Here is a 70,214-nt window from a genome sequence, read left to right as displayed (position 1 = left end):
GACTTGAATCCAAAGAAATCTTCTTACTTGGTGTCATTTTACCGGTAAACAACTCGTCCACCTTGGAACAATAATCCACTTCCTCCTTCCGCTTTGAAAAATGTCCTTCCCACAACAGGGCAAAGTTGAAATGATCAAAGCAGGCCTAGATTGCCCTTTTGAGGTTTAGTATGAAAATAACACGTAAAATGATGTATGTACGAGTGATTAAAAAGATAAAACTTAATGACATATTAAAGTGTAAATAGTTTCACATATAAGTCCCACCGGGATACAAGTCACACCCCAGGCCAAACTATGAAAAAAACTGTGATTTGTAGTCCAGAAAGTATGGTAATTATCTATCCGGGTAAAATATTTAGTTTGGCTGATATTAGACTGTTAAATACCATTTTTAAATGTTCAAACTGTATCCGAATACATGTTTCAAGAAGGCAAATTGTCAATGCAAATGTTAATTAATGCAACATAATGAACTTTTAATCTTCTTTTTAGGCTTCAGTTTTAAAACACAAAATACGCACCGAATATTTCCCACCTTTGTATTGCTTGCTAGAATGCCGTCTCGCTGCTGAATTTAAAATCATAACGCGTCTTTTGAAGTCGGATGATTAGTTTGCAAGTTTGTTTCTTTCATGTCTTTTGTTTTACAAAATCTCATCAAGGCTTCAGAGCAGAACCCAAATACAAATATTTGCTGTTATTTTCAAATGGGTTGGCACTGATTAAATAAAGCAGATGTCTCAAATTCGTGGCCTGGGATCCATTTGCAGATAATAGTTTGGCTCCCGCCTTGATATGGACGTTAAAGGGACACTGTTTATTATTTGACCACTAGAAGTTGTAGTATTCTGTCTTGCAAACAAAAACGATATCACAATGCAGTGATCGTATAATGGATTTTGAACAACAATTGCCTGCAAAATACAAATAGAAGACAATCACATTTACCTAATGTCTCTGAACTGCGCAAATGCACTGCCCAACATGCACCCACGTAAGCAGCCTCACAAAACTTCAGGCTTGCGCCAATTCAACAAAATGAGTGCTACATGGAGAAATAAAATACAGACAAAAAGAAAAGCTTTTACATGCAAGACAGTGTGACAAACATGCAATGGTAGAAGTCAAGTCAAGTCATTTTTATTTGTATAGCCCTTAATCACAAAGAGTCTCAAAGGGCTGCACAGGTTATTACACAGACTATTTTTCAGACTATTATTACATCATCCCCTGATCTGGACCCAACATGAGGGCAAGGAAAAACTCAAAAACCTCAACATGAGGAAAATGAAGAAACCTTGAGAAGGGACCGCACATGTGGCATCCCCCTTTCAGGATGACCAGACAGCAAAGGATGTTGCAATCACAAATAATACAGAGATATTGTCCACGAAAAGTATAGGTTATTCATATGCTATAGAGTAGAAGTGTGTTTTAAGCTTAGATTTAAACATTTCCACTGAGGTTGCAGATCGGATCTCAGGGGGGAGAGCATTCCACAGCACCGGTGCCCAGATGGAGAACTCTCTCGAACCAGCGGAACACTTCTTGGCTCTTGTGATCACCAGAAGACCGGCGCTCTCAGAACAGAGTTCAGTACAATCTGCAAAACTGATGTGGACGCTATTACAATGCGTGCATGTCAAGTCAAGACAAGTCATGATTATTTGTATAGAGTTTTATCACAAAGAGTCTCAAAGGCCTGCACAGACCACAGATAATTGCAAACCCCAGACTATTATTACACCATCCTCTGATCTAAAACCTACATGAGGGCAAGGAAAAACTCAAACATGAGGAAAATGAATGAACCTTGAGAAGTGACCGCACCCTTCCAGGATGACCAGGCTGCAATGGATGTTGCAATAACAAATAATATACAGATATTGTCAACATAAAATATAGGTTATTCACTCTTGAGTCAGTGATATAAATTATGATGGGCACGATTTGTCTATAGGCCCTTTATGTGTATTTGAATATGTATGTATGTATGTACACCTACCGGAGCCATATCCACATGGTGGGGGGTGGCTGAAGTCAAGAACACACTCACATTTTCTCTTCTTTCTTGGAGATTGATACAGAGGAGGGGAAACCAAATTGTCGCAAAACCTGTCATTGGGAATAATTACGTGACCAAAACCCTTAATTCCAACACCCAATGCCTAGCAGGGAGGCAACTGGTACCAATTTTGTAAGTCTTAGGTATGACTCGGCCTAGGCTCAAACCAGCAAACAAGCTGGTTGAAATGTGAATATACTTTTAAATCAAATTGTAATCCTGTAATTTCATAATGTGGTCACAGTGATGGTCACCCCACCATGTTGTGATTTGTCACCCTCTCACCTACAGCAAGGTTAAATGTATTACCCCATGTTACCTTGTACTAGTTTTTTTTCTCCCAAGCAGCCCAGAACCTTTTTCACTTGTCATTGCTGCTCTGCGTCACCAGAAAACAATCCTGAGAGCCATGTCATAACACATCTGCTCCTCAGACCAAATAAATGTCTCTTTACTAATATCAAGAAAAAGCACATTTTTGGAGGGCTTGCAAAAGTTGCAATGACAGAGGTCGATCGCTTTTTCACTCGTCAATGGAAGTCATGTGGAACCAAGGGCAAGGCTTGGTCTTATCAGCATGACCTTTGTTGTAATATTAAAATGTGTCACTGCATATATTGTCATTACTGTATGATTTTGTGTCATCATAACCTCTTTATTATTTCAGGCATCCATCCCTCCATTTTCTTCCACTTATCCGGGTTTGGGTTGCAGGGGCAGCAGACTCGACTGGGAAACCCAGACCTCCCTATCACCAGCCATTTTATTCAGACCATTTGATGAGATCCTGAGGCGTTCCTAGGCAGGTGTCCTGGGTCGTCTTAGTAGGACATGCACAGACGACTCCCAAGGAAGGTGTCCGGGAGACATCCTCATCAATTGCCCGAGCCACCCCAACTGGCTCCTCTCAATGCGGAGGAGTAGCAGCTCTATACTGAGTCCCGGATGACGGAGCTTCTCACCATCTCTAAGGGAGAGCTTGGCCACCTTGGAGAGGAAACTCATTTCAGCCACTTGTATACGGAATCGTGTTCTTTCCGTCATAACCCACAGTTCATAACCATAGGATAGGGTCGGAACATATATTAACCGGTACATCGAGAGTTTTGCCTTTCCTCTCAGCTCCTTCACCACGACGGACCGGTACAGGGTCAGAATGACAGCAAACGCTGCAACGATCCGTCTGTCAATCTCTCTTTCCATGAGCAAACTCCACACACACTGTTAATTATATTTTGTGCATAAATAACTATCAAAAATTAAAAGAATTGTATGTCAGCTTGGTTTCTCTACTTCTCCCATAGTTGCGCTGCTTCCAGAGTTGTGCTTTCCTACTTAACCGTTTGACCAATCACATTTCAGCCATTACTTGTTCCTAGGGTCAGAAATCTGCCACAAGACCTCCATAATCATTTCGACAGACCCTAAGGAAAATATCACTGTCGATAAAACTGTTCTTTCAGCCAATCAGATTTCAAGTTGGCTAACCAAAAGCCATCTAGCAGGCATAAGGAAACGTCAGCCGTTTCAGAAACTGTGATAGGTTAGGGGGCGGTAACACAAGTATTACAACAAAAAAAAAGTAAAGGAAAATATCTCTGTGTCCACTGCTTCTGTCTATCAGACATTTTGACGAATCAATATGGTTGTGTGCACGGACGCAGAGGCTCTTGGCTCTCCCATTTTTTTTTTTTTCATGTACCTACTATATGTTTGTCTTTAGACTCGATCCACGCGTACAGCCAACAGGAGCTTGTCACCGTCGGTTACCGACATTGATACAACATCCCCAACAAATTCGAGAGAACATTAGCTGTTTAGCAGAATGCCAGCGGGTCCAGTAAGCGACTGAGGCTGCGTTCAAAAAGGAAGCAAAAGCAAGTCATCATTGACAATCTGCATGGCAGAGTAAATGAAATCTTCTTGAGAGGGGGTTTCAAACAAGCGAAGCGCAAGAGAAAAATGAGCTGCAGGTTGAAATATGTCCACTTGATGTTGCCAAAGCTAGGTGCCTCTCACAAACGCTGTACTTGTTTTTCTCTCACTGTTTATCTCTTTTACTCTCTCTCTCCCTCTCTCACTCTCTCTCTCTCTCTCTTTCTATCTTTTTATCTTTATTTGTTTCTCTTTTTCTCTTTCTCTCTGTGTCTTTTTACTTCTTTTGCTCTCTCTTTTTTCCTTTTATCTCTCTTTTCTCTCTCTCTCTCTCTCTCTCTCTCTCTCTCTCTCTCTCTCTCTCTATATATATATATATATATATATATATATATATATATATATTTTTATCTTTATTTGTTTCTCTTTGTCTCTTTCTCTCTGTGTCTTTTTACTTCTTTTGCTCTCTCTTTTTTCCTTTTATCTCTCTCTCTCTCTCTCTCTCTCTCTCTATCTTTTTATCTTTATTTGTTTCTCTTTGTCTCTTTCTCTCTGTGTCTTTTTACTTCTTTTGCGCTCTCTTTTTTCCTTTTATCTCTCTTTTATCTCTCTCTCTCTCTCTCTCTCTCTCTCTCTCTCTCTCTCTCTCTCTCTCTCTCTCTCTCTCTCTCTTTCTATCTTTTCATCTTTATTTGTTTCTCTTTGTCTCTTTCTCTCTGTGTCTTTTTACTTCTTTTGCGCTCTCTTTTTTCCTTTTATCTCTCTTTTATCTCTCTCTCTCTCTCTCTCTCTCTTCTCTCTCTCTCTCTCTCTCTCTCTCTCTCTCTCTCTCTCTCTCTCTCTCTCTCTCTCTCTCTCTTTGTGTCTTGCATTCTCCTCTCTTTCTACCCTTCTCTCTTTCTTCCCTTCTCTCTTTCTCTCTTTCTCCCTTTCTTTGTCCCACCCTCTCTACTTTTCTCCCCCTCTCTTTCTCTTATTTCTTTCTCTCTTTTTTTTCTTTCTCTCTAATCCACTCTTCCGGCCCCCGAGAGAATGTTTTTTCTATCGTGTGGCCCCCGATTTAAAATGTGATCCACGTGTTTAACCCCCGTTCTAGAGGAAAAACAGGTGGATGGATTTTGTGCAGATGTAAAAAAAGGACTTTGGTGAGTGAACAGCGGCTATATTCTTCAATACTAGTACTTATCATTGACACTTTTTTAATGTGTAGCAGCTGCAGTAAATGTTTTATAGCCATAAAATAGTTATTGACGATTGATTCAGACATAGCACTTTTTTAAGGCCTAGGTATAAACATGGCCAGCCACTGTTTTTATGGAGATTCTGCATTCGAAAAAGAATCATGCATGTTTGGCCCTACTGCCCATACATCCGGCAAATAGTCTAAAAAGAAATTTGAAGGCGCATTGAGGGCTTTAATACATACATGGCTTTGCTCCATTTTTAATGTGCTATTATTTCTTGTGAGTGGTCGTCCATTATGTGGCCGGGCGACTGGTGTATGGCGCCAATCATCCATGTGGCAATCAATTGACAGGTTACCATAGAAACGGCGCGGGTGAATAGCGCATAAGTAGGGGAGCGCTTGGAGATTGCCGACACCTGCTCTCCTTCCTTTCTCCGTGCTCGTATATTCAGTCACATTGCTCATAAACACATGTTCTGCGTTATGTAACGGAGCACAAATACACTTACACAAAGACACAGCAATAACTCTAGACTCGCAGCTTTAATTTCTGTTTTTTTGCATCTGCACCTTTTATTGCTGTGAGTGAGCTTTACACATCTCCTAAATGTTATCAGGAATGGTTGATCCATTCCACCACACTGGGATGACCCCACAGGTGATAAAAGATCCCTCACCGATGGTTACTAAGAAGTTGTAACGCAGGATATTGCAAAGACAAATTTGGCAGGTGCACAGCATCCATAACAGAGGTAATGAAGAGTCAATGAACTTGACTTCCAGAACCGAGCCTAAAGCAAAACCAAAATTGTATGTACTATTTGTAAGGACTAGGGAAGAGAAGAGGTGATTTATGATAGCAAATTAAAGCCTGTCTTATGTCACAAAACAAGACTTTATAAACATTTTCATATTTAATATTTCCGTGTCTGCAAAGGTTACATGTACCAACAATTTTCCATCATTAAGGTTGTTTTTAAGAGTTGACGGGATAATTTTAGGGCCACAAACCACAACAGCGGTACTTCCTTAAGAATTTAGTCCCGTACTTTAAGAAAGAGGAAGGGAGAGATGTCAGGACCCCAACGGAAACAGGACCCACTTGCGTGACGTTTACCACAAGTTTTAGGGAGGAATTTAAAGAGGAAGGGCTGCGCCCATGATCTGGTGTTCACTGGAGGCGGGAAGAAAATTGCTCTCGTACTCGGATTGTGATGCGAACACGGAAGTGGATATTTCATAGCGAGCGATGGCGGTGTCAGGGACGGAAAAATGGTCGATTTTAGGCCTGACCCGGGCCAAATTCAATTCAGGCGGGACTTGAACCCTGGCTTGTGCTTAAGGTCTTACCTCTGATCTGCAAGAGTCAAACAGGATGCACGTGTTTAAACCAAAAAAAAAAGACCTCGCCAACACTTGATCCATTTGGTTTGTTTATTAGAGTGGGCCTTGAGGAAATGGAGTACCACTGGGGTGTGGCGCAGGATCTGTGTTATTACATCATTACACAGTCATTTATGCAGAACTAACCTGCACCGGGCTTCAAGTTGCAAAGCCAGACGAGAAAGAGACGACAGGTGACATCCTGACTCGTATATATTCATGCAATTGTTATCTTTTTATTAGATTTTCCAGCCATCTAATTTCTATAGCATTTATCTAGTTCAGCATCAGCTGGTTAATGTTGTCTGTGACTAGCATAGCTGCTGTAGTCATATAATAGCTTGATTTACAGCCACATTGGGACCTTTTTTAGTGGCGCATGGGTATATGTTTTTTCAACATAACTGTCATGTTCTGGACACTAACAGCAAAAACACTTTTTTTGAAGGGATAGAAATACAGAATAATAGTTTGAAGACATTTTTCTATTGGATTTATTAAATACGGTATGCTATTTTTTCAAGCAGATTAAAATAAAAACAAAAATTCAAAAATGACAGCTACAATTTTTTACAGCACAAAAAGTCCAGTTAGTTTATCGAGAAGAAAAAGATAAAATAATTATCTATCCGGGTAAAATATTTAGCCTGACAAATAATTTTGCTGACTTTGAAAAATATTTTTTTTATCTTACAATTCATTTAATAAGTATATTTTAAATTAAAGAACATATTGTACTTTTACCAATTTTTAATATTTCACATGATACGATTTATTATAAACAATGTTTTAATAAAGTAATGAAAATAATAACACGTAACACTTAACTCTAAAACCCTATCCCATTATAACTCTAACCCATAACCCTTACGTATACCTAACCCTTTAACATCAAACCCTAACCAAACACCCTAACCCAAGCCATAACTATTAACCCAAACCCCTGAACCTAACCCCTCACCCTGCCCCAACTACAACACTCTCTCCCAATTTTAGCTCTAATCCTAACCCCTCCAAACCCAGACCTAAGTTGACCCCAAACCCAACCCCTAATTCTCTCACCCTAACCCCCAACACACAATATAAACCTCTCAACCCAACACCCTAACCCTAACCTCTAAAACTACTGACCCTACCCCCTAACACTAACCCTAAACCCTAACACTTACCCTGTCCTAACCCCAACTCTCCTTATCCTCTAAACCCCAACATGAACCCTAAACCCTAACCCTACCCTAACTCCTAGCACCTTAAACCAAAAACTCATCCCCTGATCTGGAACCAACATGAGGGCATCTGACAAATGTATCTCTTGAAAATAATATTTTTTTTATATTATAGTCTGTGTGCCAATTTGGGTGGCTCGTCCTAATTTCTTCATAGAGAGCTCATTAAGGCTCGGTGAACCAGGGTCACCACTTGGTTTCAGCTCCATAGCCCGTGTAACAAACACAACACCATCAGAGGGTACATTGGACCCTACGAAGAACTGTTGTCAAAGATGCGGAAACACAAATTCAGTGGTATGATCACATCACAAGATCAGCAGGACTGGTCAAGATAATTCTCTAGAGCACAGCCCAAGGGGGCAGGGAGAGAGGAAGACCAGAACATAACTGGTCTGACAGCATTAAGGAATGGAGTGGTGCCAACTTTCCCATGACCGAAAGACAAGCGAGAAACCATCAGCAGTGGAGAAAACTGTCCAGAGTTGCGTTTATATAAGTGTCCCGACAACCCAGGGAGTTAATGGAATCCGTGAACCAAACTATGAACCAGGGAGATCAACATTATGGTGAGGTAAAGGTAATGTAACTTTCATGATGTTATACACAGGGTTGGGTAGGGTTACTTTAACTTGATTACTTTCAATTACTTTTGGATTACTCCAATACCAAATATGCTAATAAAAGACAAAAGAAACTAAATATGAATAAAATTACTAAATTTTGTACAGGCCTGGGAAGTTACGGAATACATGGAACGGCAAAAATGACGTTGGCAAGCTGTTTGGATTTATTTTCATTTTGTTTCTGTCACATTTTATGTTAGTTTTGCCGGAGATCAGCAGGAGAGAAAGCTTACTACGTGTTGTGAGTCATAATTTTATTCATATTTAGTTTCTTTTGTCTTTTATTAGCATATTTGGTATTGGAGTAATCCAAAAGTAATTGAAAGTAATTAAGTTAAAGTAACCCTACCCAACCCTGGTTATACAATCATTGATCACGTAATGAATTCCAAAATATATATTTTGATAACATGTTTGCAATATTATCATTACAGTCAGCTTTTTTGAGGGGAATAATATATTTAAATGATATTAGAATCTTAAAATATGTGAAATATAGAAGCAGTAAAACCTTTTGAGTGTCAATGTACTCTTGAGTGAATTGTAGAAACGGTTTTGCACATAGTAAAATGTGCATTCTCATCAAGTTGTTATCATTTGATTCAAAATAGTATCCAAACATTGCCCTACCACATTGTTGATGTGCCATAAAAGCAGCAAGAGACGGACACATCAAAAAGATAGGAAGGATCTTATCATATCGTCAACATCGCAGAGGTTATCGTAGAGCAAGGGTGGCAAAAGTCAAACGGAAAGGGTACCAAACTTAAAAAAAGGCAACAAGCTGAGGGATCGAATGTTGATTTTTTTTCTCAAATGACGCACAATTTTGTAAACCTAATTGAACCTACATAAAACCAAAAATTCAATATGATCTCAAAAATAAAGCAATATTTACTTATGGACCTGTCAATAATCCTTTATATTCAACAGGCAAAAATATTAATTTAATTTGTATATGAATCCCCATAATATGAACATTAAATGAAAGAAGTGCAACAATCTATGAACTGAAAAGACAACTTCCTTCAAGGAGAAAATACACAGCCATTCTTGGTCCGAAAATTATAGCGAATCAAGATAATCTCAGGGGCCATAGAAACCATTTTTGAGGGTTGGATTTGGCCCGCAGTCCTTGACTTTGACAAATCTACAGTAAAGGGATATGTTCACATATCGAAACAATCATATTAAGTCATGTACATAATATGTGCTTGCAAACTAGGTGGAATAAAACACTGTGTGTTCACTCTTCAGAAATGATCATGCGTTTAGGTGTGGGTGTTTGCTTTTATGGTATGCAATCATAAAGGCACTTTGCTTTCAAGTTATCTATTATGTTTTTATTCTTTTACATATGGTTTTAAAAAACGATACTCGAAAATGATTGCATTTAATCACAAAAATGCTAAATAAATTATCAAACAAACGTTAAAAAACAACAACAAAAAAACAATAAAACAAACCTCAGGAAGCAGGATGAATTGGAAAAACAAATGTGGAATTAAAAATCAACCGATATTGATGGCTGTCCCAAAAGGTGAGGATATTTGGGGATATGTGTGGGGTGATTAGACACACTGCTCCCGATGACAAAATAAATTAGGCGCCCTCTGGTGGATGGGGGTGTGCTAGAACCTAACATACTGTCCCTTCCTAAAGCCCTCCTTAAAGCCCCTTTTTTATGAAATCTTCAAGGTTACAAAAACAGAGCAGAAGGGTGTGGTAATCAAAGAGCAGTACCATGATTGGCCGATAATTAATGGGTATCCCATGAAATCTTCATGTCAGTTGTCTCTCTGCCCGCCTTCATCATCATCATCCAGTCCGGTTCCCCAAAACCCAAAACCTGCTTTCCCCATTAGCCCCATTCATCGGCACTCCTGCAATTCGGGGCCCTCCTGTGCTTATTTTACTGCGGTCAAAGGGCTTTGGCCGACCAGCTAGCCTGCCGCTCTGTTGCCTAGCAACACATCAGGGCATATTTCATTTATCACAGCATGGGATTTGCATTTAAATGGCGAGTGCACTGATTCGGTTTGCCGCTCAGTTTACAGTTCAAAACGTTACTTTTGAGGGGTTGGGGGGGTGGGGGGGTGGGGGGGGGGGGTTCTGTACTCTATGCAACTAAATCTTTTTCACTGCTGACCTTTTCAGTGGACTGCAAATCGCTAAGGCTGCACATGAGTAGGAATGTGACAAGAGTATTACTTAACTCTCACTTCTTTCTATTTTTCCCTCGCTTTTTCTCCATTCCTTCCATGTGTCAAGGGTTCAGGTGCATCTCCAGAATCTATTAACTCCAAATATCAGTCTCGACTTTGGGGGATCCTGGCCTGTCTGCCTCACTTAGTTTGACTGGTGGCGGCGGATCACAAGCCTGGAAAATAGGTCTAAATCTCCTGTTTCACTTCATTGATCGCCTCCTTCCCCGTGGGTAGCATGGATGTAAAACTCAAGCAGACAGAAAAACCCTACAGAGTAATCAACACAGCCCAGTAAATCATTGGCTGATCTTTACCTAGTCTGGAGAAACCAACACTATTTTGAAGTACTCTCATCCCGGCCACCGCTTCCTTGACCTGCAGCCCTGTGAATGTTGTAGAAAATAGACTTGCATTTGTAGAATAGATTTGCATACATTTAGAAAGAAATGTAGAAAGACTTGCTTACAGTTGTGAGAAAAGTCATGTTGACATCATTTCGGGAAGGTCCATGGCAGACAGTTGAGTTTCCTTAAAAGGGCATGGGACCTGCAAGGACTCTCTGAGCAAACTGAGGCGAACAACATGTCCTAATAAGGGTACGACAGCATCTTCCTTGATGTTACGTGAGGACCAGGCCGCCTCTTGGGTTGTACTCAATTGAAGCTATAAAAGCGTTGTTATGTCTAAAGTTCTCTGAGTTCTTTGGGATGATGCAATAAAGAACTCCCTCTCATGGCAGCCTCCGTGCATTTGTTGAACCACCTATGAGAAGACAATCGATTATCGAACCTGCCTTTTCTCCAACATGAATAACAATAAAAATCCCTTAGAAGAAGAAATAATCAGCTTAGAGGACGTTTCTTCCCCAGGGCCATCACCATCTTAAACAAGCGCACAAGACTTGGGAAACATACATGAGTAAAATGAGTATTCATATTGTATTTCTCGGTTCTTATTTTGGAAATATGTTGCTGCTAATGCTATTGCACTATTTTTCATTGCACTATTGTTCTGGTGCATTTATGACTTGGGACAGTCCCCAAGCTCTGCCTCGTAAATTTTTGCCTATTCGTCCGAACATTCTTTTATCGTTATGTTTCTGTTTTGAGTAGTCTATTAAATGTTTATCCTGGAATGCCACATCCATTGCATTGCATTCCAATCTATTAAGTCCTTATCAATAACAATATGGTCCGTACAATCATTGGGTATAAGTTATTTTTCAGTTATTTTTTGTATTTCAAGATTGCTCAGACTATAGATGGGTGTTCTCAGGCTTAAAAGGAGGTGATGAATGAGGAAAAAATGGTAATCTTAATTAATTAGCATTTTAATGCAGCATTTATCCATTCACTAAGCTCTTTCATTAGCGTGTAAATAAACGAAATTAGTGTTACTCCTGTCTCATTCTGAATCCTTGAAATCAATGTTTTAAATACAGTAATCTCCTATCCAGACGTTGGCTGCAAATTGCAGCAATTTCCTATTTTCGTATTACAGATATACAGGTTTGATTCCCGGCTCCTCCGTGTTATATGTGGAAGTGTCCTTGAGCAAGACACTGAATCCCTAATGCCCCTGATAAGCAGGTATTTGCCTTGCATGGCTGACGCTGCTATCGGTGTGAGTGTGTGTGTGAATGGGTAAGTGTGAAGCACATTGTAAAGCGCTTTGGGAGGTCTTCAGTGACTTGAAAAGTGCTATATAAATGCAGAACATTTACATTTACATGAGCCTTTAATCAGTTACACATTGTTGTCTGGAATTCACGCTATGATTTTTGCATGAGTACAAACAGACCCGAAATACTCCGGAACAGTACAGTGCATTAATATCCGCGATTTTTCAGGTTGGAAGGTAGAGTGTTGCTTGAAATGTATTTGTCACAAACAGCAAGATTTTTTTAAGCTTCTGGCACAACAAGATAAGAAGTGCCAAAGCCTCTGAAGGGAGTCGGGATTTGTACGATAACATACCATGATGCAGGTATTCTCTTTTCCGAAAAAGTGAAACATCCCAAATATGTCGTTTTCATGTCCACTGTGGACAATGAGACAACGATTAGAGCACCAATGAGGCGTTATCATTTTGTGTTTTTTAAATCAAATTTAATTGTCATTATTGTCGTTTATAATAACATTGTGAAATATTGTATGCAACGAGATTAGACATGGTACTCCAGGATAAATAGTGCTTCGTAACAGTAGAACAATTTAAAGTAGTGCAATAAACTTTAGCAGCAACAAAAACATTTCTAAGTAAGTCATAAGGTATATAATTTTTCACAGTTTTCCATGCTTGTTTAGAGTGGTGAAGAAATTGTCTCTGAGCCTGTTGAAGTTAAACACTATACGGTTTGTCTTAATCTTTTTATTGTAGGGGCACAGAGAGTGTGAAAGTGGCAAGCTGCTCTTTTCCATTATGGATGTGCTCTAAAACCACTGCGCTATTTTCTGGACACCCTCTTAGAGGACAAATTAGTCGATGTTTTTGTGGACTTTATGTCACAATCACCCGGATCGGGAACACCTGTGTTCAGGATTTGGCGCCAACAGCCAGGACAGCTGATGGCGCACCCTGTATATTTAAATCCCCAGCTTCCGGTAACACTTTGTTCGATTGTACTATGCGATCTGTTGCCATTTGCTCAGAAAGCCCGTACCTCCGACTCTTTGCCTGCCTCCTGTTGTTCTACCTGATCTCCGTTGCCGACCCGTTTCCGAATCTGCCTACGACCTGCCCTGCCCGCCTGACTCCTGATCTCTCTTCCGAACACAACGACGCCCTTCTTGTCCAGCCCCAACCAACAACACGACGACTACGCCTGTCCGCAACCATTCCCGCCAAGCCTTCACCCGCCTGTCAAGTCTCGACAATCCGTCAAACAACGGATCGAAGATTCACGTCTTGTCATTCCTTCCTTCCAATAAAAACCAAGAAACGAGTGCAAGTGATCTCAGTTTTCATTACATCCTGCCTGACACTTTATTCATAATATACATTACAGGAGCAAAACGGGTGGTTTAACAGTACTTTAATGAATACTTACGATCTTTCCACTTTTTCGCCATTAACTTGATTACTCAATTTATACATCCAAATTGCACAGCACGAGAAGATATTTTTTTTTAAATGTAGCATGTCTATTTTCTATCATCGGCGTCAATGTCAGGTCGCTGAAGCTTCCTTTAAGCCCCAAGGACCAATAACCAGTGAATGCAGTTTGGTTCAGGACTGCGGCAACAACCAATGACAACATAATGACAACTTCCGTGTCTGTGTTGCAATCTGGCACTATTCTCCAAAGTATGATTGCCCTGGTGGTGTTGTCTAGAAATATAGGGCTCACATTTTACAAGCACAGCCTTATTTCATGTTTTCTTTTGACGCAGTAGTAAATATGTGCTCGTCTTTGTAATTACCATCTTGAATGATCACATAATTTGAAAACACGTGACATATTCAAATTAATGCTACATCCATTGCAACCTGGTCATCCTTTTTATTTATTTTTTAATTTTTATTTTATATTATATTTTTTTATATTTTATTTTTATTTTTATTGTTTGTTAATGCAACATCCATTGCAGCCTGGTCATCCTGGAAGGAGGATTTTATGTGGTCCTATCTCAAGGTTTCTTCAGTTAACTCAGATTGAGGTTTTTGAGTTTTTCCTTGCCCTCATGATGGTTTTGGATCACACACACAATAGTGTTATATTAGTCTGTGGTCTGTGCAGCCCTTTAATACTCCTTGTGATTAAGGGCTATACAAATATATATGACTCGACTTAATTCAACATAGAACAGAAGTGAAAATGACAATCAGGCGTCAGTTGCCAAATTCCTCATGCGGTTGGTGCTAGGTGTGCGCTAGGCTTAAAATGTAATAAATTGACATGAATTGATTAATTTTTATCGCTTTTTAAGCCGGCATCTTTAGATTTGGGATGCTCTGTAGTCCAGAATTTATGATAAATAATCCCCACCGCAAAATAAGAGATGTCTCTAATCCCGACCGGTTGATTGGCGCTTCCTGCAAAAACACCTCTTGTTGGCTCCAAGCAGAGTGGCAGAGGTGGCGGTTGTGGATGCGAGCAATGCTGGTAGTCGCCCCCTTTTCCACCTAACGGCGAGCTTGTGTGCACTGGAGCTTGTAATTACAGGAGGAGGTGGCGGTAATAGAGTCTGGTAGAAGGCAAAGAGACAGGTGGGCAGCTGGGCTCGCAGTGTCACTTTCTCTAGTCACAAAGTGACACAAGTCAGTTGAGGCCCAGAATAAAATATGTCAGACAAGTCTGTTCAAAACATCAATGTGGAAATATGTCATATGCTTTTTTTAGGGGTTGTACAGCAGCTCAAGTGAAATATATATATTTTTCTAAAGGAGTGCCTCAATGGCTGATTTTGCCGTTTACTAATAGGGCTAAACATTGTTCCTCACTATATGACACTGCAGTCATATTGAACTGGCTTCCAACAAACAAACCAGGTGTCTCCAACAGAGTGCATGCGGACACAAGGGTGCCCCCTGTTAATCACATTATTCGTTTAGTTGTAGTAAATGCCCAAATGTATCCACATATTATATTGAAGTATTTACTTGCTGAATGTATTCTTTCATAACAGTGTACTTTCACAGCAATGGTCCTATCATACATCCTTGAAGACGCTGCCCTACTTACAAATGAGATGGTCCTGGACGATCGTTCGTAAGTTGAATTTGTTCGTAAGTTGCTTCAGTGCTATATTGTGTATTTTTAAGGTTTATATAACTATGTTTAAGGCTTGTATAAGTCACATGCATTGTTTTGTACTAAAAAATAAAAACTCATAAGATAATATGCACTATAGAGATAAATAAATTTGAGTTTAACTTATTTTTTGGAGATGCGCTTCAAGAGGTCCTCCTTCGTGGTAAAAAGTGGCCAAAAAAAGCCTTCCGACCATTTTCTCAACCGCATCAAGCTTTCTTTTTCTACTTTAATCTAAAAAAAAAACGGCTCGCCTCTTCTTTACACTTTACACCAACCACATTGAATGGATGCACGAGATACTAAGCAAATAAATTGTCAAAGATCTGAGCGCGATGGAGATTCAGTACACGTAGCACTGTATGTTTACACACGAACGAGGAAGTAAAAACCGGATTTCTTCTTCAGGCTGGAGACTGGGTGACCTCTCACAGTGCCACATGCCGGTAGTGGCCGAAAGAAGCACTACAGCACTGTCCTGTACTCGGAAAAAGGTGCACACAATACAAAATCTATCATACAGCAATTTCCGGATATTTTCGACCTCTCACAAAAATTTTTCATATATATTGTTTTAAGTACCGTATTTTCTGCACTATAGGGTGCACCGGGTTATAGGGTGCACCCCCAAAAAATAGTTTTTGGTCCTATATCTTCCATAGATAAGGCGCATCGGATTTTAAGGCGCTACAATGGGAATGTGGACAAAACAGTCAGATAGTTCAGTCAAACTTATTACCCCCTTAACATTCCGAAAGCTTGCAAAGAAGCAAATACGTGTCGTAGACACGTGCGGATGCGGTGTCCGTACGATGTCACTCAAATGCATCGTTCCAAATATCATTCGGAAGGTTAAAGTCTTGGGATTCAAGAAATGCCAACCATTCCTTAGTTTCTATTTTCTTTTTCGCTCGCAACTTTATTGTGCATATGACAATAAACACTTGGAATTGAGTTTAATTTAAAAAAAGACCCATCACAGAAACATTGATATCACTCTGAAACAAGAGACTGGGAAAATATATAGCCGGAGTAGCTCACCAAAGTCGTTGTGTTCAATAATAATGTGCAACCATGGTCCTCTTATATCCGTGAGTGTAGTAAATCCAGAAGAGTAAAATATTTACAAATACAGAATAGTAAAACATGCTTTCTCTATGCCGTAGACAACCAACCAAACTTGCTATTCACATTCATCTTTTTCGGCCAATTGCAGGCTTTGTTTTGTCCCTTTAGCCTATGCAAGCCCCTAAATGATAAAAAGGATCCGCCCCCTTTACCTCCGAATAACTTTAGCCAATAGTGATCGATTCAAATGATGATTGACACATTGGTTAGCCAATGAAACGCCGGTATATAAATCCCATCATACACCGCGGACTACTTCACATTCGGGGGAAAATCTAGTCGGCGGCTGTTGCATTAGTTGCAAGACTTTGCGACACACCATTGAGCCATATATAAGGCGCACTGTATTATAAGGCGCAAGGTCAGCTTTTGAAAAAAAATAATACTTTTAGGTGCGCCTTATAGTGCGGAAAATACGGTAAGTTGAATGGTCGTAAGTAAGCGGGAGCATAATATATATATATATATATATATATATATATATATATATATATATATATATATATATAAATATATATATATATATATATATATATATATATATATATATATATATATATATATATATATATATATATATATATATATATATATATATATATATATATATATATATATATATATATATATATATATATATATATATATATATATATATATATATATATATATATATAATCGGGGTTGCAAGACAAGCGCTTTACCTCCCGAGCTACTGCCGAGAAAGTCTTACGTGCCTTTTGGGGTGTGAGCACTCCTGGCTTCCTAGTGGGAGGGCGCTTCCCTGATCAATCAGACTGGAGTGCGTTCCGTTTTACTTTTATTCTGTTCTATCTTTATTTTGAAACTTGGTAATAAATGTCCTCAACTACATTGGTTCTCTACGGCTCTATGTTTTTTAAAGTCCAAATAATTGTTTTTCTACTGGAAAATAACACGCAGCGAGACATTGAAATGTCCTTTGCCTTCACCCCTAAGGACAGCTGGGGTGCCTGCAGACATGTTCTTACAATAGCTCATCAGTGCTGGGTCATTGTGATTTTCTAGCAAAATTATATTGGTAATAATAAATAAATTCAAAAAAAGAAGGAAACATTGATGGGAGAAGACAATAGAACCCGTGTTAAGGAGAAAAAGAGGGGGAACGGAATTCTGTATCAATTGAGACAAATGAGTAGCAAGCCTGATTTTAATGGTAATCAACTTGTTTTACGATCAAGATTAATTTCAAAGCACCCAAGACCTTTTTAATGAAATTTTTACTCGCGTACCTCTGAGAACAAGGGGGCCCCTCGGAGGGTGTTTGTGCGTAAGGCAGCACATGGCCTCACAGGAAGCCTAAGAAAACCAGGGTCATTTCCCTTTTTGGAAGTTGATCCTGCGGCTGTTCTCTTTTATTCGACACGGACGGACAGAACCACGGGCTCTCCAAGCCTCAGGGCTTTGGGATGGCAGGGCCCCCAAGCCTGGAGACCTCGTTTGGGATTCTTAGTCCCGAGAATGGTGCGGTTTGGCCACTTTGAGTCCCGAGTTTGTATTATTATTTGTGCTTTGTAACACTCATTTCCAGTTGCACTACAACAAGGATCTCAAACTTACGGCCCATGGGCCAATTGTGGCCCTCAGGATGATAGTTTAAGGTTAATACCTTAAAATGAAAAATAAAGGGACAGTGTGTATTATCCAATCACTACGTCACTGTATTCTGTCGTGTGGCCAAAAACAAGTGCAAATAATAACAAGTCATAAAGCCAACTACAGAGAGCTAAAGTGACCTTTGATAATTTTGTCCACCCTTTCGCCAGGGTTTTAGTTTTTCAGGTAACCCGTAGCAGCAACGTGGAGAAAAGGTTCTCATCTCCCTCAAGGTGAAGCTCATTTAAATAAATAAACTTTTAAAAAATGCACATATTTTTGAGAATTGATTTAACATATTGATATATATATATATATATATATATATATATATATATATATATATATATATATATATATATATATATACATGTATATATATACAGTGCATGCGGAAGGTATTCACAGCGCTTCACTTTTTCCACATTTTGTTATGTTACAGCCTCATTCCAAATTGTATTAATTTAATCTCTCATCTCAAAATTCTACACAAAATACTCCATTATGACAATGTGAAAACGTTAATTTTTTACTTTTTTTGAATTTATTAAAAATAGAAAACTAAGAAATCACATTTACATAAGTATTCACAGCCTTTGCCATGAAGCTCAAAATTGAGCTCAGGTGCATCTTTTTTCCACTGATCATCCTTGAGATCTTTCTACAGCTTTATTGGTGTCCACTTGCAGTAAATTCAGTTGATTGGACATGATTTGGAAAGGTACACACCTGTCTATATAAGGTCCCACAGTTGAGTGCGCGGGTCAGAGCACAAACACCAAGCATGAAGTCAAAAGAACTGTCCGTAGACCTGCGAGACAGGATTGTCTTGAGGCACAAATCTGGGGAAGGATACAGAAAAATTCCTGCTGCTTTGAAGGTCCCAATGAGCACAGTGGCCTCCATTATTCGTAAATGGAAGACTTTTGGAACCACCAGGACTCTTCCTAGAGCTGGCCGGCCTTCTAAACTGAGCGATTGGGGAAGCAGGGCCTTAGTCAGGGAGGTGACCAAGAACAGTGGTTAGCGCTTGTGCGGCACAGTTCATGTCATGGGAACCTGTCGTGGGTTCAAATCCAGCTCAAGACTTCCTGTGCGGAGTTTGTATGTTCTCCCCGTGCTTGCGTGTGTTTCCTCCGGGCACTCCGGTTTCCTCCCACGTTCCAAAAACATGCATTTCAGGTGAATTGGCCGGTCCAAATTGTCCCTAGGTGTGAATGAGCGAATGAGTTGTCTGTCCCTGTGTGCCCTGCGATTGGCTGGCAACCAGTTCAGGGTGTCCCCTGCCCACTGCCCGGAGATGGCTAGGATGGGCTCCAGCCCCCCCGCGACCATAATGAGGATAAGCGGTACGGCTAATATATATATATATATATATATATATATATATATATATATATATATATATATATATGTATATATTATTTTTTGTAAATGCCACTGAATAATACACATTGTCCTTTTAAAAGCAACCCTTGTGAATTATGAATTCTCTTATTCCTGATTGATTGATTCATTTTAAGAATAATCCTTTCTTTTTCTTTTTTCAGACCCTATTTTGTTTGGGGAATTTTAAAAAATCAGTACTTTGTGGAAAACCCAATTGGCCCAACCTCACTCAGATCCTAACTCAGGCGTGCCATCAGCACACCTAGCTTAGCTGTTGTCAGCCTAACAACACCAGAGAAAAGCCACAAATTTAGTGCAAACTTTACAGAAAAACACTTAAGAAAAATAGTTCATAACTTAAGAACTTAACAAGGAGCAACAGTACACGAATGGTAAATAACAATATGTTTTAATTCACACCCAACTGATGTCATATTTTTCACATTGGGCAGGTCAATACCCAAGCTTCAGATACATTTGACATATTTAGATTTTGCTTCAGTTGTCTTGAAATACAGCAAAATGACGTGGATGAATAATTATACAGAATACATGAAGTAGTGTGAGATAAGCACAATGAGGAGCAGTAACAATTGAGTTATTAATTGAATTGAAATGTTTTTTTCTCTCAGTCATCAAAGCAGTGATTGAACTATGCTCATCAGAGAAAATAAATAATTTTAAACAGGGGTGCACAAGTTTACTCCTCCACCATGCACATCTACCTCCTTCGACACACCTCAATCTGAGGATCAAACGTAATAGCAGGGTTTTTTCAGTGGCCTAATTATGATTAAATGAATTTGCAGTGTTGGAGGAGGGAAACATCCTAAATCTTCCCACAAATGCATTCTGTATTTGGGCAAACCAGTTGAAGTCATAAAAAGACCTCTGTAATTTTCTTCACACCAAGGGACAATTTGAATAGGCCAAACGACCTACATGTTTGTGGAAATGTGGGAGGAAAACCGGAGTGCCCGGAGGAAACCCACACAGGCACAAGGAGAACACGCAAACTCTACACGGAGGGGCTGCGGTAGCTGGACTTGAACCCTGAACCCGTGGAGCAGCGCACTAACCACCCCTCCATCGTGCCGCCGAGGCTTTTGCAAAGGAAGAAAAAAAAAGAACAAAAAAAAAAGGGGGGGGGGAAAAGAACAAAAAAAGCAAAACAAACGAAGAATAAATACAAAAGGAGACGGTTTATAATTAAATATTTCTTTTTAAATGCTTGGAAATCTGAGCATGTAAAATTCATAAATATTGTTTTGAATGCCAACCTTTTGACATTGAAAAGCAGTAGATTTTATTGCACGTTCTATATTTTACAAGCGAAACACAATACGTCACCAAAATATTAAACCAAAATAAATAGAAAGTGCTTGTTTGAAACTGAAAGTGGCAAATGTGATTGTTGGAGCTTTTTATTCACGCACAAACATTAGCTTGGAAACAACGCAGCCGTCAACAAAAATACTAGTCGTGAGTCAAGATTTTTTTTGTTGTTGGCTAAAGGATCTATGCAGATTTTGGAACTTTGTTACGCACTGTCGCCATCATGTTTGGAGCCTCTGTCAGCTCATCCATGATGCGCGTGCAAGTATGTGCATTTCTTAGATGCGGATTGAAGTTTTTGTTTGGATTCTACTTTCCTACGTTCACCATTTTCATGCTACACTGAGAGAAATTAAAAAGAAACCTGCAGGGACAAGCATCATCACACTCTCCAGCACTCCCCCAGCCCCCCATTTCTCAAACCTAATTGGTTCTGCCCCAAACAGCAAGATAAAAGTCAATAGGTGCCATGGAAACTAAAGTATACTCAATTGGGCATTGTAAATAATTAATAGATACATTATTTACCTTTGACAATTTTGAGGAAACCTCAAACGACGCACTCCACCTTTAAATTTGAAAAAGTGGTACATTTTTAAAAAAATTGGTATGTTTTTAAGGGGGGGGAAGTGGTCTAAAACGTAAAGCAGGACTGTTGGTAGGTATGCAGTCGTATTTATAGTCTTTGGCGAATAAAGGAATGCTATTGCGATACTCAAAATGTTCTATCAATTACAGTGCACGGATCTCTTTATTGCCTCGTGTCCATCCCTCATGTTGTCAGCCCATTTCTGTTCCTGTCTTCCTCTCCTCCTGCCCCCTCAGATTGTGCCCTGGAGAATAATCTTGGACAGTCCTGAAGATCTCGTGACCTGTTCATACCACTGCAGTTTTCTTCTCCACACAGTTGACAACAGTTTTTTGTAGGGTTCACTGTGCCCTCTGATGGTGTTGTGCATTCTTTTGTTTGTCACATGTGCTACATAGCTGATGCTTGGAAGTTTCCTGTAGCACCACGTCTTTATGGCTGGGGTTATCCTTTGAGAGTCCATGTCTCGCATTTGTTGAAGAAGATAACCAGCACTTGCATGAGTCTGATCTTTGGTTTACTTTTATGTTTTTGTCCCTCCAGATTGGTTGAAGTAAGTGCCATTGTTGTTTGAGCTATCCTGGCCATGATTTCTAGTTCTGATCCCTCTTTGATACTTTTCAATAAGTATAGATTGATCATGTTGGATGCAATTAAAAGGCGTCAATTGTCCTCTGGGTGAGTCTGGGAGTGAGAGAGAGAGGGGGAGAGAGAGAAGTTAGAGGGGGGAAAGAGGAGGTGAGAAAGGATATAAAACGTTGGGACAAGAAGATGCTCCTCTCCTGAAGCCACAGTCGTCCTTCCACACTGGATATGTTGGATTAGCAGCTTTGTGTGCGCGTGAGCCTTTGTGCGATTGCAAGTGGAGGAGGTGGAGGAGGTGGGTGCTGGATTGGCCCCGGTATGTGGCGCATCGCTACGCCCCTGCTCGCTCCAAGTCAGACGGCTCCTTCCCCTCGCGTCTTCTCGTCTGCTGGCTGCCTCTCTTTCAGCACCACTCCTTTAAGGACAGCAGCGCACACCCCCTTCCGTCGTTCTTCCATTCTTCCCTCCTTCTTTTCCTTCTTCTCCTTCTCCAACCATCCGTCCATCCGCCACCCACGGGATCGTTTACTCGCCTTGCGAGCGGAGCATATCTGAACATTCCCAGCCAAAACGCACAAAAAAAGTGCAAGGAATAACTTTTTACGGGATTTATTGGAACCAAGAAGGCCAAACAGTCAACTGTAAGTAAGTCACCGTTTATGTCGTGTGTTTACAGCGCTGTAAATGTATTTAAAACAATAAAATAGGAATGGATTGCCTTGTTTTGTATTTTGTAAGTTTGTAGAAAATAATTATGTCGTAGATGGTCATTCCATAAGACATTGGATGCAAATATGTGCCCTTCAAAGATTAATCCATTGTGCGCAATTGCGCGCACGCAACCACTCGTGGGTTTATTTCACGGCGGAAGACAAACGTAGTAGATAGGTAAGTAAAATAAAATAATCTATACGTATAAATGAAAGCATAAAATATGAATGCATTTTAAATCTCCTCAAAAACAGTCTCAGGACAGTTTCTTCCCTAGGGCCATCATCACGCTCAACAAGCACGCAAAACTGAGAATATCTATATATCTATATCTATATCTATATATATATATATATATATATATATATATATATATATATATATATATATATATATATATATATATATATATATATATATATATATATATATATATATATATATATATATATATATATATATATATATATATCTATATATATATATATATATATATATATATATATATATATATCTATATATATATATATATATATATATATATATATATATATATATATATATATATATATATATATATATATATAGATATATATAGATATATATATATATATATATATATATATATATATATATATATATATATATATATATATATATATATATATATATATATATATATATAGTATGTATGTATGTATCCTGCCATTCATTAGGGATTTTTTGTTAATGTCATTGCACTTTTCATTGCACTACGATGCACTACAATTGTTTCATGCACTATTATTATAAATTTGGCCAGTCTCTAAGCACCACGTTGTAAAAATGTTCCCCTATTTATTCTGACAGTCTTTTATGTCATGTTTCTCTTTGAAAACTACCACGTTTACCCTGGAGCGTCATGATTAATTTTGTTAATTTAATCTCGTTTCACCTCGTTGATATCCGTGGCAATAAAGACAATTCTATTCTATTCTATTCTATTCTATTCTATTCTATTCTATTCTATTCTATTCTATTCTATTCTATTCTATTCTATTCTATTCTCAATATATAATTTAAAATTTGTTTAATTTCGATGTTATAGCCCTATATTTCCCGTTTGTAATTCAACTATCACCAGACTTACCGAGTGATATTTTTGTTCTTATTTTTTATGTATTTATTTTTAGAAAGTAAACATTTCCCATTTTTATAGTGCCATTGTGTTTTATTTGACTGTATTTGCTTCTTCAAACATGCGCACGCGGAATGTGTGAACTAAAACCATTTTACGCATTTCTCCGGCAGCGAAGCGGCGCAGGACGGCGACGCTGCTCAACCCAAAACCGGTGCTGCTCCTGAAGTGGTACCTCCAAAGCCTATTCCTCGTCCGTCCTTTCGTCCTTGGCGCAAGAATGGCCACAAACGGGACCAAAACGTCGGACGGCCATGTCCTGACAGAAACCGTGAGCGAAGCACCTAGTGGTGCCGGAACGGCCAACGACAAACCCAAAACCCTGGTGGTGAAGGTCCAGAAGAGCAAAAAGGACTTGCCGGAGCGGGAGACATGGGCTGGAAAATTTGACTTCTTGCTCTCGTGCGTCGGCTACGCGATCGGACTCGGGAACGTGTGGAGATTTCCATATTTGTGTGGAAAAAACGGCGGAGGTAATCAGGATTGGTTTTCGTTTTCCCCCTTCCAAAGGAACTAGAACCGGGATCTTGTGTCGCTTAAGTCCCAATGTGTTGCCGTGCGTAATTGCGCACAAGCGCTCGTTTCCTTTTCTTGGAATATATTCTGTTGCATGTTAATTTTGGTGTCATTACTAAACCAATTTTCTCCTTATTTTTTTTAAATTGTTCCTCTCATTCAGGAGCCTTTTTGATTCCCTACTTTTTGACCTTGATATTTGCTGGCATGCCCCTCTTCTTTCTGGAGACGGCTCTGGGGCAGTACACATCTATTGGTGGGCTTGGAGTGTGGAAGCTGGCACCCATGTTCAAAGGTAAAAGCGTATTCAAATGTATTCGGGCAGCACCCTCGAAAAGATGAATTTGTCATTTATACGGAGTATATCTTTGTGTGGTTTTTCAGGTGTCGGTCTGGCTGCTGCTGTTCTCTCCTTCTGGCTTAACATTTATTATATTGTCATTATTTCCTGGGCTCTTTACTATCTGTACAACTCTTTCACAAGCGTGAGTATTTTGCACCAAAACAAATTGAGAATGTAAAATCCCTACAGAGGACATAAAAGAGTAAAAAACAGCCGTTAACAGACTGCGACATTTATTACTTCCTTTCCCACATAATTAGCGCTTTACACAAGCTATTGATAAATGCATTCAGGCAATGAGTCATCCAGTTTTTAGAAGGAAGCATGAAATCGTAATGCTCTCCCCCTCCCGTAAAGCCTCAAACCCCACCCCTCAAAGACTGTCATGGACTTGGCACACAGAATTGGACCCGGAGGTGGGAAAGTGCCGAGTCAAAAGATTTTTTTTTTCCTCTCCAGGATCTGCCATGGCAGACTTGTGGTAATTCTTGGAACACGGAGCGTTGCTACACCAACTACAGCATCCCTGACACCAGGAACCTTACCAGTGCTGTGGTGGAGTTCTGGGAGTAAGTTGGGTACAGGAGACATTTAACAGGCTGCTTAATGGATGCTACAATGTTCAAATGTATGTGGAAATTGTGATGATAGTCAGAACAGGAAATTTAATGAATGTTGGAAAGTTTGGCCTGAACCTCAGCCCGGTTCCTGGAGCTGTGGAGCCATTTTCAACAAGATGCGTAAAGAAGTGTGTTCTATCCAAGATAGTGCCCAGTCTTATACTGTCTTAAATACCCGTAGGGTACGGTTTTCAGTCCCACCACTGTGCCAATGTGCGACCCAATGGTCATAAATGTTTCAAACTGAATCATGTGTGCAAGAGAGCTTTTAGATAGGAGTACGCAAAGCAAAGACAAGTCACCCTTTTATCTAATATCTGAGAGGCCAAATCTAACAACACAAGAGGTGAAGTTGATAAAATTGTCCCTCGAAGTGCTGCCAATTGGTCTTTACTCAGCAATATTAGAGTATGCCTAGAAAGTCAAACTTTTTACTATTGGAAGAAGACTCCTACGCATGAAAAATTGCCAAGATGCTATGAAAACTAAATTTAAACTCTTTAAGACGTAAGAAAATGGGCTAGCTTCTGTGCATTAAGCATTCAGTTGCCAAGGCTTTGACTAACAGGAGAATTCTCAACAGAATACAATTGCAATAGTAATCATTGAACATTTAGTTATCTGTTAAGTCTGGACATAAGTAGACTCTCAAAATAAGGAGAGAAGACATTAATGGATTTTAAACTTGCCAGGAGGACCCGGTGAGGGGCCTTCAGATAAGAGAATTCCCTCACGTCCTTAAGCTCTCCTTGAGCCCCCTTGTTTTTATCAAATCTTCAAGGTTACAGGCATATCAGACCTAGGGGGTGGTAATCAAAGAACGGAAATATGATTGGCCGATACAAACAATGATGTCAGAACAACGAACGACAGTGCGCAATATTAGTCAAAATAAGGAACTGGCATCCGATGAAATTTCTTTTTCATATGTCCTTTATTAAAAACAAAATAGCATTGTCATTATCCTAAGTCCTACTGCACGTTACTGCAGTCTTAACTGCACAGTAAAATAAACAGGGTTAATTTAACACGAAGAGATAAAGACCATATGTTCACTGAAGTAGTGTTAAAAGTTTTGTTTTAAAGTGTTAATTTAATATAATTACAAAATATCTTGAAATAAAGACTTAGATTAACACTTAAAGTGTAATAAACATATGTTCCTTATCTACGAGTGTTAAATCCACACTGATAATTTTACTGTGTGCCTTTGAAAAAAATCATAACATAAAGCCTTCATTTAAATTTACAGGAAAACCACCATTCTATCTATCTATCTATCTATCTATTTATCTATCTATCTATCTATCTATCTATCTATCTATCTATCTATCTATCTATCTATCTATCTATCTATCTATCTATCTATCTATCTATCTATCTATCTATCTATCTATCTATCTATCTATCTATCTATCTATCTATCTATCTATCTATCTATCTATCTATCTATCTATCTATCTATCTATCTATCTATCTATCTATCTATCTATCTATCTATCTATCTATCTATCTATCTATCAACCTACCTACCCTGGTCATATCCCTCGAGAGGGGTGACCGACAGCAAGACAAACACATACACAAAAACAAAGAAAATAAAAAAGGGAAAAAAGTAGCAAAAAACACACACAAATTAATTGGAAAGCCAACATTTGAGTACCAAAGTTACTATTATTAGAAGAACTACCAATTTATATATCTGAAATGAGATGATTAATACTTTTTTGATACATATAAAATACAAATACAGTTTAAAAAAATACTAATAATTTCCTGGTTATTTTCCTACATACAATGTTCATTATTTTGATGTATAACTTCAAGGCGAAAAAAAAATGTTGAACCGTTTTTAGGAATTATGGTATTAATTATATTACATTAATAATCTTTACTTTATCAATGATTGACCAAATAGAAGGCTGCTTTAGTTAGATATTCTTAAAAACAAAAGCAAATACTAAACGTAAGTAAAACTACAAGCGTTAAAAAAATAAGCACATAAACAGTCTAAAATCATGTTTAGGAATTGTATGTTTTTTAAAGTCACAAAATACTCTGTAGCCTTTTTTCATATTGAGTTTGACAAATATTACATTTCTTTAAAACCAATATTAATGGTACATTACTGTTGTTTTCATCGTCAAGACAGGACAAAAAGTTGTTTAGGAATTCATGTTTAGTTTATTAATGATTGACCGATTTTCAGGACGCTTTAGAATGATATTCCCAAAAAGTAAGGGTAATACTAAATGTTTAGAAAACTACACGCAGTAAAACTCAGATAAATAATTAAACCGTCTAAACTGTTTTTTAGGTGGTCGGCATCCTTTTCTGTACCATGTACCAAATTAATGTCTGACTATATTCTTGCCTCCCGGCCCAATAAGAGAAATGATGATAATAATTATATTAATAATCGTAATAATAATAATACGCATTATGTATGAGTAATCACTAGGCTACTAGGATTGTAAAAGACAAAATAAAGGGTATTTATCTCATCGTCACATTATATTTTTTCATTGTACCACGTTGTACAACATTGTTTTGGCTGAACTCTCTCCCATAATGCTCCACTGCAACATACAACAAGGCTCAGTGAGTAACTAAAGTGTAATGATGAGAAAAATGTAATGTCTTTTCCATTGTCGAAAATCTACAACCCTAGTAGTCTCATAGTTAGGATTTAGTGCTCTCATCACTGAGACCTGGGTTCGATTCCCATTGCATCTAATGCCGAGCAATCGAGATCATCGATATTTGCCAACTAATCAATCAGTTACTGTGATATACCAAAAGAACCCAAAATGTAAGTGTATTCATGAATACTGAACAATTTTTGTTTCTTTCTGTTGAATTGGGTAGCAAATGAACCACAGCCCGATACTGGTCTATCACCAGGCGGTTGACAACCACTAGTTTAGCGCATAGACATGTAGAGCCAAGCAATTGATCTTAAACTCTAACCATCCCTTGCGCAAATGACAAGGTGACCGAGAAAATACAATATATTTTTTGAAATCACACATTATTTGGTGGCCCTCTCAATAAATTAAAAAAATAACTAAGACTGACATTCAAAAAGACAATAATTTAAAGCAGAACTTTTCAAAATGAGTTAAATCAAAATAGGAAAAAAAAAGTATATTTTTCCATTCTTTGTTTTTTTTTTCACACTTCCTACACAGAGTAAAATGTGCCCCTCTGCAACCTTCCCTTTTTGCAGACGCAACATGCACCAGCTGACGGACGGCCTGGAGAAACCCGGAGAGGTCAGGATCCCGCTGGCCATCACCCTGGCCATCGCTTGGGTCCTGGTCTATTTCTGCATCTGGAAGGGGGTCAGCTGGACCGGCAAAGTGAGTCGGCAGCACAAAAGAAACATTTAGCTCGCGTCGCTTCTCCGCGAACAAGACGCGCCATTCAATGCTCAAGGTCGCCGCGCCGTCACCGCGGATTACTGTGCCGCAGGGTGCAGAGGGGGTTGAGAAGGGAGGGGATTACGTAACTTCAATTTACTCTTCAATTGTCCAATTTGAGTCTATGTTGGTTTAAGTGTTGTGGCGCAGAGTGTCATAAGAAAAACCCTTTAAAGCGTATCATGGAGCTAAAGCTGAATGCGCTCAGCCAAACAGTCTATTGATTTGATTGCCGCCTACGCAATTTTTTTATTGCAACTCCGGAGAAACATGCAGGGAGTAATTCACCATGGACTGCCCCGCCTAAAAATCCAGATGTTTTGTCTGTTAGTCATTCTTCTTGAAATAGAACCGGGACAGGTTTTTTATGATATCAGTCTTTAGACTTAAGTTTTACTTTTCATTGTTTTGAGTCCTTTTAAAAAAATGTGGGTTTGTAAAACCTTGTTCTTAAATTTTCTGACATTCCCCATCAGTGACCCAACACTTAAAAAAAGTAGTGAGTTACAGTTACCAGTTACTTTATTTAAAAAGATATTCAGAGTCCCACAGTTTACTGACATTAAAAAGTATCTAGTTACAAACTACCGTATCTACTCGATAAGGCACCGACCCCCTTAAACTACTTTAAAATAGACACGTAATAAGTAAAAATAGTCTCTGGGCTTCAAACCACACAAATATCTCATTTGTTTTAAATTTCAAGGTACTGTCTAAGATGTCTTATTTTTCTCTCAAGACATGCTAAAATAATTGGACAAATAAAAAGACCAAAATTCAGCGCACTGTAAATTCAGTGCTCAAGTTTGCACCATTGATTACCCGTTGGTTTGTTGTTCCCATATAAGCCAGTCCCCTATTCCCACGTGCTGCTTACCTTTAGCTACTGATGACGCAAATCCAAGTATGCAGAAATAAACTGCCTCCTTGATTTCCATTTTTTTAATTTTATAGTTGTAAAATCGGCCTAGGTGCTTTGAGAAGGATATGAAGGTAGCAGGAGAAGTCTCCTGTTTTGACTCAGATATGCATCTTCATCATCTGGTCGCCGTTTTAGTCACTGTAAAGCGTCTTCCTGCTCTTCAGAAATGAGCCGGACATCGGCATTGACTGGCTGCTGCCCATCACATGCACTTTGCCCCTAAACCTTTCTGGTACGCGCGGTACAATACTGATACCAGATCCTAAAACTTATTTTTTAAATTAGAATTACAAATGGGAAGAAAATTTTTATTCTGATCCATAATTTTGAGGAGGCTCTTTAATAAAGTATCTATCTATCTATCTATCTATCTATCTATCTATCTATCTATCTATCTATCTATCTATCTATCTATCTATCTATCTATCTATCTATCTAATTCAATGATTTCTCTTAATTTTCACTCTTTTCCATTTGAAGCCCCACCATACTTTTTGCACATGCCTCACCCCATGAAAATTGCTCTCCATGGCCTTCCAATACAGGTAACAATCAAACAACCAGCAAATAACATGAATTCTGGTTTCAATGATCAACTCTGCTTGTATTTTATAATGGAACGATCTGTAAAGTATTGACGCAGCCCCCAAAGATTGGTTCAAAGTAAGCGTGGTGAACACTGCCTTTAGGCAATAATAGGTCATCAGGCCCCACTGCTGCGGTAGTGTGACTTTAGTATTGAACTATTGTTGGGTATTTTTTCTCCTTGGAGGAAAAAACAAGTATTTTATGTATTTTTCAGGTGGTGTACTTCTCGGCCACGTACCCTTACTTCATGCTTTTCATCCTGTTTTGCCGTGGCATCTCCCTGCCTGGAGCTATGGACGGAGTCCTCTTTTACATCACACCAGACTTTGAAAAACTGAAGATGTCTGAGGTACCTGCAGTCGTTTGTTGTTTTACGTTTTCAGATTCTAGTGGTTTTTCTTCCAAACATAATCAATTTATCTGCGTCACGTGTCATTATTACCGATGTAAATCACCTGTGCCCGCTCCTTTGGCGCCAACTGCCTTGGACTCTGATTGGCTCCCTGTCCCTATTTGAATCCACTCCTATCTGTCCCCTTTTGTCAGTCCGTCTGCGAACCTCAGTTAACACTAGGTAAGCCTTTTTCGACCCTGACTCCCACCTTTTTTTTTGCTCCTGTCTGTCCTCCGGCTTCGACTTGTTTTTGATCCTGACCACGTCTACTCTCCCGTCCTGGCTTTTGACCTCTTTTTGTCCTCGACCACGTTTACTCTCCTTTCCTGGCTTATGACTCGCTTCTGACCCCGACCACGTTTTTGGTATCCTGGCACGGCTACTGACCCGTTTTTCCGTTCACGACACCGCCAGCGCTCGTTACGGAAGATCCACTTCCGCGTTCAGAGCGACCTGCTTCCCGCGCCTAGCGAACACCAGATCGTGGGCGCAGCCCTTCCCCTTTCCTTTAATTAAACTTGTGAGAAACGTGACACAATTGGGTCCTGTTTCCGTTGTGGTCCTGACGTCACGACCAAAATCAAATTTTATTCTTGTAGAATCGCATTCAACCTGTAAAAGGAGGATTTTTAACAAACAATTCAAAACACACACACAAGGGATATGTTGCATATACCTTCCCATGTGTACATTCCCAACAAACCTGTATGTCAAAACAATGTTAATCTATAGTTATTCTTGTGATCTTCACAACTCACAAAAGACGAGTCCATGTCAGGCTTGAAAAACTCAATGGACAAATCTAAACAGAAGTAGCAAATCTAAAAAACACAACAAAGATGTTTTCGTTATCTCGCGAGTCTGAGTTCTAATTCCTCATTAAGTAGTTAGGTAATCATGTCATGTTCCTCACTCAGGTTTGGCTAGATGCTGCTACTCAGATCTTCTTTTCCTATGGACTGGGATTAGGGTCTTTGATCGCACTGGGGAGCTACAACCCTTTCAACAACAACGTATACAGGTATGTTGTTTTGAAAGTCATTTGTTTATTTTGTTTGACCAAACACTGGTGACCGATTAAACACGATTTAGTTTTGTGGTTATATTATTGCTGGGATTCGGTTGTTGAAAATCTATGTTGTGGAATGTGTGATAGAATAAAAATAATACCTTTCCTATTTTCCAAATGTGGGTTCCTCTGATGGGGAAGTTAACAGAAAAATTCCCTAACTGTACTATGTTGGATGGGTCGCTACTAGTCTGTAAATCTGGTTAGATGTCATCTTCACTTTTCACTTTTCATTCTCAATTTTCCAGACTAAAAGGCAGACCCTCAAGAATATTGTGAAATATTGTCATACAAAAGACGCTACCTTATGAGCTGGGGTTCCATAAAAAAACTCAAAAGTTTAATAAAATCTAATATAAATATTATTAATTCTGGTTTAAGAGTGCCTTACAATCCGGTACATTAGTTTAAAACATCACACGAAAAACTGAGGAGGCTTTGTCTAAAACATCCCCTAAGATTGTGGTTGTTTTATTTTAAACCCCCCAATAATATCTTCCCATTCAAATTAAAACTTAAAAACTGTGTCTTACAAGACAGGCCCAAAAGGTTAGATTGTATTGAGTCAGCAGCGGATAAGTCAATTTTTAAACCAGTTTTTCAATGAAATGTTGAGGACTTGAGAGTTAACAATAAGCAGTGTTTCAAAGAAATTGAGAACTACTACCTTACTGAAAAAAGTGGCTTCCTAATATAATGATAGATTCTGGTTTCACACATGTTTCGGTATTTTAGATATGCTTACATTTCGTAACACAAAATACACCTGATTAATAGCCGCATGCCACAAATTTAGGGAAGAAACTCAACTTTGTTTGCACAGGCCGCATTGGATTTTAAGTCGCTTGCTAAAACAGCCATAAAAAGGAACTGATTCATTTCCTAAATTAAAAAAAAAATAAACAGGGAAATGTCTAATACCGAAAAGTAACTCAATGTGCCACAATTAAGACACTGTGGACTGTCTCTGCAGCTGTCAATATTAATCAAATTGGCATTAACAAATAAAAAGAACTACGGAAAAAAAGTCTCAAAACAGATCTCAGTGTTCTATACTGTTAAAATCAGAAGCATGTACTTTCACAAGAGCCTGTAGAAGAGCAAAGCCAAGCAACGCATGACAAAGTGATGGAGAGACCAAGTTTTGCTACTACTATATACATAAATGCTTAGAACACATGTGTCCAAATTTTAAAAAATCAGGCCAGATTTGGTAAATTGAAAATGTGTGAAGGACGACAATACAGCCTTCTTTGAACTGTTGTCAAAAAATTCACCTTCCGTGAAAAGTTTGAAGTGTTTGACGATCAGCGCCGCCATCTTGTAGCTAGTCTTTGTAGCAATTCCATTTGAATCGCAGGGTCTCGTGGAAAAATGCTCCTGTGTTCTTAAAAAGGCTTCCATTTGCTTCACCTTTTCAGACTGTTTGTTTCCAGTTAGCTTTTTGTGGCCTGCATGTTTCGGCTGGCAGTTCCTCTTGATATTATGACATTTGTCACAGGCCAGAACGGACACAGAACTCAATTGCATGCGTTTCTCAGATTTTATTGAGAGTGAGAGTAAGGCTTGCTTGATTGCTTGATCCGAAGACTGGCAGAGAGCGGGAACGAGCAAGGCGGGAGTGACACTTCCGTGTCGGAAGAAGGCAGGCGGGAATGGCAAGTCGTTTGACCAGGGCTGGAGATAAGAGGCGATGTAAAGTTCGCAATAGTGGTCGTAGGCAGGCGGCAGGCAAAACAGGCGTAGTCAGGTTCAGAAACGGGTCGAAAAAGCGGGAATCGGGCAGGAAACAGGTTTTAACAGGGATGGAGTCGGACGGGAACGCTCACTGAGTGAAACACAACAGCTAGCAACGATCTGACAAAGTTTGAACTGAAGTCGGGGGCTTAAGAAGGGTGTGGCCACCAATCAGCTTGTCCGGGCTGTTGGCGCCAATCAAGCTGCCACAGGTGTTCCAAATAGGGCAATCATGACAATATTCGAAAACAGCCACAGTCTCTTTGCAAGTTGTTTTGGTGGGGAAATACTCTAATTTCTATTTGTCCTGGAAACTGCGGGCTTCACAGTCAACTTTCATTTTTTTATTTACAGTCGCCATGTTGGAAATAGGGTGGGATAACATTTTCAAAGAAAGTCAAAGTTAACAATACCGGGGGGCCACATGTTATTAATTCAATGATAGAGCTCGAGGGTCAGTAAAAATTAGATCACCAGCCATAACTGGCCCCCAGGCTGGACTTTGGACATGCCTGGCTTAGAATGTTTCGAACAAGTAGTGTCCCCTGATTGAATATTTTAATCTGGCAAGTGACTAAATATTGGATATATTTTTCCAATAGGGCTGAAAACGTGATGTCATATTATGCTGATATGAGTCCAATGACTGTCAGCCCAATAACTATTGTGTACCCCTCTTTAGTAGCTAGTGTCAGCATGTATGATTCTTTTTGCAATAATCGGTCTTCTCTCTGTCTTAAGATAAATCGCATGGCTCTGCATGTCTACAGGCTGTTCTGATTGGAGAAACTTCAAAATTTTAGTCAGTACAGTACATTGAGTTTTGTTTTAAGAATGTTTTTGTCACACCCCTGCGTACATGTTAATATACACGTCGCCTCGTGGCCCTGACGGGCAGCACAACTGGGGAGATCTGCCGCAGGGGCCGCTGGACGTGTACAAACTCACCAACCACACCCTCGCCACCTTGCAGAAAATATATTAATACCAATTGTAAGCCGCAGTGTTTGAAATGTAGAAAAACATGTGCGGCTTGTAATAGGGAATATACAGTACTGCTTTCAACCTTCTGTCTGTTTTATCATCAAAACTCCCGACATTCAATTTTAAACAACTTCCACTTCAAAGGAAGCGGTCAGAAATAAGCAACCGTTTCTGTACAGCGTGAGATGTAAAATGGATCCCCACCCAATTCTAGCCACCGCCACCATCTGGTTCACCAATGTGCGACGGGATGATAAGGAATTGATATCGTCGTGACAATGGCCGCCTTGCGCTTTGTCTCCCTCCCCCGACAGAGATTCTGTCATTGTCTGCTGCATCAACTCCTTCACCAGCATGTTTGCCGGCTTTGTCATCTTCTCCATTGTGGGCTTCATGGCCAACGTGACAAAGAGACCCATTGCTGATGTTGCAGCCTCAGGTAATTACAATCAATGTCCACGCTCGATGGCGACAATCAGCAAAGGCAACTGTTAAGAACTCACTTCTCTTTGAGTCAGAAATGGGGACTGGGTTTTGATTTCTGGCTTAATTAAGGGGTAGAAGAAAAGAAAATTGCTCAGTGATTTTACACATCTTCAAATCCTTTGTAAATCCGCAAGTATTGTTCGACATTCAGCGCCAACAAGGACGCTTCGGATTTATTTGCCGCTTCGTTTTTCTCGTTTTAGCCGGTCTTATCTTTCCTCACGGTCGCAGCACTTTCATCGCGTTGTAACCATTTTTTTATTTGGGGGTTAAATACATCAGTGTGACCTTCCTCACAGTTTCAAGTTTCGGTCACAGTTTAAATCTTGACTTCAATTAATGGAGAGTGTGCTCTGCATGGCATCTGAAGTTGAATGGATTAAACGTAACCTTAATGACTACAAGCACTCCACAAAAAGAGCAATTGATGGCTGTCTTAGTGTGACGCCGTGATTTACCCGGGACCAGCAAACAGCAAAACGCCTCAAACAAATGTGTCAAACTCATGGCCTGCGGGCCAAATGCCATCCACCACATTATTGTATGTGGCCTCAGAGACCCTGCTGAGAGAACCAAAAGAGAAAAATGAGCTAAATTGCGTCAAACAATTACTTGTAGTTTCAAATATGTCCACTTAACGTCGCCAAAGTCAGTCTCTACTCGCAAAGCACCCAATGCAGCTGTATGTGCAGACTACTATTAAGTCATTCAATGCCATAACTTATCAATATGTTTTCAGAAGCATTGTCCTTGAAAGTTTTGTTTAAAAAAACAACTGTTATAAAGGGTTTGGCGTAGTTAATCAGTAAGTATCAAGCCTCTGCGAATTATTCCAGTTTGATAAATCGCAGAAATGGCTTTGTCTTTTTCCACAAATCGAGAGAGACCAACTTCTCAGTGTTGCTTCCTATCTCTAGCGATTGAAGTGTGTAGGTAACTCCACACAGGCGAATTGAAGCAGTGTGGTGAGAGAAGGAAAGATATGGATAAGTACAGACAGGTAGTGCTTCACGAGCTGTTTAAAAAAAAAAAAATAGATGTTCCTTCAATATCGTCGGGGCAGAGAGGGATGACGTTTGATCACCATGGTGACCAAAATCATGTAATCAAGTCACCGGAAGGATCGGGCTCTAAAAAATTCTTGCAAAGTTTGTGCATTGTTCATTCATAAATGTAGTGTTCTTGCAATGAAATGTTACTTTGCAAGTAAAGTGCCCTTGTGTTTATGGAAAGCATTTTTTTTAGAAAGTGGTGGTATTACAAATGCAAAAAAAAAAGCACCGAAGTAAATGTTCTGCTGGAAATGCAACCTTTCACAAAAAGCGGAATCGAGAATTTTCAAGAAACTTACCAATGTTGAACTGTTGTTTACTAAACGATGGTAAGAGCTAGAAACATACTATAATATATGAGCTTCATTTTGAAATACCCTATGACTATAAACCTACAGAAATAAACATTCCTTAAGCCTTCAAAAATGAGTCAAAATTGCAAAAATTGGCTGGCAGCAGCTTTTACCATTTCAGAGAATTCTCTGGCATTGAATGAGTTTAATATGTGTCCTGTGTTGCCAAAGCCAGGCGCCCACTGTAGCTGTATAAGCAGATGACAATTAATCAACTAGAAAGCATTGAAGGAACCCCCCAAAAAAAACTTAAAATAAATATATTTATTCAGGATCGTATGTTAACATTAACGATGTAAATCTCTTAAAGCTCATTCTCTCGCTTGCATTAAACATTGTTAACATAGCCGCTGTTTATCTCACGTTCATAGCCGGGGACGATTACAACTATATGAGGTTTCAGTCCAGAACATATAGGACACAATTTTGACTACAGTTGACAGTCATGTGTCACACCAACAAACGCGTATTAGCTGTAAATCGCTGAATAATCTTTTATATAGAAGCTAATGAAGCAATCTTTGTTCATTGTTTAAACACTTTCTGATGAAAAGTCATATTTAACTTTTCAAACACCAAGAGGCTCTTGCACCTAGAGCAATTTGGGTAAGCAGTAGGAATGGGCGGAGCTATGTACAAGACAGGACGTGTGCACTCCTCGTCCAGCGTGGACCTCACTAAAGGGAAATACATTTGTATCGTCTTTTGCAGTCTTTTTGTGACATTTTTACAAAACAACTTTGCTCGCACCTTGGTTTAAAATTATTAAAGAGGACAAAAATGACAGCCAAAATGAGCCTTAACATTCTAAAGTTACTGTGGGTGGGAGACGAATTTTAAGTGGTATATTTATATTTATATGGGACAAAGGCTATGGCATTATTATTATTTTATAGATTTAATCGAATCATCAACAGACACACGGTGAAATGAAATGTGCTGAATATTTAGCTTTTGTCTAGAGAGCATGTTTGGTAGTTTTGTTGAATTTTGTCTTCAAAGATATTGTGTGGGCTACCGTAACCTCTTCATGTGGAGTTTGCACGTGCCTGTGTGGGTTTCCTCTAGGCTCTCCGGTTTCCTCTTACATTCCCAAAAATATGCATGCCAGGTTAATTGGCCAGGTGTGGATGAGCGAGTGAGTTGTCCGTCTCTGTGTGCCCTGCGACTGGGTGGCAACCAGTTCAGGGTGTCCCCTGCCCACTGCCCAAAGATGGCTGGGAATTGGCTCCAGCACCCCACAACCCTACTGAGGATGAGAGGTGCAGATAATGGATGGATGGATATACTGTATGGTGTGACACTCTCAAAAAAACATCTAAATAATTTTGCTTTATGGCCCTTTGGGTCACAAAGTTCCAGCCCCCTATTTAAAATGTCTAGTTTTTCAACAGCAACCCAGGTATTGAATGATTTGACACTTTCCATTCAGGGTCTTTGCTTTGATCTGTCATTTTATCAGTTATGTTGGCTATGTGGGGAACAAATGGGATGTTTGGGTATTTGACTTTTGGGTACTTTGGAAGGAAAGTGGTGATTTTCTTATTGTATATTTAATGTTTTTATACAGTACTTTGAGTTGCATTTTTGAGTCTGAAAAGTACTGTACAAATACAATTTGATTTGATATTATTTTTCTAAAAGTTATAGTCACAGTTTCAATGTTTAAGGCAATAAATAAATTAAAATAAAAAATAGCACCTTGTTGTCTTTGCAGAGGTTTAAAGACGTTTTAGCTCCTTTCAATAATAGATATGAAATGGTGGAGTTTCCATATTCAGGTAAACATTTAAAAAAGGAAAAAAAAATCATGAAATCAATCGGTTAAATTAGTGTTTGTATTCTATTTTGTCAACTTCAAGTCTGCACATGTTATCCCAAGTTGAAAAAACTGAAAAAAATAATAATTATTGTTTTCCTTTTTTCCACAAACATATATTAATGCAGATTTAATATTAGTGAAAGAAAAAAAATATTGAGGAAAAAAACCTCAATAATCATTTTATAATCAAATTTTATATCACTGAATTGTATAGTGAGCCTCCGAAAAGACCACCAGTCCTCCAGTTAACGCACACTTTTTATGCCATTCATTTATTAGTTGAGCCCCTGTGAGAGTGTGTTTTCTACTTTGTGGCCCTGAATTAAAACGGGGCTGACACCCCTGGCTTAGATGGAAGCTCCCAATGTTTTTTTTCTCCCCTTGATGCATGTTTCAAGGCCCTGGCCTGGCATTTCTGGCATATCCGGAAGCCGTCACCCAGCTGCCGATCTCCCCTCTGTGGGCCATTCTCTTCTTCTCCATGCTGCTGATGCTGGGAATTGACAGCCAGGTACAGATTGAATCAAGTAACCTTGATGAAAACCTAATCGATTGTTTTGCTCCTCCAGTTCTGCACAGTGGAAGGCTTTATCACTGCATTGGTAGACGAGTTCCCTCACATCCTGCGGAAACGTCGAGAGATTTTTATCGCCATCGTCTGCCTCGTCTCTTATATTATTGGCTTGTCCAATATTACCCAGGTAAGTTAACTATGATATCCATAAAACTTTTTGTTCAGATGCAAACTATTAATGCGGTCATTAAAATTATGTATCTTTTAATAATTCAGTATATTTTGACGACCTAATAAAGTATTATTTTTAAATCATACTAACATGATTCTATTGGTAATGAGAAACTTTAAATTATAGAGAACTTGGAGTTTTTTTTTTTTTATTCTTACAAAAATGTATTATCAGTATAAGAATCCAAACAATGGATGACTGTGATAGACAATGCTCAGTGGGTCGGAAGAAAAATGGATGCCAGTAAATGTTTGTGCATTTTTTATTATTTAAACAAAAAATCAACATGCCCGTTAATGATCGAATCAAAACTGAGAAGCTTATTTTTATGATAAATATAATTTCTGAATCTAAATATAGTGGAAGCTAGAGCTCTCGTGGGTGATAGGAATGAGTGGAGAGGTGTTGTGAGAGGATAGTGGGTTGTTTGGACGGGTTCTAAGGGATGGGCAGTATGATGCGGCAGGGGTAAACCAGTGAAAGCTGTCGGGCCCTGCTGTTGAACAGAAGAGTGTGTTGTGTCATGGCCGCTTTCTTGTGTCACGTTTCATCTGGAGGGACGAAAGCATGACCAACTTGGGTGCCAAGGTGCTTAACTTGTTTGGGTGTTTGGGCATTTGGGTTGGCCATGGTCCAAAAATTTTTGTGTGTGTTTTTTGCTACTTTTTTCCCTTTGACATTTTTTTTGTTTTTGTATGTGTTTGTCTTGCTGTCGGTCACCCCTCTTGAGGGATATGACCAGGGTTGATAGGTAGATAGAATCAAAATGTTTAAATAAATAACTTACTTTTAGCAATAAATGCTACCATAGAAGCTTAGGTTACTGGTCTAGAGCTTTATTTGATGCAACTGTAGCATAGGAATAAAATGTTACCGTTTTACCTTTACTTATGAATTAAGTCTATGTGCAGCTTCATTTGAATAAATACAATAGATAACTTATCGTCCATTATGAAAAAAAAAAAATCCACGCAACAAGAGAAAAATGAATGAATGGCTTGACTTGCTGTTATCCTTATAATACTATCGTCATTTTTTGATTGTTTGGGGCTGAGGTGGGCGCTAAATCAGGTTCCTTGGTCTCATTAGCGACCTCTACTCTCTTATCTTCATAATATAATGTGAAAATGCAGCGAATTTGAAGAAAAAAATAAATAAATGAGATATCACTTTAACACTGAAAAATAAAACAATTTATTGTATTTTTATTTTTATATTTCCATGATGACAAGTGAGGTACAACATTCTCTGGCACTGGATAATCATGCTGTCATGCCAACAGCAATAATAGAAAAAGCTAAAATGAACACAATTTAAACTAAAGTCAAGTCATGTTTATTTGTATAGCCCGTAATCACATGGTGTCTCAAAGAGCTGTACAGACTACAGACTATTATTCCACCACCCCCTGATCTAAAACCTAGATGAGGGCAAGGAAAAACTCAAAAACCTCAACTTGATGAAATTTAAGAAACCTTGAGAAAGGACATGAGATGATCCTCCTTCCAGGATGACCAGGCCGCATTGGATGGTGCAATAAAAAATAATACACATCGCCAACATAAAATATAGGTTATTCATGTGCTATAGAATATACATGTGTTTTAAGCCTAAATTTAAACAGGTCCACTGAGGTTGTAGATTCAATCTCAGGGCGCTGAGCATTCCACAACACCGCGAGAACGGTCTCGAACCTGTCGTTCTCTTCTTAGCTCTTGGGATCACTAGTAGACCAACATTTTCAGAGCGAAGGCTCCGGACTGGAACATAGGGGGAAATTAAGAACATTGCTGCCTTACATAACGCTAAATGTTCTTTAGTATTTTAAGTACCAAAGTTAAAAAAAAAAGTATGAACTAAAATCTCCAAAATATTGGTTGCTAAAAAATAAATAATAATACTGCTGTAATACTGACATATGTGACTGCTCATAGAGTATCATGTTTATGTACTTCTTTCATTAATATCTCCTTAATTTATGTCGTCATAATTATGTTAATTCAATAATGTTTTGTTTTATATTATCATCTTATTTCTTTTAGTGGGATACAAAATATAACACAGGACACACACATTTCAGGAGATGTCTAAACAAGCACATTCCTGAGAAGATCACACCAAGTGAAGTTCAGCTTTCGTCTTTTAACAAAATACAATTGATTTCTTCATTAGGGGTTGAGCGTCTAGAGTAAATTTTCCCCAAGGCGGTCATCAGTAGAAGAGAGCTCCGTTCAACTGTATTTTCGACTTGTTATAGATTTTCAATCAGCTTATGGACTATCCTTTTGTATAAGAATGATGGTAAAACACGTTAGCCTTTGTACATGCTCCAGCCATTGTCCGTTACTTAATTTATGTCAAGAAGGAACTGCTCATCTGTTTTCACTCTCTATTTTTAAAACCTGATTTCTCGTTATCCGCAAACAACATACACGCTGAGGAAAAAAAACATTCCTCAACGATACAAAGGCACTGTGCACTGGAAGGAAAATGTTAAGAACCAAATCTTGTTGTCCAGTAGAGATGGACCTCTCCGCGGTGCTGATGCCCTCACCACCGAGGCACGTCTCTCTCGATGTTGTTCCGCTCGACTGGCCGCATCCCCTAATCGCTTCATTTGTGCTACTGTTCTGTCCCTGCCCCCTCATCAAACAAAATCCTTTTGTGACTCATTGTGCAGGGTGGCCTGTACGTCTTTAAGCTCTTTGACTACTACTCGGCCAGCGGCATGTGTCTGCTCTTCCTCGTCTTCTTTGAGTGCGTCTCCATTTCCTGGTTCTACGGTAAGGCAAACTTTCAAGCATTTTTTCAGGAGACGCTATGGACTTTGCAATGATTAAATGGTGTTTCAGGCGTGAACAAGTTCTACGACAACATTGAGGAAATGATCGGCCACCGGCCCTGTCTGTGGTGGAAGGCCTGCTGGGTTGTTTTCACGCCGCTCATTGTTGCTGTAAGTAAAACACAAGAACTGGAACGAAAAAGAGGCAGGAGTACACTACAGTTTTGAATGTATTCGATAGTCATACTTAAACGTGTTCTATGGGAGGAAATATAACTTTAAAGTTGATGTGGTAATGGTCAATGCACTGGTCTCCAACGTTGTGCCCGCGAGTAACAGGAACAACATCTGAATATAGCTCACCAGAGATAGGTCTTTATCATTTCACTGAACATTTGATTACTAACTGGCATTATGTTTCTGTGGTTGATTGAGCCTATTTAAGCTCAACTTTAAATTAAAAAACCTGGTAATAGCATAGTAACAATACAGTACTAATATAATTAGTTGTCCTTTCAGAAATACATATCAAACTGGTGGCCTGACATGCGAATAGTTAACATAAAGAAGCTCTCTAAAAAAGGTTGGCCACCCCTGGGTTAGTGCTACACTATTTTATGTATTTTTTCACATTCCATTCGGGCAAAAACAACGAATGACAAAGAATGGAGATAAGTCTTTTCCAAATAGCAGCGTTGATATTCATGAATGCAGGGGTTTTCTAACATGTTAGAACAGTTGAGGTGCCCGTGGATCTGTTCTGAAAGAAGCTCATCAGTGCTGGGTCATTGTGATTTTCTGGTAGAATTATATTTTTTGTTGTTAACTGAGTCTATTTACCCCAGATTAAAATAATTAACCTGTTAATTAGATACTAACAACATAGTAATAACATGAAACGTTGTTATCCAAAATATATTTCAAGCCAGTTGTTCTTTGCACTAATTAGTGAAAAAAAGCAGCTATCAACTTGAAAAAAAAGGTTGAAAACCCCTGCATTCATGAATCAACAATCATGTAGATATTTACAAGTGCATGTTATATTTTATTTTTTGACTAAAATAAAATTATCAATTTGGTAATAACATATGTCCTTTTTCATAACTAAATTTGACAATATGTGTTGAAATCCTCCAAATGCAATATGAGTAAAATAGAGGGTTTTTTTTTCATTATTTTGATAATATAAAATAGAAAAATACATGATAGAAATAAAAAGTGTAGAAAAATATAGCCTGCTATTTGAATCAACACATCTTTATTACTGTTACTTTTTCTTTTTACATTTTTTTAACATTTTTGTTTGGCAGGCTGAATGAAAAATCCTGACGTTCACCCACCCTTGGTGCAGTGTAACCAAAAGCAAATGCTAAAAAGCACAAGGACAAATACAAAATATGGGGATTTCAAATGCACCATTTCATCTTTTATTTATTTGCCCAACCTTTTTGAGGATTTTAGGTTTCTATAGCAGAAAAATGGCGGACTATTATGTCAGCATCCTGTAATTGAGGATCATGTTATGTAAAATACAATCTAAATTCTCGACTTATAAGTATTTAGGGTTTCTGTTGTGCAGTGGTTAGCACATTCACTTAAGACTCCCCGGTTTGAGACACGGCTGAAACGTGTATTGGCATGGAGAGAGACGGGCGCAGGAAATGGTGCTCCTACAACCTTAGTAGTTATTCACCCATGAGTATTTATACAAATGTTTATAAAATAGTTTTCCTTAAAACTGTACTCAATATACCCTTTTCTATGCACAATGTTTGTTTTTTTACAACTAGGAAGTGCTAAATAATACACACTGCCTCTTTAAACTTAAGATATCCATTAGCGTCCCATACTGTTGACAATTGTTTGTGAGTGTGCAGACCTTGATATTTGCATCCCGGCATTTGTTTTCCAGGGAGTGTTCCTCTTCAGTGCAGTGCAGATGGTGCCTCTCACCATGGGCGACTACGTATTCCCCGCCTGGGGTCAAGGTGTCGGCTGGCTCATGGCACTCTCCTCCATGGTCCTCATCCCCGGCTACATGGTCTACATGTTCCTCACACTCAAAGGAACATACAAAGAGGTAAGACTGCTTCTGGCTTCTGTCTCCTTTGCGTGCACTGTTCACAATGGGAAGGGGGCTGCGGGAAAAGAAATGCCTCTTATCTAATAATTGCAGTGTGAGCCATGAAATTACAAGCGAGTTGTTCTAAATGCTGGCGGCAAGAAATAGTCCCGCTTTTCTTTTCAACAACACACGGTAAGAGACGATCGAATTTATTAAATCCAGTAGTTTTAACTTTTAGTTGATAATCGTTTCTTCTGATTTGCGAAAAAAAATATCAAACTAATATGAGGTACTTTTGGAAACAATCCCTAATTTTATGGTGATTTTATCCACTCTCACCTTTTTTAGTGGTGCAAGTTATACAAAGAATGTTAAGCCACTTTATAGATCAAAGGTGGTGTAGATACTGTAACTTTAAAATATTCTACTTGCTCATGCCATCTTCTGACTGAAATCATCATGGCAGCCTATGTCCAGCACTTATATGGCGTGTACATGTATGTGTCTATCTTAGATGCACTCGAAAAAACTTTTTTTTCATCTATTTTGGGGTTTGGGTTTGCATTTGGGCTGTATTCAAAACGGTCCTTTTCTTACTTTCAGCATTTTCGTCCTGAAGCAAAATAAACCAAGGAATCACTATTCACCCCCCAAAGCCCCAGTCTCCTTTCCTCAAGCGTAATGCGCCCCGTGGCTAGAACTCGATCATATAAGTAAGATAAAAGCAGATAGGTGCGGTAAAAAACAGACATAGAAAGGCTATTTGAACTCAGTTTGGCATTGTTAACATACTTTATAGAGAAAAAAGTTGATTTTAAACTTTCATGGCACCTCAAACCCTGCACCGCATCTTTACGATAATTAAAATGTGTTTAATACACGTTGGTTCTTTTTTGGTGTTGTTACTTTTGTTTTACGAAGGGAATAATCTATTACAATACATTGAAATCTATAAGTCAAAATACATACACTGTCCCTTTAAGTGTGATTTAATGTCACACACCCCGAGCGGCATCTTCGTTAATATCAAGATATATATTCAAGAACCACGGAATTACAATTCTGATCATGAAAATGTAAAAAAAATAACACAGTTAAAGCACCGTGAAGACTTTCCAGATGCCCAGTATGGCTAAACTTAGCGTTTTAAGTGTATTACAATACAAACTCGGACTGACCGAGCTTTCCCTCTCCCCCGCCTACATTTTGAGAATGTTAAGAAAAAATGCCCTAGCTACAGAGTGTCGACTCTTCACATTCCATATTGAAGTGCCGCGGATTTGCATAATGCGATTTAGTGTATTAACTGAGCAGCGCCACAACTCCGCGGTAATAAGCAAACATGTGGCCACGCGGCGTGAAGAAGGGATAAGTGCCACAAGAAGCCGAGCGTAAGATAAAAGGATTTGGAAAATACAGATCGTAATGAGTTGGGTAGGACTACTTCGATGACTGCAGATTGTGTAGGATGCAATGATTCAACTGCAGCTAATACTTATTTTGGGGCGCATCCTTTGCTTTGAGATTATGGTGAACACAAATCTATACGATCCTCCATTGGTGGATCTTGACAGGCATTACTGTGGCAGGAAACGGGAGATAATTACAGAGGCTGTCGACAGAAACGCGCAGGTGTCAGGAGGAGCCCTGGCAGCTGATTGTTTTAATTGTAGCAATCAGACGGCACATTACAGCTCGCGATTGCCGCAGACGGAATGCCGACCCGCCACGGAGCTGCTCGTCACGCGTCTTCCAGTTAATTGCATTGATGATGAAGAGGGTGAAGCAGATGATGATGATGATTTAGGATTCTACAGATGAACTAAGAGGTGGTGGCTAGTGGAACAGCATCCACCCCGATGTGAAGAAATTAGGCTCCAAGCATTGGATCGTTCAAAATGTTTTACTGTCTTTAACCGAATTGGCTACTGAGCAGTGTGATGCTGTGCTGTTAGCTTTTAGGGCTTTTGTTATTTGTTCAATGGAAAAGATGGATTGAAAACAGAGGAAGAAATGAATAGAGGATGGAGGAAGAAAGAATGATTGTTAGGTAAAACTAATAAATTGATGTCTGGATGTCTAGTTGGGACGACGAATAATGAGTTCATGGATATATGGATGGATTGAGGATACAAAAAAAGGATGTGCTTGGTGGGTCCATATATTGATGGATGGATGATGTGCTCAGCGGGTCCAAATATTCATGGATGGATGGATGCATGGATGGAATAGCTCAGCAGGCTCATATATTGATGGATGGATGTGCTTGGTGGGTCCGTATATTGATGGATGGATGGGTAAATGGATGGGTAGATGGGTGGGTAGGTGTGTGGATGGATGGATGGGTTGATGGATGGGTAGGTGTGTGGATGGATGGATGGGTAAGTGTGTGGATGGATGGATGAGTAGGTGTGTGGATGGATGGATGGGTAGGTGTGTGTATGGATGGATGGATGGATGAATGGATAGGTGTGTGGGTGGATTGATAAATGGATTGGTGCGTGTGTGCATTGATGGATAGATGGAAGGATTTATCGCTTGGGTTGGGTTGGGTTTGGGTTGGTTTGTGGGGGGATGGATGGATGGACAAATGGAAGGATGGAAAGAGGGATGGATCATTTCTTTGATAGCTAGATGGTTTCATATGTTGATGTATGGAAGGATAGATTGACGGATGGATGTTTGGGTTGATAAGTTCTGTGGGTTTGTTTTCGGATGGATGGATTGATTTGATGAGTTTTTGTGTGGATAGATGGATGGATTAATGTATGGGTAGGTGTGTGGATGGGTAAAAGGATGGATTGATAGATGATTGGATTATAATGAATGGGTAAGTGTGTGGATGTATATAAAATGGATGGGTGCAAGAATAAATGGATGGATAAAGGGGTTGGGTGGGTTTGTGTGTGGACAGATGAATAGATGGATAGATAATGAAATGAAATGATCTGCATTTATATAGCGCTTTTCAAGTCAAGACTTCCCAAAGCGCTTTACAGTGTGCTTCACATTTCCCAATAGCGGCCGTGCAGCCATGTAAGGCGCTAACCTGCTTATTGAGGGTATTAGGGGTTCAGTGTCTTACCCAAGGACACTTCAACATGTAACACGGAGGAGCCGGGAATCAAACCTGCGATCTCTTGATCCCAAGACGAGCTCTCTACCTCCTGACGCACTGTCGCCCCGTGTGTGGATGGATGGATAGTTAAGTGTGTGGATGCTCACGTGTGTTTTTATGTTGATGGATGGATGGATGGCTGGATGGATGGATGGATGGATGGATGGATGGATGGATGGTTGGATGGATGGATGGATGGATGGATGGATGGATGGATGGGTGGGTATGTATGTATAAATGTATAAATATGTATAAATTATGTATAAATGTGTATGTATTATGTATTATTATTATGTATTATGTATAAATAAATGCAGATCATCATTATGTTGTGGATGGATTGATTGGTTGGGCTGGTGGGTAGCTGAATGGCAGATAGATGGATGGATAAATAGTTTGATTGCAGAATGGATGGATGGAGAAATTGTTGTGTTGGGAGAGTTTGTGTCTGGATAGATTAGACAGTTATTGGATGGATTGACAGATGGATAGATGGATTGATGGGTTGTGTGTATTTATTTGTAGATGGCTGGATGGATAAATGGAAGAATGCATGAACGGTCAGTAATAGAGACCAAAATAGCAATTACATGGATAAGACAAGCTTCTATGCATCAAGGACGGAAAAAATATGACAGCTAAAATAAAGTACAATGGTGAAAAAGAGAATGGATGGATTATTCTTTAACTGGAACAAATAGGGATGAATGGTCTGTATAGCGCCCTTACAACTGAAGGAAAGGATCCGAATAAATATTTTTTCTTTCCCCGGCAGCGTTTGAGGATGATGATCAAGCCGGTGGTGCTCGTGAAGGCTCAAGAAAATGGGCCCGAGCAGCAGGCGGAAAGCCAGAACCAGAACCCGGCCACCGAAGAGGCGTACATCTAGAACCTGGTGAGCATCTTTCTGGTTTTGGTGGTTCTCGGTCGGGCTGCGAACACGCCCCACGAGAAGCGCAATCTAGGTTGGCGACGAACACCGGACGTCCACGTCTGCTTTCATTCACCTACCTCCTGGGGACACGTGAGACCAACCTGACCGCATTTATTATTATCATTATGATTATTATGACATCTGTTTTTTATTTCATTGTTGTATTATACAGAGGAAAGTACCCAGCCGATGTGTTGTGTAATTAAAAGTTTATTATGCAAAAAAAAGACATTTTAGCAGGAGAAATATAAGTAAAGAAGTCAAAGTCTATTATAATGTATAGTTTAAATTTGGAAGGCTGCATTAATTGGATAGTTCAGTCTATGAATGCTGTACAGTATAAAGACAAATATCTGGTTTAATGCGTTTTTGCTTGAACAATTAGTAAATACATAAAACAGATTGCCGTGTTTTAGGTGAAAATTGAAATGAAATACCTGAGAGGGACCATACATAACAACACCTGGACAATTTATTTCAGTTGTTCACCCGACACGTTTAGAGTCTTGCACTTTTGAGAAGCACAAGCAATGTTTGTAGAGTTCAAACCCTTTGACAACAGCAACAAATAATAAAAGATCTATAGACTTCAGTAGGATATGTAGCAAAAGACTGCCGACCCCGTTGACAGTTTTGTCTTATTTTTCTGAAGAAAAATAACCGTGTACAGTGTGTTGTTGAAATATTTTTTTGTAGAATAATTGTAGAGGTAGTTTTGTATATTTGAGGCGGAGAAGGACCAAACACAAACACATTTTGGTTTCCAAATTACAAGTATTTAAGCGCCTCTAGCTGACTGTTGATCATGGTGATATTAAGTCCTTCACCAAAATCCTAAAATCATCCAGTTGAGAGTGTGAACGAACACCACTGACAATATGCTAAAATGAGGAACAGACTGACTGTTTGATAATGGGCTACTCTCATTACATTTAGGGACCCGTTCATTAGGAGCAGAAGTAGCCAAATTATTCTTGAAACGAAACGATAGAAGACATATATATATATATATATATAAAATATAATATATATATGCATAAAAGACATAACCTTGTGGAGTGTCACAGTCTGCTAGATTGTTTTCTCAACTTCCAGCCAGCTTGTTTACGTGATAGCTGCTGCTGTTTCGGTTAGCTTAGATCAAACGGTGCTGTGTGATAAACGGTGTCATCAAGCACAAAGAATGACAGTATTTACCTCTTTCCCAAAGGGAAAAAGGAGACAACTATTGATTTAAACAGTGTTACGAAGAAACTGCCTCACTTAGAGGGATGGATGGTGTTCTTTAGTCAGTGATGCTGTTTTCTTGAGCATCAGAGTTCAAACAGGATTTGCTTTACAGTCTTCAATTGAGGAATACGTCAATTGTATTCAAGCGGGCATTTGAGGTACGGCCAACTACACAGTAATTAAGATGTAACCTCTAAGATTTTGACCTGTGACTTTTGGGAAAAAAATCTTCAGTGTCAATTTTGTACGAATGCGTGTGTTTCAGTATAGCCATTTTTGTGCGCATTTCTCACAAAGCTCAATGATGATCGGCCAAGGGAATTCCCGCGGTTGCTGGGATCGGTCTAAATCTTGGCGCCACAAAGGAAAACCTATTATTACATATCAAGTTATCACGGCAATATACATAGAGGATCTTTCCTTGTGTCATTACTGTAAAGAAAGATTTTAAAGAAAAAAACAAGTAAGTATTCATGATGATACAATTTGCTTCTGTGGCAGCTAAATGCGACAGGAATCAGGTTGACGCAGTCCCGTCGGGTGTTTTTATTTATGTATTTTTTTCCCCCCAGAAATATGTCAATAAAAACAACAACAAAGGGCGGCGTGCATTTTGTACAAAGTTACCATACTGCAGTTTTCTGGAATAATGTTGTAAACTGGACTGTGTAATACATGTATCTGTGAATGTCTGTACAACCTGACTTTTTTTGCTTTCTGTCAATTCAATGTGGAACAAAAAAAAAAGAAGAAAAAATGTACGATTTGCTGTTTTCAGCAATATTATCATGTCGGAGAATACTTAAGCACATCTCTCTGTTTGCTATACAAACGATCTTAACAGATTAGCATAAAAATGCAGATGAAAATAATAATGTCATAGAAATGTCTAGTCAGAGAATATTGTTTTGTATATTTTTAGCTGTTTCTTGGGCCTGATGTAAAATATTATTTGTAAAAAAAAATATATTATATAAAATAAATGTCTTTAGATGTGTTCTATGAAAAAGCATGATTGCAATATATGTTATCAGCAAAAAGATAAATAAAGACCTATAGATTATAATGGCTGTGTTGTGTTATTTTGCACTCAAGTGAGGACACGAGGCAAAATGACATTTATTCAATGAGCTTTGACCTTTTTGCAGGCTTCATTGGAAATTATCAGATCAAAAATCACTAATAGTGAGTGAACTAATAGAACTTGGGGAGGGTGGGGTCAAGCCACGTCATGTTTATTTGTATAGCGCTTAATCACAAGAATAGGAGGGCAGTTTGTACTCAGAACAGGAGTTTTGAAACACAATACAAGGATCGACCGCTATTGGTTTTTCAGGGCCGATACAATGCCGAATATTAGTATTAAGGAGAGGCCAATAACCGATATTTGTAGCCGATATAAATTTGCTGTAAAGGCTTAAAAATTGGCTTAAGCTCATTATAATAATGCTAAAAGAGATAAGGGCAGCATGGCAGCGCAGCGGTTAGCGCATGTGCTGCACAGTTGTGAGGTGTGGGATCAAACCTGTGTGGAGTTTGCATGTTCTTCCCGTGCTTGTGTGGGTTTCCTCCGGGCAGTCCGGTTTCCTCCCACATTCCAAAAACATGCAGGCCAGTCCAAATTGTCCCTAGGTGTGAATGAGCGAGAGAGTTGTCTGTCCCTGTAGGCCCTGTGGCAACCAGTTCAGGGTGTCCCCTGCCCACTGCCCGAAGGCTGCTGGGATGGGCTCCAGCACCCCCGCGACCCTACTGAGGATACGCGGTGCAGATAATGAATGGATGGATGTATAGATAAAAGAAACAAAGAATATCTGTAATCAAGAAAACCAATCAACTCCAAGCTCAATCCAACATAATAATGGTTCGTTTTTCAGCTTCATCGTTGTTTTGGTCAGAAAAACAACCTGCAATAAGTGATTCAGACAAAGGAATCTCATGATGTTTCGTCAATTAAATTAAACTTACAGCTTAATGTAGCCGTGGTCAACATGAATAGAGCTTTGAAAAATATTTAACAGTAAAATCCATCCATGATTTTGTTCAAAATTAAGTTAAAATGTCAGATCGAACATTCTTTTTATTTTGTCATCAATCATAATGTTCCTGAAACATTGAATACATATACATTACATTTACTTTGAATAACAGTTTTTCTGAAAAAATAAGACAAATTCTCCTAAAATAGGCAAATGTATAATCTATTAGATCGTAGATTATTTTGATCATATAAAAAAATAACTGTTAAATGTTGTCGTACAAATGATCGTATTATGAAGTACAGAGAATGTGAAGCTTTGAGTGCACATAGTGTTACTGCGGAAGACATGAAGATTGCTTTGAAACAAAGTTGAAGGTAGAAAAGAAACAGCACTTTAAAGGAGAACATTTCATATGTAATAAAGTGGGGCATAAAGCAAAGAATGGATGCAACGAAGAGAAGACACAAAGAACAATATTGTTGCTGCTGTTAAAGGTATTCACAAAGACCAATTGTATTGTCTTTCAACTAGACACAGAACGTGTAGTGGTCGTCCTTACAATTTTGCAGATCTAGGCTTAAAACACACTTTTATTCGATAGCTTATTACCGGTATCTATGTTGACCTCAGGAAGCTGTCAACCAGATAATCTGTTATTACATATATTTCCAATATTATGTTAATGATGTCTATGTATTGCATGTACAGCCCTTTATTAGCTATTACTCCTGTGTTTTTCAACTTTTTTTCATTTTAGTATTTCTTCTCCAGATATTTAAAAACTGTTTGAGTTTCTTGGTTTTTGTTTGTGGTCAACTTAAGGCTGTGTAATAATTAAAGGGACTTTAAAGGTCCTATTAAAACAAATCCGACCAATCATGCACAGTCATCAATACAGATACAACATACCAATACCATCCATCCATTATTTGCATCGCTTATCCTCAGTAGGGTGGCGGGGTTGCTGGAGCCCATCCCAGCTATCTTCGGGCAGTGGGCAGGGGACACCCTGAACAGGTTGCCAGCCAGTCGCAGGGCACACAGGGACAGACAACTTGCTCGCTCATTCACACCTATGGACAATTTGGACCGGCCAATGAACCTGAAATGCATGTTTTTGGAATGTGGGAGGAAACCGGAGTGCCCGGGGGAAACCCACGCAAGCACGGGGAAAACATGCAAACTCCACACAGGAGGTTCGATCTCATGACCTCAGAACTGTGCCGCACACGCGCTAACCACTGCCATGCTGCCCCATACCAATACAATTTATACTTAAAAATCCCTTCCATCTGTAAACTTTAAATCACAAAAGCATATTTTCCTTAATATTGCATGTATTTAAGAGTACTTTGTGATTTTTTTAGTGTCTCCTAGTGGTAAAAAGAAAACTATTGATTTGAATTATAAGCAAAAATTGTAAGCAAAAATACATAAAATAAACTAACATGCAAACGGAGTTTTTTTAAATACTCGTGGGTATAAAATATTTGACATAAGATGAGCCTCACCTACAGGAATTGTCAGCCATTTTGCTGCTGCGGGTACCCAAAAACCTAAAAAAAAGGCTGGACAGAAAAAACGTTGGATTTTGGTCAATTTGAATCTCTGTAGTTTAGATTCTTTCCTGTGCTTTTTAAGAACTACAGAATACATTGACATCTCGCGGATGAACAATATACACTGTTCCTTGTCATGAGAATTTTTGGCATTTTATTTACAGGCTTTGTTCGAAAGTACTGACCAGATTACGATATCTTAAACGAGACTGGTACCGGCACATATTCCTGCGATTGTTACTTTCCCAGTCCGAATGATTACTAAAGTCCATTAAACACCAGTCGGCAATGCCTAGTTTCGCCATTAGCGATCTGTATTTCAGCTTTGGCTACTGGCAGTGCTGGGAATCACGCATTACAAAGGGAAGCGTTCAGGGCCGGCAAGGGCCCCCTTTTCAGCCTTGGAGTTTTATGCCCAAAGCCAGCCCACTTAGCTATGGAGGAGGAATTTGAATGAATGGAACAGAAGCGAGCTTCTACGGTGTATTTTCATTGGGAAGAAATTCAGGTATATGTCGATAAGATAAAAGAAAACACTTTACCATTGTAAGGAAAATGATATAAAGATTCTGATATAAATGAAAACATGTTTACCCATGTACAGTATCAGTGATTTGAAATCAAGATTGCATTTTCCTTCCAAACACATTCTTAGATTTTACGCTAAACTTATAACTTTTATTAAGTAACTTCACTACACACATTTTAAGTAGGCTACTTTAAAACATCAAAATCCTCCTAAGCAATGCATTGGTCTCTGTAACTTTCTTGATGACAATGTCATTGTCTATTAACAGAATTTCCTTCTCAGTGTACATCAGCATGAAAGCCTCCAAAGTTTCTGAGACAGTGAGCTTCTTAGCCTAGTTTAATTTTAAAGCAGAGAAGCTCTGCTCACATGCAACCTGAGTACAGGGAAGGGTCAACATTTAAAGCATCTGTAAGGAGGTTTACTACAAGCTTATTTGAGTGAGAAGAGATATCCGGTAAATGTAGTAAACTGATAATGTCTGCAAACACGTAGCACAACACATCTTCAGGGACACACAGTTGACAGGCAAAAATGGCAAGATGAGTAAAATGAATAATAATAGTCTCTCGTTTAAAGGCATTTATTTTTCTTTTCCTGGATTTTTGGGCTCTAACTTACACTTTTCTGGCCTCGATTGTACCTGCTGTTCCGTGTTCATTTTACCGATCCAGAAAAGAAGAGTGGTGATGGGCCAAACCAAAAGTAAAATTGGAGCAGGAGGAATTCCCCCGTTGGTAAATCTCATCTCATCTGTTGCGGTGAATGTGGCCTGATAGCTGACTAGAGAATGAATGTTTGAGTAAGGTTAAATTGTGCAAGTGACAGCTACATGTTCAAATTATTTTTCTCATTAAGCCAGCCCAAACTCGACCCTGACATGAGCCACCCCAACGGGAAATCTCCCGTTCTTCCCGAATAGTCATCATTGGATGTGTTCCTGGAACAGGAATTACTTTTCTCAGTAACTCAGTAACAGGGTATTCATAAAAACAAATGTAACTCAAGTGTGGTTACAACATGGTGCATTACACTGCTATTCGTTAAAAGCAGATCATTAATTACAACATGCTTTGAATGCTTACTGTTTTGCTTCCATGCATGATGAATTATACAACCGCCAACGTGTCGAAAACAAAAGGCGGATTTGTTTATATTTACCTACAAAGTACAACTGAAGTTACGGTTGCAGACTGTTAAGCACAGTGTATGAGAAGACTGAATTCATACACATGGAGATATTCTCCCTATTGTATATACACACATCCAAGCCGGAGTAAAATACAGAAATCGAGGGGTCAGTTTATACGCGCGTATTTGGTTGTGTGTCACCAGTAACGATGGTAGGCAACACATGTGTAAGGGAACACATTGTTCTTACACAGGAACAAACCAACCGTGAATCAATGGGGCAAACGTAAGCACATAATTTCCAGTATATTTGTGCCAAATTTTGGTCATTTCATTTGTAAAATTATTTTTGCAATACAGCATCCCTAGAGAAAAAACGTCTTGGACTGTACCAAAAAATGGAGAAGGAAATATTTGAGTTTTGAAGACCAGAGACAAAACAGATATTGAGTGTCTCAGCTAAGTGTTCGTTTGCAAGTTCTCAAGATTGTATAAGCCAAGAAATACAACTACTTCCGCAGGTCGGTGTACATATTTTCTTCCACTTTTTCTTTTATCATGTGGCTATCTTAAAGCAGTTTCTGGGGTTTGGCTTTAATGGGAGTATATCGGTTTTTTGGGGTGGTTTTTTTTGTAGCTACGCAGGTATTTACTTTCTGAGTAAGACGCTACTTTTTGGTTGTCAGTCATCTGGGTAGTAAGGGAAACACTTGTCAAATAAAGTAGCTAGTAACTTAAACTAATTATAATTTTTCTGTAATGCGCCCAACACTGACTACTGGTCTGTAGGACACATATTTGTCGTTTTTGGTGCTCAGTTGGTAAATTCTAATCATATAGCATGCGATCTGAATACAAAACACGCCGGTGAAGTCTGAAAACACCTCAAACAATCAGTCAGTAAGTGGCTAAAATGGGGTCTGCCTCACCTGGGCCGCAAAATATAAGGGACCAGCAGAAACGAGACACAGAGATGTCCAACAAGCCACCATAGAAATAAAAGCTTCCGCCTCACTCAATGGTGCTATTTTGGCTAATGCCACAACAGATCCCAATAAACATCCCTGCTCAGTAGGAACTGGCTTGATAGATTTCCAGAAGTGTGAACGCAAAAATGAACTCCTGGAGGGATAGTTGAGTCAAGTAGCCGGAGGACCTGCCAGGGCCTCATGATCTTTGGACATCACGCTTCACACCGCGTCTTCCATCGTGACCGACATACAAATAAATGTTTGCCTCCAAGACATCCCTCCGACATGACCTAGTTCGTTTGGACAACGCTGATACGTTGCGACTCGGCTCACACTGATGCAGGAGGACACAGCAAGCACGGCTGCAGAGCTTGATGTCGGAGTTACTGAGATTCCAGGTGACTGTCTTCTAGCGAATAGACTGCAGATGGGAATATATGTTACACTTGAGTCCCGATACATTACGATGCTTTTAAGTCTTCACAGGGGGCTCCATGTGCACATTGTTACACTTGAGTGACCCGTCATTGTTAGGATGCACCATCATAACCTAGGCCAGTCTCCGAGCACTACATTGTAAATTATTTTGCCAATTGATCCTAGCTGTGTTTTATCTTATATTTCTCTTTAAAGTATTTATTACGTGTTTGCCTTGGAGGGCCATGTCTCATCTTGTTGCATACAAAGTTTCACTACATTGTTCTCAATGTCGATAAAGACAATTCAATTCAATTTTCAAAAGAGGGTAACAAAATGTAGTGGAACATGGCCAACCTCATTTAATTTATTTTGGGAATGATTTGCATCAGTTCCACAACATACAGTATACTATAAATAACATAGTCATTTATTGCTTATGATTCCTCATAAGTATAATTTATTCCATACGATTTTGCATTATCACATATTTTTATCATCACTCTGAATTATGTCATTCAATATCAATTCATTTTTTACTTCCTGTACAATTAAAGGTGACAACCAAATGCTTAGGGTTCAGGTAACAAGTAATTATGGTTCAACTGTCTTCTGAAGGAGAGCCGTGATTGATAGTCCTTCACCCAAAAGCAAGTCTCAAAATGGCCACTCCAAGAGGTGTATACAACATGTAGATTTTATTAATATAAGAATAATTATCTGAATAATGCCTTTATAATTTATTACAAATATTGTAAAGATAGTTTATTCAGTCTGACCTCCACCTTTAGTATCATTCCATGAGTTTCTCCTTTCCTACATATAGTGTTCTACATTGTTATACATGATTCAAATTGTTTGAATAACAATCAATATCACTCTATGTCACTCTGTAATCTCCAACACAAATCAATTTACTGTATATACTCGCATATAAGCCGACATCACATATAAGCCAACCGTCTAAAACTGCTTTAAAATAGCCACATACGAAAAAGAGTACATAACAAAGATATTAAGAAAACAAGAACCTAAACAACGTTAAATATTTTAACGTGTGAACAGATAAAGATTAACATATAGAGCTAAAAATAATTTAAATACCTTTAAAGAGTGCTTCGAAGCACACACTTGTATACCATTTTCGTATTTGGTAAATATTTCCTTCATACAGTCGATCGTTGTCATCACTGTTTTCCACATTTCCTTTCCCTTATCACTAAATTACACGGGACCCATAATTAAGGGCAAAAACAGTCAAAACAACACACTAAATCACAATAGAATAAGATGTTGTCCCTCAAGATGGAAACTGAGATACAGGGGTCAAGGGAAGCGCTGGAGCTGGTGAGATAGTATGTTTACGAGGATTGAGCTAGGCGGAGCTAAACCTTCAGAGAGTTTGACTTGGGTGAGTATGTCTGTCTTTTGCTCCTTTGCTTGCATTTTTTCATGTACATATAGATCGACCCCATGATTTCAGTATTGTATTTTATAGTTATAAATCCAGGTTGTATGAGTTTATGCACAGTCATTTGTCGTTGATGAGGCCTACAACTTTTGCATTGTCCGCACACTTCCCAATGTCACCTGTAGTAGATCTTGGGACAAAAACATCAGGTATCAAAGTGAGCAGCAGGACACTTTGAAGACATTCCTGGGGAATGCGTCAGATAATGAGTCCTGCGACTAGTTACACGATGGGGTACTAGGGCCGAAGTTTGCCATTTTCCCCACAGACATCTCCTACTTTGTCCTTCACCCAAGTATCATACTGTGATGTACCGCACATTTTTCAGGACTCCTGTGGAAGCCCTCAGACTATTTGGTCACTCTGATTACAAAACCCCAAAGCACTACACTACATTTTAAATTAAATCCATTGGTACCTACTTTCAACATTCAATTTAACAGTCTTTCACACACATTTTTGGCAATTCACTCTGTTCTTTCCCCTTCTCAGCTATTAACCTCACTGTGTCCTCTGTTTACCTCAGCTCAGTAGGAAGCAGCTTTGCTTTCCCTTTTCGCCGTCATCCGTAACATTGACCCATTTTCTCTTTTCTGGAGAACCAACAACATTTATTTCTAAAACTCTTATAGTGTTGTATAGTGTTTTCTGAAGTGATAAGATTGAATGCAAACAATAATCTTTTAAAGCCCTGCATTTGGAAATATTCAAGCTGCTCTATTTTTGTTTCTAATGGTTCAATTAATGGATGGCTGTGGGACTGTTTTTACACAATGTTCAAGAAAGCCTGATTGAATCCAGGCATTGTTTGCCTATACGTGTGTCCGAATATTGATATAAGTCATGACATTTATTCATAATAGTGTGACTTTCAGGGTTATATCCTTTTTATTCTTTTGAATCAAATTGTTTTGATTAAAGTGCTTATTTAGTGGTCATTAATGAACCTTATGATTATCCATTTATTAGGATGTACAGTATATATTTACTTCTAATTGTATACACTCCTCACCACAAAATGTCCATTTGTCTAGTCGTTATATAGTCTTTACATTGTTCTAAGTGGTGTTCTAATTCATTGTTGGGGGGAGGCCTTGGGTATTATTAAAGAACTGGCAGGATTCAGTCTGGATGAAGGACTGGTGTGAAGCTGGTTCATTGGGAATTTTCCACTAACTTCTGTGCTCTGCCCCTTTGGTAAATAAATGATGGTTAACCATTTTGGAAGCGCACTTGTTTAACTATACAGCCTTGTTCTGTACTCGTAAGCTCAACATATATTTTCTTTGTTGATAGTGTGATTGTAATAAAGACTTAAACAGAACTGTTAAATTCAAGCGTTTGTTTTTCCTGTGACACAATTTGAATGTTAATCAAACACATGGATAAATAAATTTAATCCTCCTTTCCACTAATGGTCATTTGTGTGTTTTTCTTTTACGTTAACTTCATTCATTTTACACATATATTTCACATGAATGAATGGTTCGCATAAATGCTAGCTATATACCAGAACTGTCTTTCTTTAAGTAAGTACATGACAGTGTTGACAGTAAATAGTTAAAGTTATTAGTTACCTTAGAGTGTAACTCAGTTACCCTCCAGATCACTGACCCCCAAAAAGTAGAGCGATACTCCGAAATTAATGATCTAGGTACAAATCACAATAAATCCTCACATGAATTAGCCACAAAAAAACACAAATAGAAGAAAGAGTCGTACACCAATCTGTGGAGGCAGCGAACCCTTCATATTTCTTGGCTTGTGGAATCTTGAGAGTTTGCAAACGAACATTTTGCCGAGACTGTCCAAGACGTTTTTTTGTTTTCTCCAGGCATGGTGCAAAAATTGCAAAAAATAATTTTACAAATAGAAAGACCAAAATTCAGCACACTTTTACCATAAATTCTGTGCGTATGTTTGCCCCATTGATTCAGTTGATTTGATGTACCTGTATAAGGCATGCCCAGCTTCCCTTGCATGGCCTACCAATTGCTACTGGTTACACTCAACATAATATGTGCATATAAGCTGACGAGACCCCTGGATTTCAGTATTTTATTCTATAGTTGTAAATTGGATGTAAGTATACCCAGCAGGGAAAATATCTTAAAGGGGGGGCTCTGTCATGTCCAGCATATCTGCACCTATTCTCTATGTGAGATGATGCTGCATGAAGTTTATCAGCTTTATTTTAAATTGTATTTTCAATGAAACTGCAAGTTCAAACTAATGTCAGGAACTTCAAAGAACCAAGTTCAGCATGATGTCAAGAAACCACGGGACCAACGGAAACTTTGAGAATTGGCTGATAACAAAAAAAAATATGCGAACCGGTGGCAAGCGGAAAACTAAACTTGCTGTTTATAGTTGACCAATACAACACCTCAAAAAAGGAGTAAAATCTTGCTTTAAAATATCACGGAGAGACTATTGCTAAGAATTTTCCGATTAAATACGTGTATTACGGTGGTCTCCAGAATATATTCTCCCAATAAAATCTTCGAGAAGCAGTTCATCTCCAGCCTCTTAATTTCCTAACATTCTCCTCACCCTAAATTTAAAGGACAAGACCAGAATCCACTATGCTTTTTCAGTATTTATAGGTATCTTTGGTATCTACAAACATGCCCACCAATCGTCACTGACGGAACTAATGCTGTATGTGACACTTTGAAGGGTGCAGTTACTCACCAGTCAGACATTACTGCAATTCAACATCACCATTCAATAAGTAACGCAGTAACAATCTATGTAGTAATAAAAGTTGAGTTTCCAGATTTCACTGTTTGATTATACACTGTTATCAGGAACACATTTAATTTGCAACATTTTAGTAGTCCAAACACTTGTACAAGAACAGTGAACAATTAAGGATGACATTCAGGAATGATTAAGAACAAAGAACTGCAGCAATTATTTATTAAATCAAGTGTGCGTCTGCATGCATGCTCACACAAGCATGAGATGCGTCAGCATGTCCCTGTGCGTAAATATTTGTGTGTGTGTTCGCTCATCTGAGCATGTGGCGATGTACAAGTGTGACTTGCGTCGATGACACAGACATGAGGGAAGTTGCTCTGACATCTCTAGTCTAGCAGAGGTAGAACGGCGCGTCACAAGTCAGCTTCGGGGCGAGTACCCCCCCTATCCGACCCCATGTTCTCCCGCCCATGCTCTACCATTTCCGCCTGCTCCCCGCTTGCGTGCACGCTCTCAAAGCGCATCACGATCACCGAATGGAGATACATAAAATCTACTTCGAGTCCACCATTTGCATTATACCAATGACGCAGCAAGGTTATATAATTTTCCTTGTGTTTGGCTAAAGGGCCACAAATGCAAGGCGATTTAGGACGGGGGGAAGTGGATCCTACCATTTTTTGGTTTGTTTTGCTTACATAACTAATGGGCTTTGGGACCCCTGTGAACTTGTATGAGTTTTACTGTCAAAAACAGTGGTCCAATAAAAGTCATTTGCTGTCCTGATTGGACTAGCTGTCTAAATATGTGCTGTGCCTTGCACTGTGAAATTAGATGTTAATCATCAACAAGCACAAGGGCAACAATGTCAGGAAGTAGGCTATAACAAAATTGAGAACAAAAGTAAGGAGATTTAAGGCTAACTATATAGGTAGCTAGAGTGAGAGGTAGATATAGCAAGATAGTTAATAACTTTTTGTCATTAGTACTTTTACTTGAGGTACATGGGTAGGTAGGTAGGTATGTAGGTAGGTAGGTAGTGTTTTAACCTTGAAATATGCCATTGCATACTGTAAATAGTCATGATTGTATGCGAGTCAGGATTAAGAGTTATGATTGTATATGACTCCTGGTTTAACAGAAACATTTAGTTTACTATTGTTATTTGAGTGGAATTTGAATTGAACTGCAAAACTGCCCCCACTTATGGACTTTCTGTCAACTGTATATGATATCACATTTTCCAATGGATCAGGAATCAACCAATCACAGCTCACTTGTTGTCTGATGCTAAGCCACTGGACAGTGTAATATTTGTTATTTGAAGGAGTGTTACACCCAGAGGGGCATGTATATTTATTGTTAGCATCATTGCAATTGTATCTTGACTTTAACATTGGTGATTTTTTTCAACAATGCCTTCAAAAAATTCTACGTGGATAGTGTAATGTTAAAATGTGTCGCCACATATATGAACATGATTGGATGATTCCTTAATTTACAAACGTTTCATTATTTCAGTCAATAATAACCCCTTCACTTATTTAGGCACAATTTATGCACTTCAAGGATACTCATATATTAGAGTGTACTTATGTAGTTCTTGATATAATCACTTGACTGCTTGATGTATCCTTCCATTCAGTTGTTTTTCAATCTCTACATTGTTTCAAGTGGTGTTTTAGTTTGTAGTTAGAAGGCCTTGAGTTCGATCTGTACTCTCCAGACCCAGTCTTGACAAAGGGCTGGTGTGTAGTAAGTTTTTTTTCCACTGGCTGTAAAAATTCCTGTTTGTCAAAGCCCCCTTCCTGGTATAAAAGTAATTGTCAGTCATTTTCACCGTCAGTTCCGATTCTTGCTTTAGCTGTCTTACAACACAGATATTTAATGAACTCATGGAAGAAGAAAAGTAATTCCCCTTCAGTAGGTAAGTAAGTAGGTAGATAAATACACTGAAAACCTAAATGCTCAAAATAATTAAAGTTATTAAGTTTATATACCCTGTGACCCAAGTGAGGATAAGCGGTTTATGATACATGAAGTTTTACAAAAACACCTATCAGAAGTTTGGATAATAACATCTGCTGTTTGAGTGACCGCTGTTGATATTTTGTGATTGAAAATAAAGTCATTAAATTTAGGAATAGTTTAAAAACATATCAAACCATTTCATTTATTTAATTATTGGGGTTGTTGTAAACCAACAATCTAATCTTTAGCGCTTTAGAAATAAATAAGCTTTTGTTTTTTTGGTTTAAGCAATAAGTGCATGTTTTTTGGGGCGTTGCTTTTTTATGTATATATATTTTTCAAGAAAATAATCAATTAAAACAAAGAAAGTTGAGTCAAGCAAAAGCAAGCTGTGAATTGATCCGCTGTCAACCCGGTTTGGACTTATTTTATCTGCCACAACTTTTATGTAAAACATAAAAACTCATGAGCAAGTAGACACGAAATATATTAAGCATGTAGGCAGGTAGTTAGCCACAGTGCCGTGAAAAAGTATTCACCTGTTCCTGATGTCAGTGTTTTTTGCAAATTTATCACTCACAAAGACTTTAGATCATCAAACATATTTAAATATCACTCTGAGACAACCCAAATACAGTTTGAGATGATGATTCTATTAAATAAGGCACAATAAAAATCAAAACCTACCTGGCCCTGTGTGAAAAAGTAATTGCCCTCTGAACCTAATAGAGAGTTGGGCCACTTTGGTGGCAATAACAGAAATCAAACGTTTACGATAATTGGTAATGAGCAATGTTCCCTCTAAGCTGCACGCATGCGCATTCGCGCACTGCCCAGAGCTTTTCTGCGCACAAAAAATATAGCCAGCTCGCAAAACTCAGGGCTCGGTATTGCTAATTAAGAAGCGAATTAAGTCAAAGTTACAGTGCATGAAGGTATACATACACGGGTTACCCTGACGCTGTGTTCTAAATGCGGTATTTTGAAGTCAAGGTCAAAGTAGAACAAAGTTGAGTAAAGTCAGTAGAGTTTTTCGAGAACCGGCTTCTTTGGCTCGGCTCACTAAAAAGAGCCATCTCCTTCGGGTCCCAAACGGTTCTTCAGGTTGTTTTGCTTCTTCAATCCCTACACGACCAAATATTATGTAAAACTGTGCACAAAATGACTTAAAGGAAGAGGGGGATAGAACAAAAAAGAAAAAATACCAAAATGAAAAAGTAGTGAAAAGCTGAGAAAAAAAGAAACAAAAGTGAGAGAAAAAAGAAGAAAATTCAGAAAAAAAGAAAAGAAAGAAACAAAGGAAAAAAGTAAATAGAGAACAAAAAGAAAAAAGTAACAGCTAGGAAAAAATAAACACAATGAGATTTTTTTAAAGGAATTAAAAAAAATAGAAAAAAAACGGAAAAGAAGAGAAAGTTTGTCTCATCTCATCTCATTAGCTACACCGCTTATCCTCAGTAGGGTCGCGGGGGTTCTGCTGGAGCCCATCCCAGCAATCACCGGGCAGTGGGCAGGGGACACCCTGAACTGGTTGCCAGCCAATCGCAGGGCACACGGGGACAGACAACTCACTCCCTCATTTACCCCCAGGGACAATTTGGACCGACCAATTCACCTGAAATGCATGTTTTTGGAATATGGGAGGAAACCGGAGTGCCCAGAGGAAACCCACGCAAGCACGGGGAGAACATCCAAACTCCGCACAGGAAGTCTGGAGCTAGATTTGAACCCACGCAGGAGGTTCCCAAGACACGAACTGTGCCGCACATAGAATAGAATAGAATAGAATAGAATAGAATAGAATATGCCTTTATTGTCATTGTTACAACATGAGATATGCTGTGACAACGAAATTGGACGACTCCAGTTCCACATTTACAGTGAGGATAAGGAAACATATATGTCTTAAACAAAGACACAAAGGAACAAAGAACTAACTACATGCGCTAACCACTGCGCTGCCGTGCTGCTCGAGAAAGTTTGAGTTGCATTCAAATAATTTCCCATTATACCAAGTCAATCTTGTTGCCAACATTGTACTTCCACTAAAAATGTGATTAAATAAAGTTGTGTATCGTGCAACCGACTAAATAAGCCCCCAAAAATGTTAGCATTATGCGACAAAAGATACCAGGAAAAAAAAGAAATGGAAATCTTGTGAAATAATTGTTGTAAAAACAAACGACGTTTGTAGGCTGTACAACCTTTGCAATAGTACATAGGTCAATTCATTCAAAAGTGAAAAATAATTTTGCATTGCCGGTAACTCAGTAAAATGTAACGTGATGTTAAGTTTTGGACATGTTTGATAATGAATTAGTTGCCACACCTGGGATTGCTGTTGCTCACTGTTGTTTCAAGCGTTGCTCACCGACTTTGTGTGAACGCTCAGACCCGTGGAAAATTACAGGGAACATTGGTAATGAGTCTTTCACAATTCAGTGAAAGAATTTCGGCACACTGTTCTTGGCAATTTTTTTTTTAATCTGCCATATTTGAGGGTTTTCTAGCATTAACTTCCCGTTTGAAGCCAGACCACAAAATCTCAATTGTATTTAAATCCGGACTTTGACACTTAAGAACCTCCATTTTGTTTTTTGTTTTTTGCTGTGCCATTTTTATGCCAGATCTAACGGGCTGTACAGCGTCCAAAATCTTTGACTCATCAGTCCACCGAAATGTTTTAACAATTTTTTGAAGATAGTCAAAATGCTTTTTGGTAATTGTTAGACGATTCATAGTGTGCTTTAGCGGCAGCAGTGGTTTTCGCATGGGAACTCTCCCATGGATGGCATTTTGGGCCAGTGTCCTTTTTATGGTGGAGTCATGAACACTAACCTTGACTGAAGCCAGCGAGACCTACCGTTCTTTGGATGTTTTTGAAGGTTCTTCTGTAACATCTTGGATGAGCTCTTGACGCTCTTTCGGAGTATTCTTAGTTGATCAACCACACTTGTGAAGGTATGCCACAGTTCCTAATTGTCTCCATTTGTGGATATTGTCACTGACGGGGGGTTCTCTGGAGCCATAGAGGCCAACCTTGAAAATTGCTTTGTGACCTTTTCCAGACTGATGTATTTCAATCTTTTTTTTTTGTCTAATTTCTCCTGGAATTTCTTTGGATCGTGGCATGTAATTTGTGTTCTTGAGATTTTGTAGCATACTTCACATTGTCCAACAGATTCAATTTAAAATGATTTTTTGATTCAACACAGGTGGCAATCCAACTTGTGTGTGGCCTGTGAAATGAAACTCAGCTTTCCCAAAACTGTGTTAAGTCACAGTTACTTTGAGATTTACTTTTGCACTTAGGGCCAGATAGGCCTATAAATTTGTAGTGCCTAAATAAATGCAATCAACATTTCAAAATTACATATTTCTTTGGTTTGCCTCTGTGTGATTTTAAAATGATTTTAAAACCTGAAACCTTGGGGAGTGTTGAATATGCAAAAAAACCCACAGAAATCAGGAAAGGAGCAAATACTTTTTCAAGGCACAGTAGATAAGTAAGTACTGTAAGTATGTAGGGTACATGATGCTAATTTATTGCCTTGGCTCTGTATATGGAGACAAATTTATTCTGCAAATAATTTGAAACCCTGCTTGAGTTGCAGTTTATGCATTGGAAGGGAAGTCAGAGAAGGTAACGTAAACAACACAAGGACACCGAACTAAAATCAGAACTTTGAATCCAAATATTTTAGCGGAAGAACACACATGCTTGTGCACACACTGTCAATTGTGACAACTTGGCTGGGGAACAGGACAAATACGGAGCTCGGAACAATTGCAAATGAGTCACAGGTGTATACATAATGGAAACAGGATTGGGGGAAGAAAATAACGCAGGAAACAGACATATGCGAAACCTTCTAGGGCTTGGTGTTCATAGTTAGTAGAAATAAGAGCTTTTCCTTAACACTTTACATTCGGTGCATTGTGATAGAAATAGATAGAGATAGAGATAGAGATAGAGATAGAGATAGAGATAGAGATAGAGATAGAGAGATACTTTATTCATCGCCCTGTTCCTTGTGTTCAAAAGAGAATTGATCCCCCACATGAGATGTATAATGTACAGGTTTCCCAGGATACCAGTATCAGAAAAAGCCTCCTGATCTGACGCAGATGAAACACCCTCATCATATGTTTGATGTCGTCGTCGATTTAAAGCTTCCTTCTGCTCTTCAGAGATGAGCAAGGGGTCCTAAATAACTTGGAATGACTATTTTTCCCAAAATTTTTAGCAGGCCCGTTAGGCATTGTATCGCTTGTGTCGCTGAGTCTTTCATACTTTGTCGAAATACAAACTCGAAAGCAAGGATATTATGTGATTTGCTTTTGTGAAGTATTAAAGTTTCTTTTTAATGACTCTGTGTTTCACACTGTATATTATTTTTTGTATTTCTAGTCGAAAAATACATGTATTTATTTTAATAGTTTTATGCTTTGATTTTTATTGGATTCATGTGTATTGGTTTTTCACATCCGTGATGATAAATTAAATGATATTCTGCACATTAAATGTTTTATACAGCGCTTTAAACTGCGAATCCTGGTATGATAAGTGCTATACAAATACTGTATTTTACAATTACATCAATTCAAAATTTATTTCACAAAAGTGAGTACACCCTTAAGTAAAAGTCCCTGTAGTTCAATATTTTGTGTGGCCACCATGATTAAAGAATCGCCTTAATCCTCCTGGCCCTGGATTTCACCAGACCCTTACAAATTCCCACTGGAATGCTCTTCCACTCCTCCATGACGGAGTTTGGGGATCTTGGAGATGTTGTGCTTTTCTACTATTTGATTGAGGATGCCCCAAAGATGTTCTATTGGATTTGGATCTGGAGACATGCTTGGCCAGTCCATCCTCCTTTACCCCTTTAGAAAAGCATTGGTCATCTCAGAAGTATATTATGGGTCATTGTCATGCTGGAATATTGCCCTGCAAACCAATTTCCGGAGGCAGGTCACTCTTTGCTCCAGTTTTTCATATTCCACTCCTGATTTTGTGTTTCTTGTAATGAAATACAATTCCAGTTGCATGCATGCAGCCCTAAACCATCACATTCCTAAGTAAGTCCTTGCTTTATTTTAGGCATGACAATAACATGTTTGTACTCCTCACCTGGTTGATGCCACACATGCAGACGAGGGGATATCGTTCCAGTAAGCCATGGCCTTTATTTTAATACTTTTTTATTGTGTCAAAGCAATGTTTCTTCAGTGATTTTCTACTAAACATTATAATGAAATCGTTGCAGAAATGTGAGGGGTGTAGTCAGTTTTTTGACATACTGTACAATGAAAAGCTTTTGTTTGTGTTTTTAATTTCTGCACTTCATTTAAAGTATTCATTATCAATCTTTTTGATAGCAGTAAAGGAAAATAAATAACCACAAGTAAAATTCAAACTGACAAACTTAAAACTTAAATCATCCTTAAAGTATTCACGCATTGTGTTAGCTTGTATGATTAATAGAGCCGACAGCGCTTGTTTTCAGCCAATCAGAACGCGAAGCAGACGATAGCCCGGCCTATTTGTATCACAGACAAACATGGCATGCTAGCAGCTTCATAATAAATAAATTTCATTATTTAATTTTACAGTTGTAAATACAGCTTAGATGCGAGGATAAACATTACGGAGAATAACTCCATGAGGTGAAATTCAGGGTCCTGTATTCGGTTGTACAGCGTAGGTTAATATAAACATGGTACCCTTCAATAGATGTTGCCAATGGATCGAGGGTTGTAAGTTCTATCGGAAGCGATAAGGAACATCTAGCAATCAGATGACATTAAAATGAATAATCTGCTTTTATAAAGTAGCAGATAAATGCACTCTATTGTAATTACTTTTAAGTTATATTTTATTGATAACACGTAACAGTACTTGTACAGAGAAAGGTTCAGTCATTGAGTACCAGGAACACGTTCATTTGTATCATGTTAGTCCCAACACTGGTGCTAGACAGTAAAGGCTCTAGAGATGCTAGCTCCAATGGGTGGGAAGTGGTCCTATGAACCCTTGCCATTCCCACAAAACCAGTCCAGCTGCTCTATTTCAACGCTAAGTTGCAGCTTCACGAACCGTATTGTCAGGCGGCTGGTTCGAGCGCCTCTGTAATAGGCGGCGTCCCGTGATCGACAGTTTCCTGATAGCCTATCTGCTCCCTGCGGACCGACAGACATAAGGAAGGGAAGGAGCGAGGAAAGCATGAAATGCCCTTATCACTGTCTGCCATATGATGATGGGATGAGCTAACAAAGCTCTAATGAAGTGCTTTAATAGCCTGCTTGGCGAAGCTTGCCCACACGCAGGCACAGATATACACGCACATGCATACACACTGTTGTCAGATAACGTGATATAAGCAATGAGCCAGCAGGCTATTTAAAAAAATGGACATAAACAATGGCAATTTTCTCCTTAACATGTCAGTAGAACATGGACAAGTGATGCGAGATTGATGACTGGAACAACGCTGAACAACCAATAATGAATTAATCTTCATCACAAGGACATAAATGAACCTCTGCCATCACTCCGCTCCATTGAAGATGTTCGTTCCATTTAACCTCTATTTACCTCCTCCTCAATTTCACATTTCAGTCTGTAATTGCCTTTTACCTACTGGCTGTTGAAATTCTGCAGATTCAGAAGAGGAAATTAAGAAAAACACATTTATAAACCTGGGAATCGGTTTATATATATTGGGGTCAATTGGTAGGTGCGACCTATAATATCTTAATTTCTGTTAGGGAGAAGCACAATCCCTTGGCCACACAAAGAAGAGAAAAGGTTTACCCTTGGTTACAAGTTATACAACGCCAAAACACACAATTCAGGAGTACATGGGCAGTTAACTGATTCGAACAATTTGGTAAACGGTACATTTCAATAGTTTATTTCCTAACAATTTTGAGAGGGATTGAAGGATTTTATATTTTATACGATTAAATACATGTTACATTTATCGAGGGCAATGAAGATTTTCACTGAGTGAGTTACAGGTCACGCCGTTCCAAATGCGAATGTTTTGTTTAACAGGACTCTGACGCAGAAGGCCAGACATCCCGATGCTCTTCTCCGAGATGGTGGGGGCTTTTCTTTGGCCCGCCCATGGGAGGAGCCGACACGCCAGCTTGGGAGAAAGGCGTGGGCAGAGGAAGAACTTCAGAAGATCAAGAAGATCGGAGAAGATCGAGGGAGAATCGAGAAAAAAGGCTCGACGGAGCCTCGAGCAACACTAATTCAGCTAATTCTGCCTATTCGATGGAGTTCACTTAGTTAAATACTTTAAGAAATTAAATCTGCCCCCGTGTGGAGATGTTGGTCTCTTGTCCGTCTTTTCACAAAAAGGAACAAGCATGCATGGTTAGTTTATAATAAAAATATAATCTTGCAAAATAATTTAAACTGGAGTATCACTGTAGCATACTCATCAATACGCCATAGGTTAGACTATTGCTTCCCCCAAATGCTTAAAAAAAGATTTAAATCAAATCTTGACTAGTTTCTTAGCCTAGGGCTGATTTATTTTGAAGTTCCCGTGTGTAAATAAACTGCTCCAACAATCGCATCAGATTGTCGTTTCGGTAAAAGTTTGCCATTTCCGATTTTGAACAAGCGCATCGTTGTTTTATAATTTTGTCAGGACCAGAACGGAAACAGTACCCACTTGCGTAACGTTTACCACAAGTTTCATTGAATAAACGAGGAAGGGCTGCGCCCACGATCCGATGTTTGCTGGATGCGGGAAGCGGGTCGCTCTCGTACTCTGCTTGTGATTCGAACACGGAAGTGGATCTTCCGTAGCGAGCGATGATGGTATCGGGGACGGGAAAACTGGTCGGCAGCCGGGACTGGAGGGCAAAAACGTGGTCGGAGTCGGAAACGAGTCGTAAGCCAGAACGGGAGAATAGACGTGGTCGGGATCAAAAACGGGTTGTAAGTCGGGATGGGAGAGCAGACGTGGTCGAGATCAAACCGGTCATAGCCGGAGACAAACGGGAGCAAAAAGGGGACAAGCGGGAGTCAAGGGTCGAAAAAAGGCTTGCCTTGAAAAACAGAGGTTCACAGATGGTCTGACAACAGGGGATTGACAGGACATGGTTTGAATAGTGGGGAAGTCAATCCGTCAACAGGGTGCGGCTGGCGCCACACAGGCGGGACCAATTGGGCGCCATGGCAACCATGGCAAAGTTTTGCAGCAGACAAATGATCGAAAACCTTGGAAAATACGAGGAAAAAGTTGACAGTTATGTAACTCCCTATTCTTTAACTACAATTCAAAGGCTAAAATCAATGTATGGACTTTGGAATGTTATATTATGAAAGGCAACTCCTGACTATGAGCTAAGAGATTTATGAACTGAAAATATGTCGTTGTAAAACCCTTAACCCGCTCAAAGAAA

The 70,214-nt window shown here is 38.9% G+C and overlaps 1 protein-coding gene across 2 annotated transcripts; it reads left to right on the top strand.

Annotated features, from left to right (window-relative positions):
- Positions 1–22,167: 22,167 nt before the first annotated feature.
- On the top strand, positions 22,168–48,740 carry slc6a1b (solute carrier family 6 member 1b). 2 transcript variants are annotated; one of them, XM_088338104.1, is made up of 15 exons: positions 22,168–22,626; positions 23,987–24,346; positions 24,553–24,684; positions 24,774–24,874; positions 25,192–25,301; positions 28,582–28,714; positions 30,499–30,633; positions 31,596–31,699; positions 34,783–34,907; positions 38,580–38,692; positions 38,751–38,882; positions 41,608–41,710; positions 41,780–41,880; positions 43,622–43,789; positions 47,668–48,740. In XM_088338104.1, the coding sequence occupies exons 2-15, from the start codon at positions 24,094–24,096 to the stop codon at positions 47,779–47,781; spliced, it is 1,824 nt and encodes a 607-aa protein (XP_088194230.1). In that variant the 5' UTR covers positions 22,168–22,626; positions 23,987–24,093; the 3' UTR covers positions 47,782–48,740. The 2 variants fall into 2 exon arrangements, with proteins under 2 accessions (XP_088194230.1, XP_088194231.1); XM_088338105.1 differs by having other exon boundaries at positions 22,168–22,630.
- Positions 48,741–70,214: the final 21,474 nt, after the last annotated feature.

The sequence above is a fragment of the Urocampus carinirostris genome, chromosome 6 (genome assembly GCF_059441175.1).
Source record: "Urocampus carinirostris isolate Australia breed hairy pipefish chromosome 6, RoL_Ucar_1.0, whole genome shotgun sequence".
In the NCBI taxonomy this organism is placed as follows: domain Eukaryota; kingdom Metazoa; phylum Chordata; class Actinopteri; order Syngnathiformes; family Syngnathidae; genus Urocampus; species Urocampus carinirostris.
Note: the sequence above shows the minus strand (reverse complement) of the source record. Positions and strands in the feature narration are given on the sequence as shown.

Bases quoted from the DNA above. Each gene is read 5' to 3' on its own strand.
- slc6a1b (XM_088338104.1), top strand. From the start codon at position 24,094: ATGGCCACAAACGGGACCAAAACGTCGGACGGCCATGTCCTGACAGAA. The intron at 34,908-38,579 runs GTAATTACAATC...GCATGTTTCAAG, and splicing joins TGCTGATGTTGCAGCCTCAG to GCCCTGGCCTGGCATTTCTG. The intron at 41,711-41,779 runs GTAAGGCAAACT...ATGGTGTTTCAG, and splicing joins CTCCATTTCCTGGTTCTACG to GCGTGAACAAGTTCTACGAC.